The sequence below is a fragment of the Onychomys torridus genome, chromosome 17 (assembly GCF_903995425.1).
Source record: "Onychomys torridus chromosome 17, mOncTor1.1, whole genome shotgun sequence".
Lineage (NCBI taxonomy): Eukaryota > Metazoa > Chordata > Mammalia > Rodentia > Cricetidae > Onychomys > Onychomys torridus.
In genome coordinates, this window is record NC_050459.1 from 742503 (window position 1) to 813176 (window position 70674).

Genomic DNA, 70674 nt, shown 5'->3' on the forward strand with positions numbered 1-70674 from the left:
CCTATCTCTGAGGGGAGGGTTTGATGGAGACCTCCTATTTAGATTCTCTCTCAATGTGATGTCTGGTTGTGGGTTTCTGTACCTGCACCCATCTGCTGCCATAGGAAGCCTCTCTGATGATGACTGCACGTGATACCAATCTGAGTACAGCAGAGTATCATTAGGAATAATTTCATGGATTTTTTTTTTAACCAGTTGTCTTTGGTTCTACCCCAGGTCTCTAGGCTATACGTCTTTAGATCCTGGCCATACAGGCAGAGTAGGGCATTGGCTCTCTCTCATGATGTGGGCCTCAAGTTAAATCAGACATTGGTTGGCCACTCCCACAAGTTCTGTGCTACCACTGCCCTAGCACATCTTGCAGGCAGGACAGATTGTAGATTGAGGGTTTTGCGGCTGGGTTGGCGTCCAGATTTCTCTTTCCAAAGCTTGCAGAGTAACTTCTCATGCCAAAGAGACAAGAATGTAGGGGTGAAGGCCTCATGCAGGCACCAGCTTGACCTCTCTACGTTCAATTAGCTGTGAGGATATTGTCCTTGGCAGTGGGGCCCCTCTGTCAGTTTTTAGAGAGTAACCTTCTATCCTAGCATCAGTCTGGGTTGTTTAGAGAACTTCAAGGGACCCTCTCAGCCAACAACTTAACTGAATGCAACCCAGTCCTGGCACTGGAAGCCTTAGCTGGCTACAAAAGATGGACAGTTCAGATTCTGTATCTTCTATTACTAGGAGTCCTCAGTAAGGTCACCCTCATAGATTACAGGAAGTTTCTGTTGCACTAGGTTTCCATACCCTCAGTGTCCCCAATTCCAGCTGTCTCTTCCTGCACTCTCTCCCCACACCCCCATCTGATTCCTCCCACTCCCAGTCAACCTGCAGAATCTGCTCTATTTCCCCCTCCCGGGGAGGTCCATTGGTCTTCCCTAGAGCAGTCCTAACCTCTTGGGTCTACAGATTGTAACTTGATTATCATTTACTTAATAGGTAATATCCATTTAAAGTTAATAGATACCATATTTATCTTTCTGGGTCTGGGTTACCACACTCAGGGTGATTTTTCTAGTTCCATCTATTTGTCTGTCAATTTCATGACTTGGTGTTTTTCTCTTGCTGCTTTGAAGACTCTTTGTTGTGTGCATTTGTGTTTTAGTTATACTATGATGAGGGGAGGAGGTTCTCCCGCTCCCCTTTGTTTGATGGCTGAAATGCCCCTAGGTCTGGATTGGCATTTCTTTTCCCAACTTGTGGAAACTTTCTGTTGTGATTATTTAAAAACCATTTCTATGCCTTTAGAATCCTGTTCTCCTGTGCACAGAACTCACAGGTTCAGTCTCTCAGCAATGCCACCAGAATCCTGGAATTCTTATACCTTCTTAGTGTTTTACCTTTGTCCTTGTTGCTCCAGTTACTCCATTTCATCTCAGACACAGATATTCTGTCTTCTCCTTGATCTGCTCTGTTGGTGAGACTTTCTACAGAACATTTTATTTGACTCCATTTTTCATTGTTAGCATTTCAAATGAGCTCTTCTCTAGTGTTTTCATCGTTTATTAAATTCCCCTTTCACATCCTGCACAGCTTCCTTATTCCACTCAGATGTTGGCATTTCTTGATGCTTTGTTTTTCCTTCTTTGGTTTCTTTGGATATATATTTTCTCTTTTGGACAGACAGGGTTGATCTGTCTTACATTTACAGATCATAGTTGTCACAGAGGGAGGCAAGGCAGAGACCCGAGGGCACAGACTGAAGCAGAGGTGACAGACGAATGCGGCGTATAGGTTTCACTCCCTGGCTCATCTCTTTGAATGTTCTTATAATTGTTCTTTTGAGTTCTCTGTCGGAGATTTCATCTCATTGCTATCAATAGATGACCATAGATGAGGGATTTTTGGAGGAGTTATATTGCCTTGGTTTTCTGTGTTACAGATTTGAGGTTTACATATCTGGGTTGTTTGGCTGCTTGTGGATTTTTTTTTTTTTCCGATACAGGGTTTCTCTGTGTAGCTTTGCCCCTTTCCTAGAACTCACTCGGTAGCCCAGGCTGGCCTCAAACTCACAGAGATCCACCTGCCTCTGCCTCCTGAGTGCTGGGATTAAAGATGTGCACCACCAACGCCTGGTGTTTGTGGATTTTTAAAAAATCTATGTTCTTTTATTTGAAATGTTTGTAATTTTCAAGTGGGACACGGTCGTGGTTGAGTTGAGGTGCACAGTTCATGGAACAGGTCCTTAGTCCAGGAGTTCAAGGTGCCTGGTATAAACTCTATCTTGTCCCCTGAGAAGAATATTAACTGTAGTTGCTGGATGTTCACACCATGCAGATTTTGTAGTAGTCAGTTAACAACAATGATCACTGTGACTTCAATTACTGTCAGAGGGAACAACCAAGGATAGTATGGGCTACACTCAGATTTCAGTTAATAAAATAGAATAAAAATTTGAAGTGAGTGAGAATAAGGATAAGTATTAGACCGATTTTGAAAAGCTATAGAAATAGGGTGGGCAAAATATCTGGGAGGGAAAAGTTGAGATTTTAGAGATGCTTAAAGCTATGGAAAGTTGTAATTCAGAAGTGGAGAGAGGAAGGGATAGGATGACAGAAAGAAGGAAAGACGTGGGGATCCTAGGGGACGCATGTGGGTGGAAGATATGGTGAAGGATGCATTAGACCAGAACGGGTGGAAAACACTCACCACAACACTAAAAACTAATTGAGCAATACGCAAACAGAGCTCAAGTGGAGAGTAACTAACAGGACAGGTTAGTTCCCATGACAACTCTAATGTCTCAGGCTATTTCCAAGGCTCTTGGTTGCTCTCCCCACTGATGAAGACAGCACTTACGAATCTCAGTGAACACAGAGAAGTTGAGCTGGTGCTTACCTAGAGCTTTCACCTCCACCAACCAGTGTTCACAGTACTGGAAGGTACTCCGCATGCTACTGGAGGAAAAAGATAAACACGAACCCAGTTATAAACCCTGAGGTCTACAACAGAGACCTGCCTGCATGATACACTGCTGGAATAGTGGCACAGACACTAGGGGAGTAACCAGCCATTCTCTGACCAGATTTAAGGCCCACGCCATGAAATGGAACCCATGCCTGACACTGCTTGGATGGCCAAGAACCTGAGTAGATAGGCCATGGACCGAGGAGAAAACTAAATACTACTGTTCTGCTTAAAGGAACTCAGCAATACATTGAATCCTGACATTCATAGGAACTAAAACAGACACACAACTGGACAGGGTGCAGAGAGTGAGAGATTTTGGAACACTCAGTCATAAAGGGGAAGTCTTCATCCAGCGCCTCCTCTCAGACATCAGGGAGCTAGGCAGAAGCGGGGGGCAGAAGGATTGTAAGAGCTAGAGGAAACGGAGGACTCCCCTGAAACAGTGTCTTCTAGACACAACAGGACTGACGCACATATAGACTTCCCAGTACTGGAAGCATGCACAGGGCCTGTGAATGTTCATGCCAGATGGGGTCCTAGCACCTAGATGGGGGGCATGTGGGGTGGGGGAGTAGCTCCTAACCAAGAAGCTATCTGCAACTGACACTTGCAAAGGAAAAGTTAATTCTCTCCAACGGAGTCTCACTGGGTATATTAACTCATTTGAGAGTAGACTGGGCCCTCCAGTAGATGGCCAACACAAAACAAACTCAATTGTATTTTTGCAGACTTTTTTTTTTTTGCCTCGTATTGCTTTGTTTGGACTTAATTTTTTTTTTTTTTTTTTTTCTTACTGGCCTTTTGCTGGTATATTATGGTTTCAAATATTATGCATTTTTAATGGATTTTAATGGCTGTGTGTGTTTCTTGTGCTTTTTCTTTTTATTATGGTTTGTTTGTTTTGTTGGTTGTGTGTGTGTGTGTAAGAGAGAGAGAGAGACAGAGAAAGAGAGACAGAGAGGGAGGGAGAGAAAGAGAGAAAAGGTGTGGAGTTGGGTGGATGGGGAGATGGGGAGGAGATGGGGGGAGTTGGGGGAAGGGAAACTGTGATCATAATATGTTGTATAAAAATGTTTTTCAATAAAAAATAAATAAAAACTTGAAGTAGACTGTTGACACAGATGTGCTAAATTGAAAGATGAAGTTCTAGATCCTTCTGGCTCTAGGAGCCTTCATCTGGTGCTGTGTGCAATAGGCACAAACAGGAACCGTGGTCTCTGCAACTGTCGTGTTCAATGGGGTTCTGGTGTATCGGGAAGAGGAAATTACAAGCCCTTCCCTGGCAGTTCCTTTAGACTCCTGTGCTCCACTTTCACCCCCTCTGGCCCTGTAGGTCAGATATACACGAGCAGCAATACTTCCCTGGCACTTTCCGCTTTGCTTCAGGCAGCCTGATTTTGGTTGCGGCTCAGCTTCAAGGGAACTTTCCAATGGGCTCTGATTCTCAACCCTCCTGTCTCTTTCCTGCAGAAACCTACCCTGGCTTAATGAATTTATTTATAGACCTTGTCTTTTGCAGTCTTAGGCACGTACTGTGCATTATTTTGATTGTTTTCTTCCACTGAGTTCCAGTGGTGAGGCTTCTAGTCTGCCATCTTATCCAGAAGTCTGTGCCTTACTTTTTGAGACAAGGTCTCTTCCTGAACCTGGATTGGTTGACCAATAATTCTCAAAGACCCTCTCTGTGTCTTCCTCTCCAGCTCTGGGATTACAGGCCAGAATCTCTGTGCCCAGTTTTTCGTGTGGATGTTGAAGATTCAAACTCAGCTCCCCATGCTAGGGCAACAAACATTTTACCAACAGGGCATCTCCTTGGGCCCATTCCTCCTTTTTCCATGAAGGAGCAAGCATCAACAGCCACGAGCCTAGGGCACCACAGACGCTCTGAGGAAGATAGTTAATAGCTGCTGTGCTTGGAGGACAGAATTTCCTTAACAGGCACAGATAACAAGGATACCCATACCACTCAGGAGTACAGAAAAAGACTATCTACCTATCCGCCTATCCATCTATCTATCTATCTATCTATCTATCTATCTATCTATCTATCTATCTATCTATCTACATACCTATCCATCCATCCATCCATCCATCCATCCATCCATCCATCCATCCATCTATCTATCTATCTATCTATCTATCTATCTATCTATCTATCTACATACCTATCCATCCATCCATCCATCCATCCATCCATCCATCCATCCATCCATCCACCCATCCATCTATCATCTACCACCACAGGGAGGGAAGTAGGCATGTGATAGAGTCACAAGTCCAGGAGTGCTGGGCTGACAGAATCCAAAGTTAACCAATGGAGGAATATTAGAATAGTTTCACAGTTGCCTCACATTGGCCCAACCCAGCTGGATCCTCACTGTCTCTCACTCCTACGAAGTGAAGCAATAAGGGACCCAGTCAAGTTGGTAAGGGAGTTGACAGATGACCACTGCCACCACCACAACTCTCAGGAACCAGAGAAGCATGTCCTTGCTTGGATAGAGACGCTTCTAGGTCTACCATGCCATCAACAAGGGAGGGTAGTGATAAGTACTTTTGGATCCCTGGTAGTGGATTTCTCTGCCGATGCACTAAGCCAGATCAAGCCAAATCAAAAGTCCAGGTTTAATGAGCAAAGCACCTCTGGGTAACTCTCAAGCGCCGCCCCCCCCCCCCAAAGTGGGGCGGGGGAGGGGGGAGGAGAAATCACGTGGCAGGTCCAGGGACCAGAGCTTAAATACCCTTTAGGCTCGGTCTTGAGCAGCTCACGGGGAGGAGCTTCTGCTTGGTAGACTTCCCGAGAAGGGCAGGGTTTGGAGTGGGGGGAGGGGGGAGGCCAAGGGGAGCTTTCAATTGAACAGGGAGAAGTAGGGAATTCACATACTAACTGCTTCCCATCATTGGATGACTGAGGAGGTTTCTTGGTGCTTCAGCTTATAGGATGTGCTGTAACAACTAGAGAAAGACCTCCAAGTAAGGTATGCAGGGGAGGTGGGTGGAAGAAAATATGCAGGGACTGTATGCAATTCCTTGGGCTGCATTAGTAATCACATGTGTGTACTACATGGTCTGAAGAATGATCTACTATAGCCTCCCCCCCTTATGTGTATGGGTTGTTTTGCTTGCATGTATGCCTGTGCAGCATTTGTATGCCTGGTACCCTCCCTCAGAGGCCAAAATAGGGCATCAGATCCCCAGAAACTGGAGTTACAAACAGTTCTGAGAGGTCATGTGGCTGTGCTGGGAGTTGAACCTAGGTCCTCTGCAAAAGCAGCCAGTGTGCTTAACTACTGAGACATTTCTCCAGCCCCCATACTTTCAGGTTTGAATGAGTTTATTAAGTATATGGCAAACCAAAGTAAAAGAATAAATAGCAAGTGATGTGTAGATTAATAGATATCAAAATATCATCAAACAACTGTTCAAAGAATCAAGCAGACACCGATGAGAGAAGCCCCTTTAAGCCAGCCAGCTGGAGCTCCCAGTACAGCGAGTCCTGGGAAGAGCAGTGTTCCCTGAGTGAGGCTTCCAAGTAGAGGACCAAATAACAGTGGAAAGATAGCACCGCCGAATCAGGGGCTTACAAACACCCTGCACAAAATGACAGAGGAAGCTCCTTTAAGGCCCCCAGCTGGAGCTCCCCACTGGGTTTCCAGAAGAGCAAAGTTTCCCCTCAGGCAAGGCTTTCAAAATAACAACAAAAACAAAACAAACAAAACCCCCAGATCGAGATGACTTGTCAAATTTGAGTGCTCCCAAAAGCCATCAGAAACTAACTGGGGAAGTTGAGGCAGGCAGCTAGAGTTTCTTACTGAGTGAGCTGTCTCTCCACTGCTGAACTGCCCTTGGGTGAACTTCTGGCTTCTCTGTCCAGCTGCAGACTCTTTCACATCACAGGGTAAACAAGAGTAACAGCTATTGTTAGTGTTCACCCTCTCTCTGTTCTCAAGGATGCAGCGCGTTTACTCTTAAGCTGTCTTGCTGATCTTTTTCCTCCCTGTCATGAAGGTAGGTGGAGGCTGCCCAACCCCAGACAAGGGTCTTTGAAGGACACTTTGAGGCAAACACGCCTTAGTCTGAAGTGGTGTTACAGGGTGTGGTTGTTTGAATAGGAATGGCCCCCAGAGACTTATGTGTTTGAATACTTGGTCCATAGAGAGTGGCACTGTTAGGAGGTGTGGCTTTGTTGGAGGAGGTGTGGTACTAGGGGGTGGACTTTGAACCAGTTCTCTTCCACTGCCTGAGGATCAAGATGTAGAACTCTCAGCTCCTTCTCCAGCACCATGTCTGCCTGCACACTGCCATGCTTCCTACCATGACAATAATGGACTAAACTTCTGAAACTGTAAGCCAGCCCAAATTAATTGTTTTCCTTTATAAGAGTTGCCATGGGTATGGTGTCTCTTCACAGCAATAGAAATCTTAACTAAGACAGAGGGTGACTTAATTCCAGAACCAGCTTCTCTGTGAACGCAAACATGTGGCAATTTACTAATATAATGTATATTATAATGATAGGGTTATGTAGACCATCTAAGCTCAACAAGGAAGATGAGGAAGATGAATGGAACACACCCAGCCCTTTAGTGTATCCCACACAACTTTAATGTAATTAAACTCAATGGCAGAACCAAAACTACACCAGCTGGAGTTTGGAGACATCAAAGGAAGGCCATCAGTGGTCCAGCAGGGTAGTAACTAACAAAGGAGACCATACATCCCAGAGGTAATACTAAGATCTCCACACCCATAGGCAGGGAAAGAGACCTGGAAAGCACAAGTCTGCTGCCCAACAGGGATGTTTAGGCTGCGGAAGCTGCCGAGAGGGGTTGGCCATCACTTGTTGGAACAGGTAGTTGCAGATTTTTTGCAGATCCATAATTTCATTTCTTCACATTTGGCATCATTCCAGCCATCATTTCTGAATTCCACACAGTCTTGTCCCCCAATGTTGTTGGGCTGTCCTTTATTCCAATACTTCTCAAGGCTGCAATGACCATTCACAATTATAAAAACACACATGAGAAAACCAGCAGCACTCCTATATATGAAATACAACTTGTATAAGAAAACATGTTTCGCTGAGAAAGAAATCAGGGAAACAATCCATTCACAGTAGTCTAAAAATATCTTGGAATAAACCTAACCAAGGGAGTTAAAGACTTCTACAATGAAAACCTTAAAAACCCAGAAGAAATTGAAGAAGACATCAAATGATAAAGAGACCTCCCACGCTCAGGAGGCCATTGTGAAAATGGACACCATACCAAAAGCAACCTCCAGATTTAGTGTGATCCCCACCAACATGCCAACACAATTCTTCGTGGAGACGAAAGTCTTAAATTTCATATGGAAGCACAAAAGCACTGTCAAAACAATCCTGAACATTGAAATTGCTGCTGGAGGCATCAGCTCTCTTCATTCCAAGGCACACTACAGAGATGTAACAACAAAGACAGCTAGGTACTAGCATAAAAACAGACGTGTTGGTTGGTGGAATTGAACTAAAGATCGGAGATGAGTTTTTGCTTCTAAGCCACCTGATATTTTTTACAACATAGGAGAAAGGACTGCTTCCACAATGTCACCTGCACTCTATGAACCCTGCTTCATAGCTCCTGGAAACTGGGTGCTTTCATAGATTCCTTCCACATGTGTGGCAGACATGCCCTCCCTGTACTAGACCTTGTGATATTCTTAGGTTACTTTGAACTTTATGCTTGTTTTCCATGCTTGGGAAGAGTTGTCCTCACAGAGCACACAGCTATAAGATACAAATATATGATGTAAACTTCACATACCCAGTCATCACCTATACTGGGCTCATAAAGTCCAGGGCTAAATACTGAGCAACCAGGGACAATGTCTACACTCTAGAACTCACCACCATGTTACCTACATCTAAGTCCACTTACCCAGCCTTGGTACTCCTTCCCTTGACATCTAATACAGGCCCTTACCTATAGCTCCTCTTCCCTCTGCATCCCCGCTAGCCTTGGTCCTTCCCCACATGTGATGAATGTTCCTTCTCTTAGGAGGATCTGTGAGTATAACATGCTATCTTTTCATGTGTGTGTGCATATGTATGTATGATGGATACATGCATGTGTGGAATGTGTATACATGCATGAGTGCATGCATGTGTGATGTGTCTCTGTGTGTCCATGTACGTGCATGTATGCATATGTACGTGTGTGATGTGAGTGTATGTATGTATATATGCATAAGTATGTGATGTGTGTGTATGTGTCTGTGTAGGTCAGAGGTGAACCTCAGGTGTCTTTCTTCAGGAGTCCTCAGGAGCAATCTACCCTTTTGTCTGAGACAGGGTCTCCTACTGGCTTGGAACCACCAGACTAGGCTGGTTGACCCATGAGTCCCAGCAATTCACCTTTCTCTGCCTCCCCGGAGTTGGGATTACAAGCACACATCACCATGTTTAGCTCCTTAAAAACAAACAGATATGAATTCTAGAGGTCAAACTCGGTCCTTCCTCATGCTTGTGCTCCAAGCAGTTGACAACTGAGCCGTCTCCGCAGTCCAACATTCTACCCTTTAAATGTTGTAATTCGTGGCCTGGTGACCTTACTTATCAAGTGATCTATGATTATACATGTGGCCTACCCACACAGGCTACAAACTCCTCCTTCAGCACTCATGGTGGAACTTAAGCAGCTTCTGTCTTGTCTGAACATCATGCCCTTCTTTCTCCATCAGCAAATGTTCTAGACTCTTATGCCTAGAGGGTCAGAGGACGTGGTGGGAGAGTGTGTGTGTGGGAACTGGAAGGGCAGTACAAGTCAGATACATCCCTCCCCTCCCACCCACCCCCACCGGCTCAGGGTGTTCCCTTTCCCGGGACTACCTGTCTGACAGAGGTGAGCCATCCAGCCAGTACCATGCACCTTCCTTGTTTAGGTCTGACAGCCCCATCCAGGTGTAGCCATTTTTCTTGGAAGTTTGCTGCAGGAAGCGCTGGGGGAGGGGGTTGGGGGGGAGAAAGAGTCAGGTGGTAGGTAGCATTCCCCCGTTTCCCCAGCTTGCATCTCCTAACCCAAGGCCTCATGTTCATCAATAGATTGAAAAACATTTGTATTTTTGGTAAATCAATCATTTTAGTTAGGGCTCCCTACAGGAGAGGGGCACCTTGCTACACCCTGAAGAGAGTGTCTCTCCGTCCCTCAGCCACTGGTAACTGCTTATTGGGAGGCATGGGGCCTCGGTATTCTCCCATTCTTTCCCTGGTAACTGCCTATCAATCCTCAGGGAGAGGTGGGCTGGATTCAGTGTTTGACAGCATTATTTGGAGGCTATGGAAAATGGCAAGTGTGGCTTAGACGGGGGGGGGGGGGGGGGGGGGGGTTAGGCCACAGTGGTAGTGTCTTTGGAGGAGAGTCTTATCCCTGGTCCCTTCTCTCTGTCTTTCTGCTCCTAGCTGCCATGGGGTAGAAAGCTTTCTTCTGCTATGCCTTCATACTATATTTCTGCCTTGCCACAGCAATGGATCCGGCTGACCGTGGACTGAAGCCTCTGAACTCAGAGATAGAATTTTCCTTCCTGGGGCTGTTCTCAGATAGTTTGTCACAGCTATGGAAGAGCTAATGTGCTCCCCAATCTCTTGGCAGCAGGGTCTGCTTGGAATATTATTTATTTATTTATTCATTTATTCATTTTACATACCAACCACAGTTCCCCCTCCCTCCCCTTCTCCCATTCCCCCTACTTCCCTCTCACCCCCCCCCCCACTCCTCCCTTGGGGAGTCAACACAGACTGGCCTACCAAGGTGGGGCGGGACCAAGCCCTCCCTCCTACATCAAGGCTGAGCATAGTATCCCTCCCTAGGGAACAGGCTCCAAACAGCCAGTTCCTGTACACGGGTTAAGTCCTGGTCCCTCTTCCAGGCTGCTTGGAATCTTTTACCCCTTCCATAGTTCTAGTACACCAGGTCGGGAGCCCCCATATGTTCTCAGCAGTTCATTTCTTTGTCACAGGTTTCATGGCCTAAAACTCATGTAGCTGAGGATGGCCTTAAACTCGTGATCCTCCTGCCTCTGCCTCCCGAGGCCTGGGATGACAGGTGTGCATTACCACCTGGCTTATGTGACTCTGAGGATTGAGTCCAGGGTTCATGCACATTAGGCAAACACCCTTCTAGTTGAGCTCCATCCTCAGCCTGGTGTTCTCACGGGTTCTGAATCATCTGCATACCTGTGTCCTGTGGGCAGATTTGATCAGACTTACGATGGTAGTAGTGTGCACAGCTGGCCACCCATCACATGCACTTGATGGCACTATATGTTTTTCTGTCTTATATGTTCTGAATATGTCCACATATATTTACTCCAGGCCAGTTTTACCATCCTGGAGCCAGATTGCATCAGTTTGTGACTGGGGATCGTGCACATGGTGACATCTTTTCAGGTCTTCATTGAGTGACACCTCATCGGCCAAATGAAACCAACCCTTGTGAGAATATTTACACCAAGGAAACTGTAAACATAACTCATAAGGATTTTTAAAAGCCCCTGTCAGACAAGCTGTTAGCACTGGCCAGCACACTCACTTTCCTTTTCAATGCTCCCCACAGCGTTCATCCATGTTGAGGACGGGTGTATGCCTTTGAAAGGTGCCTGAGAACACCTGTTCATACTCTTCTTTCCACCCTTTCCTAGGAGAGCAAGCAGCCCATTTTCTAGGAGACACCATACGAACAACCATCTCTGCCCTTGTTTGCCAGTATCCAGAAGAAAGCACCAGAACAGTTAGCCAGTCACACCTGCTCCTCATGACTCCTGACGATGACCAGCTGGGCCCCCATTTCCTGGCAGGCAGTGATGGAGTTGTGCCAGTCTCGTTGGGACTTGGAGAAGAAGTAACAGTTTCCACTGAAGAATGTCCAGTCCCAAGGGCAGAGGCGACAGAGGCTATCTGTTGGTGAAGGTAGACCAGGTTGGACCCATATTTGAATCTTTTTGTTCCTATGTTTGCCCAGCTTCAAGACCTCCAGAATGAGGATCCTCCCTTAACACAGTGCCTGGTCAAGCCATTCCCCTCTCTCCACTTCCTAAGCCCATTCTCCATTCCAAGAGAATCCAGGGTATCTGGACCCACCTTTTCATAGATGACAGAGGATGGTTTAATTGAGTGCCTACTGTGTACATGGCTCCCATGCCCACCACATCTTTCTCATTTTTTATCACTATTCCCAATTCACAGATAAGGAAGTGGAAGCTCAGAGATGACCAGTGGCTGAAATAAATGGCCCCATGTGAAGGCCCTCTCTGTCCCAGGACACTTTGTTCTTGCTCACTCACCAACTTCAGACTTCAGCTGGCTCAGGTCCTGGTACATTTTCTCCTGCTTTGTCTGTTCCCACTGCATTTCCTCAGAGCTGGGGATCTTGGAAACTTGACAGAAAAAAAAATAAAAAAGAGAGAGAGATAGATTGAAGTTATTAAACACCTACTGTGTACCATGGATCGCACAGACACCGTATTTGATACCCAGTGTGCTATTTTATCTCATGTAAAGATAAGGCCTGCTGATACCCATGAACCCTCTGCTGCTTCTATTTCCTCCCCCACTGAAGTAAAAGTGGAGGGACCCCAAGAAGCTGCTAGCAGCTGCTGAAGGACCCAGGCTACTGCCAGCACCTTCTTTTGTTAGACCTGGAGGCCTAAGCTGAAAGGTCACCCAAGAGACCCCCAAATCTCCGAGATGATCCTGACCTTGGATGACGATGGCCACCAGGAGTCCAGCAAAGAGAATGAGCAACAGCAGCTGCAGGACCAGAGGAATGTGACCTCGGTCCAGAAATCCTGCAGGGAGAAGGGTGGATGGATGCTCTACTGTCTGGCCCAGGGAACCAAGACATTGCCTCTTCAGGTCCAAGGCCAGACCCTTAGCTCCACCTCCCCAGGAAGAAGTCCTGAAGTCAGTTTCTGATTAGAGGTCCACGTCCATAACCTGCACCTTCTCAGGACCCCACTGTCCAGATCTGCAGCTCCAGTCCCACCCCAGGATCCAGGTGTTTAGTCCCAACCCTTCACCTTCTCAGGACTCAAGAGTCCAGAGAATCAACCTCTGTCTCCCCAGGTTCCAGGGGCGGGATCTAGATCCTCAGTCTTTACCTCCCAGGACCAAATTTCTGCTGGGAGGTATGTACTCCTCATCCCATGACCCTGCTCTACCTGGGAAACTATTGAACCCTAGAGTTGGTAGGAACCCAAAGCAATTATCTGTCAGCACCAGTTCTCAGCTATTACTAGCTGTTTCTTACCTAAGTGGGCAGAGCATCGGACAGAGCCTGGGTATGCAGAGACCTGAGCTGACCCTCGTCCAAGTTACCTCCCCAAGCTCCCAGACTTCTAGTCTTACCCAGACAGCCCATCTGCGGCACCCTCTCTTCCCTGGAGAGGCTCACAGTCATCGCTGCTCCTTGGTGCCCAGCACTGCTTGGAACAGCAGCTTTTATCTGCCTCCTACGTTGCCTTAAGCCTTGCAGCTACTCTTTCTTAGGAAGAGGAAGGAGGAACTGGGTTCCAGCACCGGAAGAGGGTAGAGGAGGGGAAAGACTTTGACACAACGTAGCAGGTGCCTCAAGTTCCAAGAACTTCAGAGAGGGTGTGTTCTGGCCTCCATAGCAAAAAGATCTGGTTCACTTATGGTATGGCAAAGCTGTAGGATGATTTCCATAGAGATAATAACTTGTAATGTAAAATTTCTTTATTTTAAATTTGTGTGTGTATACATGCTCGTGTGTGGATGCATGTGAGTGCACATGTGTGTGCATGAATTTGATGTATGTGCACACCATATGGAGGCCAGATGACAACTTTGGATACAATTCTTCAACTACTATCCATCTTTTTTATATATAATTTTTTATTACTTTTTTTTCTGAGCCAGGCAGATCTCTGTGAGTTCAAGGCCAGCCTGGGCTACAGAGTGAGTTCCAGGAAAGGCGCAAAGCTACACAGAGAAACCCTGTCTCTTAAAATTTTTTTTCTTTCTTTTTACATACCAACCCCTGTTCCCCTCCCTCCTCTTCTCCTGCTCCCCTCCCCCACCTGCCTCCCTCCCACCCTTATCCCCTCCTCATAGAGGGTAAGGCCTCCCTTGGTAGTAACACAGGCTGTCATACCATGTTGGGGATGGACCTCACCCCTAGAAGCTAGATAAAGAGGAGGACACCGAGAGGGACACACATGGGAAAGGGTTAAGATCTCCTGGGTAAACTGAGACGGGGGAGAAGAGGGGAGGGGAGGGGAGGTGGAAACATGGGGGAGAGACGGGGAGGGAGAGCAATGAAAGAGATGTCTTGACAGTGTATCATCAAGGGGTGGGGAGAAAGCTGCAGCCAGGGAAAACCCCAGGAACTCATAAGATTGTCCCCAGCTAAGACTCATAGCAGTGGTGGGAGGGTGCTTGAACTAGCCTTCCCCTGCACTCAGATTGGTGTCTACTATCCATCTTTTAAAAAGTATTTTTAATGGGGGCTAGAGAGACAGCTCAGCAGTTAAGAGTGCTGCTGCTTTTCTAGACTTCTGTTCCCAGCACCCATGTCAGGCAGCTCATAACGGCCTGTAACTACAGGTCCAGGGGATCTGACGCCCTCTTCTGACCTCACAAGGCATTGCATTCAAGAGGCATACACACAGACACACATATACACATAAGTAAAAATTAAAAATAAATCTTTTAAAAATGTTTTATCAGCATATGCAAATATCACATAGCAAGTTTCATTAGAATATTTGCATCTATGTACACAATGTATTTTCAAAAGATTTGTTTTATTTTTAAGTGTGTGTGTGTGTGTGTGCATTAAGTGCAGGTAACTGAGGCCAGAGGTCTCAGATTCCCCTGGAGCTGGAGTTACAGGTCATTTCGAGCCATCTGACATGGGTACCGAGAACCCTGCTCAGGTCGTCTGTAAGAACACTACATGCTCTTAACTGCTGAGCCATTTCCAGCCCACAATATAGTTTGATTATATTAACTTGTTTCTTTCTCTTTTCTCCTTCCTGCCCATGCCCTCCCTCTTTCCAACCACCCCCTTATATATGTAGGGTGAAAAGGGCCAAAGAAAAACACCCTGATCCTGACTTGGGAACAGGGATTGAAGTCTCACCAACCCCTGAAGTCTCTGAGTGCAGAATCCCATCAATCTGTGAGCACAAAAACCCACCAATCCCAAGCCACTCCGAAAAGCTCCGCCCCTCCAAGGATCTCTGTATAAACTCCGTACCTGTTCCATCTGCTGCCATCTCACCATAGAGGCAGCCACCCTCCTCCTGGGTTCTTCCTTCTCAATAAATCTCTTGAATGAGGTTTGTTGGGTGATGGACGACCTCCTTTTGCCGGAGTGGAGTAGAGCAGAGAAGTAACAATTTTTGTCAGAGCTGGAACCCATTTGAGCAAGTAGAACTCTAACACTTTTGCTGGGGAAACCTTCCCTGAGTAGAGCAGAGTTGTTACACTCAGGGCACCCAAGCAGAACTGTAACAGCTTGGCTGCCGGAGCAGAGTTGTTACGTTGGGTAAACCTTTCCCTGGAGCAGGGCTGTAAGCCGCTACACTTACAGTGACTTTGTGGTATTCCTTGGCTCATGACTGCAAGGATCCCTTTCCATCTAAGCACAGCCCACAACGTATTTGGATCATATTCACCTGTTACTTTCTTTTTTCCTTTCCTGCCCATCCCCTCCCTCTTCCCACTCCCCTTATACTTTTGTGGCAATTTGTGTGTGTGTGTGTGTGTGTGTGTGTGTGTGTGTGTGTGTGTGTGTGTGTGTGTCCATCCCAGAGCTTCATTGGGGTTTGCTTACAGAAGAAGCAATGGTGAGGGTTTATTACAGGAGCATGGGAAATCTTAGCAGTGGCTACACCACTGGAGAAAATGTCTCTTCGTCACCAACATTTTACTGCATCCTCATGGATACACACACACACACACACACACACACACACACACACACACACACACAGAGTGAAGTACCATGGTGACTCAGCCCCAGCTTCCCAGTCAGTTGTATGAACAATCTCTTACTGGCTTGGAACTCACTAGATAGGAAGCTGGCGAGTCCCAGGAATCTGCTGGTCTCTTCCTCCTGAATGCTAGGATTACAAACCAGTGTCACCACATCTGACTTTTTTTTTTTTTTTTTTCCAATGTGGTTTTGGGAACTGAATTCAGGATTTCATGCTTCTGAGACAAGCACTTTTTTCCTTTACGGAGACTTCTTTCTAGTCCTAAAGTTCCCTTTGCTTTCTTCTTAATCAGTGGCAAAGATGGGGTTTGCAAAGTACCCAGACATCTCGGAAAACTGTGCCCTCTGACCCCAGGCTATGCTGGTGCCGTAAATCATGGTGATTTCTGCTGACTGGGGAGCTGGGCTGACTCATCACTGTATTTCATTAGTGTATCAGCAAGATGGCTCAGTGGGTAAAGGGGTCTGATGATGTGTGTTCAATTGCAGAGACCCATATGGTGGAAGGAGAGAACCAACTTCCATAAAGTGTCCTCCAACCTCCCAAAGCTAAATAAATGTAATAACAATAACATATAAATTATTAGGATTCATTATGATATTTTGAAACACAATTAGCTTTTATTGGTCCTCCCACCCTCCCTCCCCACCCCTCCTTCCCACTCCCTCCTTCCCTCACCCCTTCTTCCCCACCCTCCTTTCCCAGTCCCTCCTCCCCCCACCCCTCCTTCTCCACCCTCCACCTCTTCTCCCCCACTCCCTCCTCCCCTCACCCCTTCTTCCCCATTCTCTCCTCCCCTACCCCTCCTCCCCCGACCCCTTCTTCTCCACCCTCTTCCCCTCACACTCCTTCCTTACCCTCCTCCCCTCCACCACTTCTTCCCCACCCTCCTTTCCCAGTCCCTCCTTCCCTACCCCTCCTCCCCCAACCCCTTCTTCCCCACCCTCCTCCCCTCCCACCCCTTCTTCCCCACGCCCTTCCCTGATTTCAAGTCACATGCTCTAGTTCTCATAAGTCCTCAGTACCTCTTTCTCTCCTCTCCTGGTCTTATTTCCAGTTTCATAGTTTATACCACACTCATAGCCACATATGCACATTAAATGTTGATATTTACAGGTGTGAGAGGACATGCAGTATTTGTGTTCCTGAGTCTGAGTAACTTTAATAACTCCAGACCCATGCATTATCCTGCAAATTTCATTTCTTATAGCTGAAATATATATATATTTCACTGTGTATATAAAGTACATTTTCATTATGCATTCATCTGTCGATGGGCATTTAGGCCGATTCCATCTCCTTGCTTCTGTGAGTAGTGGAGCAATACACATGAATGAAGGCCTTTTCTAAAGTGCTTTGTATTTTCATTCATTTAACTGGTCTGACCCACCAAAATGACCACAGTCAGGTCATTTTGAGGAGCAACATGGCAGGTAATGGACCCAAGGTCTCACAGTCAGAAGTGGTAGAGCAAGAAAATGATAGGAGGGGCTCACAGTGCCCCTCCCTCCCTGAGGATTGATAGGCAGTTAGTGGTTGCCAGGGGGAGGGGCTCACAGTGCCCTTCTCTCCCTGAGGGTTTACAGGCAGCTGGAGATGGTATAGCCATTGGTTAGGTGCCCAAGTTCCTATAAGCAACTCCTCACACGTGTTTTGCAAATAATCCCTGCTCATTGTGTTATACAGAAAAGTACATAAGTGTGAACAGGAGGAAACAAGAGGATCTGCAAGAGTTGGGAGGGGACAGGGGAAGGTAAGGGGGGGAATGCAATCAAAATGTGTTACATAGCAGGGTGTGGGTTGAACACCGTTAATTTCATCAGGAAGCAGAGGCAGGAGGATCTCTGTGAGCTTGAGGCCAGCCTGGTCTACAGAGTGAGTTCCAGGACACAAACACAAAATGCATTATTTACATATGTACAAAGGCCCACTATTGTGTATAATTAATATATTCTAATAAAACATTTAAAAAGAAAACTGTCCTAAGGATGATGAATTTCTGTTTCTAAATGAATTTCTGTTTCTAAAGGTCACAGGGTTGGGGATATGGAGGATGGGGCTGACAGCACATCTTTCAGCTGGAGTCTGAATGCATTGTACAGGGCATGCGTTAAGGACTCAGCTGTGGTGTGAGCTGGCACAGTTGCTCCTGGGACTCCAACCTGGTCTCTGCTCTGGCACAGATACAGTAGGGGACCCTTAGGTTTTGTCACATATCTGTTGGGGGTGGTGATACACAATTCTAAACTTGCTGCTGGAAGTGATTCTTTGAAAACAGGGCCATGTAATGGTATGTTACTTCACCCAGCTACTCTGCTGCAATGAAAATGTTTCAAAATCCCAGGAAAAAAATCCTAGTTTGTTTCCACGGAGCACATTTGATTCAAAGGACATCACACAATCTTAAGGGGAAAACAAAAAGCTGTCTAGCTTTATTTAGCACGGTCCCGTGTTGGGAAATCCCATGTGGCCATCAGTAAGTGAACGGAAGAGAAATATTTCCTTGGTGGAGTGAAGATACACAGCCGTGAGAAAGATCCTAATGAGGTGAATGGCGTGTGCAGATCTTCCAAAAGAGTGAAGCATTCAGAAGTAAAATCCTCCAGGAGCGGAGAGGTGACCGGCCAGTAAACCGCTTGCTGTGGGAACACAAGTACCCAAGTTCAAGCCCCAAAACCTTTGTTTAAAAAAAAAAAGTGAAACATGGTGATGAGTATTTACAATCCCTAGGGAGGTACAGATGGGTAGACCCCTGTGGCTTGTTAGTTAGACTGTCAAGGTTTCATGGCCACTTAGAAGACAATGCCAGACCCTGGGTCAGTAAAGAAGAAGGTTTGTATGTTGGTGGGAATGGGATGGCTCAGTGGGTAAGTCTGTGACCTACTTTGGCATGTGCTGGCCCCTTTCCCCCAGTAAATAGGTAATTGTAAAAAGGTTTTTAGAAAGGAGGACAATTCCTTAAGAATGGCACCCTAAGTTGTCCTCCAGCTCCTTATGCATGTACATACATACATCCACACGTGTGCACATATATGCACATATGTATACACACCCACTAAAAGAAATTCAAATGAGTAGTTTTTACTTTTATGAGAGCTGGTTTGTGTGCACCTGGTAAGTGCCTTTAGACACAGAGGAAAGAGGACCGGTGGGTGTAGCATGAATCTTAATGAGTCTTGTTAGTAAAAACAAACCTAAGGCCAGTTATTGGGGTGAATGCTGGAATGTCAGAGAAGCAGAACAAGCCACAGCTTCCTCACCTCGCCAGTTCCTCAGCTGGTCTTGTTTCCTCGGACTGCAAGCTTCTGAGTCCTCATCCAAATGAATCTCAGCTGAACTGTGCTGCTCAAAGCCTAAACAGCCAAATGCTTCTAGTTTCTGGTCTTCACACCTTACTTATCTTTCTGTGCTGGGCGGTGGCACACGCCTTTAATCCCAGCACTCGGGAGGCAGAGCCAGGTGGACCTCCGAGAGTTTGAGGCCAGTCTGGTCTCCAAAGCGAGTTCCAGAAAAGGCACAAAGCTACACAGAGAAACCCTGTCTTGAACCCCCCCCCCCCAAAAAAAGCAATATATCTTTCTGTTTTTGCCATCACTCCCTGGGATTAAAGGCTCATTTCTTGGGATTAAATGCGAGTGTCATCACGCTTGGCTGTTTCCAATGTGGCCTTGAACTCACAGAGATCCAGAGGGATTTCTGCCTCTGGAATGCTAGGATTAAAGGTGTGAGTGCCACCATTTTCTAGCCTCTGTATCTAGTGGCTGTCTATTCTCTGACCCCAGATAAATTTATTAGGGTGCACAATATTTTGGGGAACACGGTACCACCACAAGTAGGTGGGTTGGTTCAGAAAGGAGCTGACACAAAGTTACCTCCAGGAATAAGAAAAGGATATCATGGTGATGGGAGCCATGAATCACGCTCCAGGTAGGAGGCATTACGAAAATAACAGTTTGTTATATCTGAGAAAACAGGAGCCAAGCCTCCAGAGGAGCTGTGTTCTGTAAAACCTGGGAGGAAATGCATTAAGAAAGGTAGCATGAAGTGAGAGATAGGTAGCCATCATGGACAAGGTGGCAGGGAGGCCCAGGGAACCAGAACTGCCTCTGAATCTGCCATTCCCATCACCTCAGTGGACCTCTGGGAAGATGGAAGGAAGTTTGGGGGTGCTTGGATGAATGCCAGCAGCATGGGGAAGTCTGGGGGTGCAGTGGTGCTCGGGGACTAGTAGTACTGGGGACTCCCAAAGAACCATGTGGGTGTTGTGGTCTTGGCCTAGCCACTGGCCAAGCAAGCATGGGCCTGTTTGTCGTATGGATGGAAGCTCCCAGAAGGAAAGGGAAGACATAAAAAGAGAGTGAGATACGGGGGCTGTACCTCTTATTAAAGACTCTACAAGGTCAAATGACAGAACTTTGAAATTATGGAGAATTAAAATGTTCCAGACCAGGGATGGAGAGATGGCCCATCGATTAAAAGCACTGACTGCTCTTCCAGAGGACCAGGGTTCAATTCCCAGCACCCACATGGCAGCTCACAGCTGTCTGTAACTGTCCAGTTCCAGGGGATCTGACACCTTCACACCAAGGCACAAAAAATAAAGTTAAATAAATAAATTATTTTAAAAAATGTCTCAGACCAGAGCCAAATTATGTTGGGCAATTTTTAGTCTCTTTATATGTTGTCCACTGCCCACCCCTGTGTCTGACCGAACACGGTGGTGACTATCAAACCTTACAGTGTATTGTTAGCAGATCACTCACTGCCATCATCCCAAAAGCCAAGGACATCACCACATGGCACCTGAAATCTTCAGTGAGGTTTCCCTGATTTTCTGTGACCTACCCACCCATGGCCCCCACAAACGTATTTGGCAAATACTTTGACTTATGACTTTGTTATGTAACTAATGAGACTTATGTAGCCATTTCCATGGTAGAAGATAGACTCCAGGGAAAACTGAATGTGTGTTCCCAGGCCATTTATTCACGTTTGGCTCCAGAATGAGCTATTTCTTATTCTTCTTTAGATGAGAATTGTGCTTTTTACACCAACAAAGGTCAGGGGACAATTCCCTGTCAGGATCCTCTTGTCTCCTGGCCTCGGTGCTGGGTTGCTGAGGAGGATCTGCACTGGCCTCTCATGTTTAGCCTTCTTAAAAGTGTTGGCTCTTCGGGTAGCTGCTGGCCAGTATGTGTGTCTTTATGCCACTAATAAATTCAGCTAACACCCCCTAGAGCAGCACAGAGGGTGCAGCTCACTCCACTCCCGCTGTAGAAATCTGGGAAAAGCAGGCAGAAGGGGCAGGTGGGAGAGGTCCCCCCCGTGTGAGTCTGTGCAGAGCAGGAACAAGTGCTAGAGAGCACCTCTTGGCTGCAAGCCCCAGCTTCTATAGGATTTCACACCAGCAACCCCTGAAGCAGTAAGGCTCTTGTAACCCAAGGCAAAGAACTGGACATGTGGTTAGGAGGAGCAGAGGAGAGTGTGGGAGCTCACAAAGGTTTCCTAGTGAGAGCTGAGCTCGCTTTACACAGCACGGCTGCATTAGAGGACGGCTTGACCACATGCATGATCACCAGGTGTCTCGGGTGGTCTACAATTGGTTGTGCCACCCCTTGGCATTCCTTTAAAAGTAGTAGAGACAGAAGGGGCTGGTGAGTTTTGACCCAGGCCCTCCTGAGGCTATCTCATGTTTATAAAACTGTCTCTCTCCTCTATACTTTTATCTACATATTTCTCATTCCCCACCCTCCTCAAGAGTACGCTGGGGGAAGAAGAGGGAACTGGTCTCCCTCGGGAGAGTCGATTAAGAAAGGGGAAGCACTCACGGGAGTGGGAAAGCCCTAAAGAGCTCATGGTCCTTTCCAGGTCATTGCACAGCTGCCACCCCCACTCTGGCTTTTCTTAGGCATGCTCTGTTTGTCGCTTGTAGCCCACGTGTGGAAGGGGGTCCAGTCTTTCTCTGCCAGTGGCTTTTTTGTGTCAATCTTTAGGCTGCTGCCTTTAGTCCTTAATCTCTGAAAGTTCTGTCCTGTGGGGGCCAAGGGCAACACTGAGGCAGATTGCCTTTTTGAATAAGAAGTTTATTAGCAGAGTTATTAATGCCAAGAGAAGACAGACAGACAGACAGATGACAGTACAGTAGGGCTGTAAGGAGAGCTGAGCCCCACGGATAGACAGGCAGACAACGTGGAAGGGGTTCTAAGCATAGTTCAGACCCACGAATCAGAGTGGGCTCATTTCTTCTAGATCTCAGAGGAAGGTGGAAGATTTAGTAGTCAGTTTGTCTCTGACTCCCCAGCCAGTGGCAAGGGAGGTGAGAAGATGGGAATTCTTGTGGAGGAGGAGGCATCTCCATCACCTCCCCACTCCCCCATGTCTTAGGGATTCTGGCAACCTGAGATCTGTGGACTTCCTGTGATTCTCTTGGGGTCGAGGCACCCAGGCTTAGAAACTCACTGATGGCTGTGGGGCTGTGGCTGTGGCCTGGGAAACAGTCTAGTCTAGACTCTAACACTTCCCTGCAACATCTGAACAGTCCCTCAGCACCATCTCATGAGGGCCCGGTGAGTCTAGACCCTTGTCCTGACCATGAGCGATGTACCAGGGAGAAGAAGCTCATTACATCAAAGCACAAACAAGCCGAAGGTGGCAGCTACTTAAAAGGAACTCCCAGAAGCTGGGAGACATGTTTCTGAGCAGAGAGCTGGGTGAGTCCCTCCTCAGGACCCAGCATGGAATCTCCATGGCTAAAGGGAAGAGGGGTATTCATCTCCCAGTGTCCAACAGCCACTAGTTGACTGGGAGGATTATTTCCTGGATGCCTCCGTCTGCAGAATGGGCTGCACCAACCAGGGAGGGTTCCCTGCTGTGGTGGTCACTCTCATACATAAAATCCATAAAATCGGAAAATCACCGCAGAGATGATTTTCTGGAAGGGAGCTTCTAGATTCGGTTAATTGGGGTGGGAAGACACATCCTAATATAGGTGGCACCATTTCATGGTCTGTAGTCCCAGACTGAGGAAAAGCAGAAAGTGAGCTGAGCATCAGCGTTCATCTCTGCTCTCTGACGACAGTGGCAAGGTGAGCTGCCTTATACTCCTGCGCCATGCCTTCGCCTCCACGATGGATCTGCACCTGCAAACCGGGAGCCCAAGTGCACCCCTCCCTCCTCAAGTCGGTTTTGACAGGTGTTTTGTCAGAGCAGGAAAAGTAAGACACCAGCCAAAGGGCTCACAGGAGGTGGGGGAGGAACATAGGAAGTGTGCAGTGTGGGACCGAGGCTCAGGGTACACTGCAGTGACATCACAAGGAAAAGGCAGCTGTGACATCACAACTAAAATGCTCTGTTTTTTGTTTGTTTGTTTGTTTTTGTTTTTGTTTTTGTTTTTGTTGTTGTTGTTTTTTTTTTTTCAAGGAGGGCAGAGTTTTTACCAAGGTGGAGCACACAGGTCCTGAATGCACCCTATATCTGGTAACAATATTAACTTGCCAAGGTAGGGGACAACCATGAAAGCTGAGCCACAGGAAACCTGAGCCACTCTCCCTGCCCCGCCCACTGAAGCAGGATTAGGAAGCAGTGGCCCAAACCCATAAAAGAATCTCTGTCAGAGAAGAATACTCGCGTTTATTACCATTCCAAGGCCACCAGACAAGAAGGGGCATGGACATGAGTCGAGTTCATCTGCCTGGTGTTGGAGCTTGGGATGCAGAGGCTGAGATGACCTGGCTTTCATTTGGTGGTGCACGATGAGGTTAAAGCTTTCTTACAGATCCAGAAATTTAGGGTGTCACATTTGATATCGTTCCAGCCATCTCTAGAGAACTCTGCACAGTCCTCGTCCCCGACATTGTTGGGCTCCCCTTTATTCCAATACTGCACAAAGCTGCAAGGTCAGTGTGACAGTTAGTTTCCGTTGTCAAGCTGACACAGTCTACAGTAACTGGGGCACAGAGTCTCAGGCTGGCCTGTGGAAATGTCTATGAGGGATTTAAAAAACTGGGTTAATTGAGATGGGAAAACACCCGAATGTGGAGTCATTTCATCGGCTGGTGCCTGAAATGAGTCAAGGAGCGTAGCCATCCTCTCTCTCTGCTCCTGACTGTGGTTGTGACTAGCTGCTTCAAGTTCCTGCTTTGACTTCCCTGTAAGAAAGGACTGCGTACTGGCTAGTTTAATGTCAACTAGACACAGCCTAGAGTCATTGAAGAAGAGGGGGCCTAAACTGAGAAAATGCCTCCATTAGATGGGCTGTGGGCAAGCCTGTGGGACAGTTTCTTAATCTGTGATTGATGGGGGAAGGCCCAACCCATTGTGGGTAGGAACATCCTTGGGCTGGTGATCCTGGATTCTATAAGAAAGCAGGCTGAATAAGGCATGGGGAGCAAGCCAGTAAGCAGCACCCCTCCATGGCCTCTGCATCAGCTCCTGCCTCCAGGTTCCCACCCTGTTTGAGTTCCTGTCCTGACTTCCTTCATTGATGGACTACAGATGTGGAAGTGAAGTCAAACATAGACTTTAACCTGAACTTGTGAGCCAAATAAACCTGTTCTTCCTTAAAGGTGATTCTGCCAGGATATTTTATCACAACAACAAACCAAAAACCAAATGAGAGAGAGAGAGAGAGAGAGAGAGAGAGAGAGAGAGAGAGAGAGAGAGAGAGAAAGAGAGAGAGAGACAAGAGGATAGAGACAGAGTGACAGACAGACAGGGAGGAGGGAGGAAAGAATGAATGAATGAATAAATACTAGGACACCAGTCCACAGAACATCAGTCTACGCCAGTGGCACACTACAATCTACAGTTTTAACTTCCAGATGCTCAACGCCTTCACATCCTTCCTCGATGCACATGGACTCCCTTCCTCTTCCTTTCCTTTCATCTCTTCTTTCTTTCTTTCTTTCTTTCTTTCTTTCTTTCTTTCTTTCTTTCTTTTTCTTCTTCTTCTTCTTTTTTTTTTTTTTTTTTTGAGACATCATGTAACCCAGGCTGGTCTCGGACTCATGATGTGGCCAAAGATGGACTCACATTTCTGATTTTCCTGTCTCTACCTTCCAAGAGCTGAGATCACAGGCATGTAACAGCACCACAGTTGGTGCATGGTGCTGGGGACTGAACCAGGGCTTTATGCATGTCAGGCAGCCACACAGTCAGCAGCTAGCCTGATCTTTGCTTTGGTAATAGTCCCCTCACCCAGTGGCTTTGCTTTATTTTGTATTTTCTATTAATACCCTGCACTAAACCCACACCCCTGGGGGGAGCTTTCCTTGCTGCTTTCCTGGGGGGATTTGCTGCTATTCGTTATGTGCATGGGTAGGGAGATCTCCTCTCATCAATCAGCAAATGTGGGCAGCTCTTACTCCTAAAAGGCCAGGGGTAGGGTGAGCCCCAAAGACAGCTCAGGTCTGAGTGTCAGAGACACCCCTACCGCTGTACAGAGTGTAGCTTTCATTCTAGACCTACCTGGGTGACAGAGGTGAGCCATCCACCCAGTGCCACGTGGCTTCATTATGCACATCTGACAGCCCCATCCAGGTTGGTCCTTTAGCCTTAGAAGTCTGCTGCAGGAAGGTCTGGAGGGGAAGAGGAAGAGTCCGAAGAGAAGAGAGTTTATCTCCCTGAACTCTTGCAGAAAGTTCTACTTGCAATCCGACCTCCACCTTCTGTTCTATAGTGCCATGGGCAGGTCTCCCATGGGCTTGAACAAAGCATGGCACATCAAGTTGGGGCAGGAACCTGTTCCCCATGCGGTTACCTTGGCTCAGCCATGATACAGGGGGAGGAGCTCAGTCCTGCCTCAACTTGATGTGCATATATGTATGTATCTTACAGGCAGACCGACTATGGCACATAGACATACATGGCTGGCTTTCCTCCCAACATGCTTAGCAAAGTGGCAAGGCTGTCTTGGGAGTTCTGAGCATGTCTGTAGTAGTTCACTGGTGAATAGCTTTAATGTGGTGGAAGCATTTGTACCAGTGCATGGTTGCTAAAGATGCACGTCAGCTCTGTCCAACTCTGCACTGGGTGATGTCCCATTGATGAGGATAAACACCAAGGAAATGAGAATCACTAGGCATTAAGACTGCTTTTTTTTTTTTTTTACATATGTGTGGTGTCTGTATGTATATTTGTGTACATATTTCTGGCATATGTGAATGTAGATGCATGTGCCAATGGATATGGAGGTCAGAGGTCAGCATTTGGTGTCTTCTTCAGTTGCCTTCTATTTTTGAAATAAATTTCCCGCTGGACCTGTAGTTCACCAAATCAAGTAGACTAGCTGCTCAGCCAGGCTCATGGATATGCTGTCTCTGCCTCCCCAGCGCAGGCATTGAAGGTGGGGTCTACTAGCTTTGGAAGTACCCATAGGGCTACACAGGCTGCTAGGGGCAGAGTCAACAACAGCCTTACCCAGCAGTGAACACCAGCTGCAGTAGTAGCTGGCCTGGCAAGACATACCCGTGGGTGCCACGTCGGCATGAATGCTGTGGGGGTGACCAGTTGCTTTCTGCTTGGATTTAAGGGCCCCCCCACAAGAGGAAACATATGCTTGGTTGTGGTGGTATTGTGTTCCCCGAAATATTGTGCACCCTAATAAACTTACCTGGGGTCAGAGACAGAACAGCCACAATATTAAACATAGAGGTTAGGCAGTGGTAGCACATGCCTTTAAGCCTAGCATTCCAGAGGCAGAAATCCATCTGTTCAAGGATACAGCCAAGCATGGTGACTCACGCCTTTAATCCCAGGGAGTGGTGGTAGAAAACAGAAAGGTATATAAGGCGTGAGGACCAGAAAGTAGAAGCCTTTGGCTGGTTAAACTTTCAGGCTGAGGTGAGGAAGCTCTGGCTTCTTCTGCTTCTCTCATCTTCCAGTATTCACCCCAATAACTGGCCTCAGGTTTGATTTTATTAAGATTCATGCTATACTGGGTACTCTAAATCTGGCCGAGAACCCTTGGCTGGGGAGCTTATAGGCTTATACTGTTATTTTGCTAAATGGGAATACTATCAAACCATCTTCATGCCTCTACACCTATAGATTAGTGTAACTCTCGGCCCTTATCAGAGAAGTTTCTTTGAGTAGTGGATGGTGCCTAAGAAAGAATGTCACACTGGTCACATGCAGGGAGTACATGTCTGTGGAGGGTGCAGCCCCAAATGGGACATCTGTATGATGCCTATCCTCAAGGCTCTGGGCATCACAGAAGAGGAGGGTAGAAAGATTGCAAGAGCCAGAGGCTGGGGAGGCCTGGACATGGCAGGACTGCTGGACTCATGGACTCACAGCAGTTCTGGTTGCCTACGCAACCAGCTTGTTAACACTGCAGCATGGAGAGAGGAGGTGTTCATGAGGTGCTAGGACAGTTGACGGCTTCAGGGGGAAGAGGGAAAGTCAGTTTTCTTGAAAACTGCTGGGCAGACCAAGCTTTAGCGGTTGGCTCCATGTCCATGAGTATGTGGGCAACATAAACCTACTCAGTGAGATATACAAAAAGGGAGGGGGCGTGAGGTTGGGAGGGGATGGGAGATGGATTCAGGAAGAGTTAAAGGAAGAAGTGGGTGCGTGTGAACAGGATCAGAATGCATTGTATGCATGCATGAAAAAGTCAAATAATAAAGATATTACATATTTTTTAAATGTGGGCATGATAGCTGGCTTTGTGTGTGTATGTGTGTGCGTGTATATGTGGTGTACATGCATATGTGTGTGCAGGTGTTTGCAACCGTGAGTGCACATTCAGAGAGCTACAGGGAGACATTAGGCATCCTACAGTATTGCTTTCCACTTAGTTCTCTTGAATGAGGATTTCTTACTGGGCTTGGAGCTGGGCTGGCAGTCAGCAAGCCCTAGGGAACCCCCTGTCTGCAGGCCTCATGCCCAACATTGCGCTTAGAGGCACATGTGACCACGCTTGGATTTTGCCCATGGATGCTGAGGCTCCTAAGTCAGGTCTTCATGCTTAAGCAGCAAGTACTCTTACCCACTGAGCTGTTGCCCCAAACTCCACAACCAGCTTTCAAAATGTGGTTCCAAACTCAAGTCCTCGTGTTCGCCAGGCAAGCACCTTCCTGACAGACACTTCCCTAGTTTCTGCTGTAGCAGGACATCTACCCCTCGGTGAGGAAGGGGTTTAATACTGCCCAGTGCACAGGGTGGCAATCCCACTTTAGGCATCCTCAAAGCATTCAGCAATGTTCAAGTCTTGTGTGTGGCTCCTCGGAGAGTAGGTGGGACCCCTCATTCCTGCCCTTCTCTAGTCAAGCAGAAAAGCAGCGTCTTGCTCATTCATATTCTTGTCTGGCAGATGGTCTCCCTCTCAGGTGACCACAGCCAGATGTGTTCCAGACAAGGGTGGTACCCCACCAGTGTACCTGCTCCTCGTCAGTCTCTATGATGACCAGCTGGGCCCCCACTTCCTGGCAGGCAGTGATGGAGTTGTGCCAGTTCCGTTGGGACTTGGAGAAGAAGTAACAGTTGGCATGGAAGAACACCCAGTCCCTGGGGCAGGGCTGACACAAGCCATCTGTTGGGGGAAGCAGACCAGATGGACACACTTAGAAGCCCATGCTCCCATTTCTCTTCAACCTTTAAGGACCCTTCCTCACTGTGGCACTCTGGGGAGCCCCTTCCCCTCTGTGTTTCTTTATCCTCTTCTTCACCCAGAAGAATCTAGAAGTCATGAACCCATCTTCTCCAGACACAGAGAAGTAGAGCCTAGACTTCAGAACAGAGGCTAGGACTAGCTTGACTGAGTGCCTTCTGTGTGGAAGACTCCTGTGAACACTGAGTGCTTACTGTGTGGATAGCCCCTGTGAATACTGTACACCTACTGTGTGCATAATCCCTTTGAATATTGAATGTCTGTTGTGTGAATGGATCCTGTGAACATTGTCTATTCTTCACATGATTCCTTTGAACACTGAGTGCCTACTGTGTACATGGCCCTGTAAATACCAAGTTCCTTTCTCAGTGTTATATTGTGATCTCAATTCACAGAGACAAAAATTAAGGCTCAAAGCAGTCAGATGCCTAAAGGAAATTGGTTCCTCTTTCCTGGGGATCTGAGGCCCTGGATCTCTTGTTTCCAGTCACTCACCATGCACTTCAGTTTTCAGCTGTATGAGTTCCTGGTAGATTCTGTCCTGATCCTGGGAACTGGGGACCTTGGAGACTTAGCCAAGAAAGAAAGAAAGAAAATCCCTGTAGTTATTAAATCCTACTTTTTTCCATGGTCTTCCCTGGGCCCCTTGGGACATTGTGTCATTTTTTTTTTTTTTTAAAGATGGGTCTCACTATGTCATCACTGATTTCATATCCTGGGGATATGTTCTCATCCTATCTCAGCTTCACAAGCAGGTAAGAGTTCAGACACATGCTTCTATCCGTGTCTAGAACAACTTCTGCCCAATGTCTTTAAACATTTTTGTATTATTTATTTTTGTTCTATGTGTATGAGTGTTTTGCCTGCATGTGTGTATGTATATACACCAGGTGCTTTTCTGGTGCCTGAGGTGGTCAGAAGAGAGTGCTGGACACCCTGGAACTGGAGTTATAGATGATTATGAGCCACCATGTATGCTGGGAACCAAACCCATGTCCTCTAGAAGAATAGAGTGTTCTTAACTGCTGAGCCAACTCTCCAGTCCTGGGTTAATAACATTTAAAGGCCAGGGAACTAGAGGCTCAGAGAAGGGTGAGGCAGCAGGAGAACGAGCCACAGGTGAGGAGGTGTCTCTGAGGAGTTCCTAGAAGCCACTAAAGGTTGTGTTACTGTTTGCACCCCCCATAGTTTCCATTCAGGCCCCAGGGCTGGATCAGAGAGCTGAGGCCTCCAGTGTGTCTGACCTAGGACAAGAATGATCAGCAGGAGCCCAGCCAGGAACAGGAAGGAAAGCAGCTGCAGGACCAAGGGGTTGAGGCTGTACTTCAGATACTCTGCAGGACAGAAGGTCAGGGTATTAGAGTCATAGTGCCCCTGCCTCAGCCTGAGCCCAAGACAGACTTACTGCACCATCCTCCTGCTGCTGCAGGGCACATGAGTCTGGATTCTCAGCCTCAACCTATGGCCCAGGATTCCACCCCTCAGCATCCATCTTCTCAGGACTGAGAAGCTTACGGTCCTGACTCCAACTTCCCAGGACCCACTTCTGGGAAGGGCCGTCTACTTTTCCTCAGCCCCTCACCATTGTTGTACCTGCCAAATTTTTGATTCCAAACTTTGGTCGTAATCCAGAGTCGACAACAGAATACCTGGTACCACTGATCAAGCAATCTTCATCCTCTGGAGGAATAGAGCACCAGTCAGAGCCCTGCGCAAGCTCAACTATGAGCTGCCTCTCAGGTCTCCCTCGCCTCACCCGTCTCAGCCACTCTCACAGCCCCAGCCCATCCTCACCTGGGGAGCCCAGTTGCTGAACCCTTGGTTCCACGGTGCGGCTCATGATCACTGCTCTTGCTTCGTGTCTGGAACTTCCAGAGACCACAGCCTTTATTTGTCATCCGCTGATACCTACTTCCTAGACGTTCTGATGGGAAGAGAAAAGGGAACTGGGTGGGAGTGTGGAAGAGCTAGGCGGAGCTGTACCCCTGACACAGCACATCTGGTGCCAGATAATCCAAGAATTTTTAGGGAGAAGTCTGGGAAGTTTGGAGCGTGTAGCAGAAAGATCTGATTTATTCATGTTGTGACAAATTATGAGATGCCTTGACCCAAGCTGATAGCCTGTAGATATCACCTACTTTGCTATGCCCTTTCTACTTGTGCTGAGAGCCTTGACCCACATTCCCGGTAGCTCTGCCCACACCAACTTGTGTGTTCGTGCTTTGCTGGCACCCTGACTCACTGTGGTTTCTGCTGATTTTGATGTTCTCGCGGAATCACCATACTCCTATTAATGCAGTGTTTGCTGTGGATACACCCGATTACCCCTCTACGTTGTAACACATGATCCGCTTTCCATTTCTGCACAGCCAGATTATGTAACAGGCCCATAGTCACACAGCCATTTAACGGCGATCTGGCATTTGAACGTAGGTGATCTGACTCTACGGTCTTCATTGTAAACCGGGGGTGGGGGGGTGGGAGGGGGTGGCGGGGGTGGCGGGGATTTCCTAATGGTCAACACATATCAAGTGGAATAAGGCTACCCATTTTTGTTGTTGCTTCTCACAAACTGGAAACATCTTCATGGGTAACAAAGAAACCCATGGGAACTGGGAATTAGTTCTCTCCTTTCACTGTGTGGGATCTGGGGGTCAAATTCAGGCCAGCAGGATTAGAGGCAAGTGCTTTTATCAATTGAACCATTTTGCCGACCCATTTCACCTTATTTTTGAGACAGATTGTCACTGAACCTTGAACTGACTGGTTCAGTTAGATTGGCTATCCAGTGAGCCCCCAAGAATCCTCCTATTTCTGCCTCCCCAATATTGGGATTACAGTTGTAATTCCTGCCATGCCTGGATTTTTACACTGGGATCCAAACTCTGTTCGTCACGCTGTGTGGCAAACACTACTGACTAAACCATCATCATCCCAGCCCCGGATCTTTGCTATTCATTAGAAATGGAGATGATTTTAATGAGTAAGACAGAGACTGACCCGGGGTTGAGGTATAAAAAGACTTCAATATTATGGAAATATTTGAAATTTTTATTGGAGTGGTGTAGTGTATGTTTCTGTAAGTGTCTAGGTGGGCATGAAAGCCTCCACACCTCACTACCCATGTGATAAAACCTCAGCACCAGAAAGTGTGTGCACGAACCATGATCAGTGAGTATATTTTCTGGCCCTGCATTTATTTTATGAACTTAAAAATGCATGTTAACTGTGGCAGCATTCCTGCTAGGCTGGCTCCAGAGAGTAGCACCTAACCCTAATCCATCTTTGGTTTCTCTTGTCTGAGAGTTTTCCCAAGGATACAAGCCTATGCAAAAACTCGGTTCAGGAAACCCAGAAAACTGTGGTACCTGATGAATCGAGAAATTTGCACTGGGCACTGTATTTTTGGAGGCTTCATTCAGGTGGTTTTGAGCATATGGAAATCAACTGGCTAAACTGTAAATATAGAGAAAAATAAAAATGTGCTGGGCCAAGGGAAAGTGCTTCAGTCCTTAGAGGCTGGGTCCCCATGCAGCCGGGAAAGGCTAGATTCATTCTTAAGGTGCTCTGGGTCTTTATTCCACAGTCCAGACACTTGTGAACCCACACATCCGTGCCACCACAGTTAACTTTTGTTGCCTCAAAAACACAGCTCTCACCTTGAAGGAAACGGGAACTAGAATAAAGTAAACTTTCTATCTGGGGTCAACTATGAGTGACCAGGTCCCAGGTCGCCCTCAATACCATGTTCTGTGGTGATATTGTGTTCCCCCAAATAGCCACTAGATACAGAGGCCAGAAAATGGTGGCACACACACCTTTAATCCTAGCATTCCAGAGGCAGAGATCTATCTGGATCTCTGTGAGTTCAAAGCCACACTGGAAACAGCCAGGCGTGGTAACTAGAGGTAACTCAGGAAGTGATGGCAGGAAGCAGAAAGGTATATAAGATTTGAGGACCAGGAACTAACCTGGTTAAGCTTTTAGGCTTCTAGCAGCAGTTCAGCTGAGATTCATTCTGGATGAGGACACAGAAGCTTCCAGTCTGAGGAAACAGGATCAGCTGAGGAACTGGTGAAGTGAGGAAGTTGTGGCTTGTTCTGCTTCTCTGATCTTCCAACGTTCACCCCAATACCTTGCTCCAGGTTTATTTTCGATAATAAGAACTTTTAAGATTCTTGCTACAATGTCGTACTGTAGAAGAGGCCACGTGAGATTTTACTAGTTGGAGAACAAAGGGAAGGTAGGGAACCACAGGTGGGTGGGTCCAGCTGAAACAGGGAAACTTCCACTGCTCTTGGACTGACAGAAGCTAGTGGTCTTCTAAGAATACATTTTAAAAACTTTGGTAGTCATAAGGATGGTAGATCAGATACAGAGGCAGGCAACAATAGTTTTCAGAGGGACTAAACATGGCTCATTTTTTTTTTTTTGCTCTGACCTGTAACATTTTAACTCTCTACAATTTTGAAGTTCAGTTATTTATCATTTGCTCTAGTTTTCATTCTGTTCTGATAAAAAGATCCAGACAAAAAACAGTTCATGGGAGAAAGGGCTAACTTCATCTTACACTTACAGGTTATAGTTCAGTATTACAAGGAACTCACTGGGCAGGGGCCTGAGACAGCTGTCACATCACATCTGTGGTCAAGAGGGGAGGCGAGTAAGTGATGTTGGAATACTTGTCTGCACTCTACTCAGTTTTCACAGTCTTATAGAGTGTAGGATCCCTGACTGGGGAATGGGCCACACACAGTGAGCTGGGTTTTTTCCATGTCAGTTACTTAGACAATCTCCCACAGATCAGTGCAGTGTAGACAATCCCTTGTTGAGCCCCCCTTCCTAGGTGCTTCTAGGTTTGCCAAGTTTTAGTTAAACCTAAACATCATAGCCTTGTATAATCTTTACCACAAGTGCAACTCTTTCCCTTCTGAGAACAGAAGCTCCCATTTTGTACTAGTTACAGATTTATAGCATTATGCCAAGATGCAGTGCAGATTTCTTATATGCCTTTCAGTCAGGATCCTCTAATGTTGATGTCCTTCATAGTAAAATGTAATAGTAGTGTCAAATGTGTCAATATTGACATTTTAAAAGGTAGATGTGTCTTGGGGCTAGAGAAATGCTCATTGGTTAAGAATGTATACTGTTCTTTCAGAGGATCTAAATTCAGTGCCAGACAGTTCACAATTGCCTGTAACTCCAGCTCCAGGGTACCTGACAGCACCTGAACCCACATGCACACACCCCAACACATACAAAATTAAAAATAAAATAAATATTTTCTTTTTTAAAGATGAGCTCACTGGTGCAATAGCTGCATGGCTGTTATGAGAGTAACCAACTGTTTATTATTGCATTGAGCTCTCCTCTTCAGGAAGGAATTCATGACTGGTATTGTAAATCTTGCTAAAAATCATAGTCAGAGAGGCCACAGACCCTGGGGAAAACCTACTATTGCTGTTTTGCTAAGTGGTCATATTGTCAAACTACCTTCTAAATATGATTTTCAACAGTTTTAAGGGACTTATCATAGACACTGCAACCAATGCAGCCAACGCCACAGCCACCACCACTGTTACAGCCACATCCACTGTCACAGTCATAGTTACCATCATAGCCTCAGTCACCACCACCACCACAGCCACAGCCACAGCCACTGCCACTGTCACAGCCACCACCACCACCGCCACAGCCACTGCTACCTCCACAACCACATCCACAGCCACTGCCACTGTCATAGCCACTGCCACCTCTGCAACCACATCCACAGCCACTGCCACTGTCATAGCCACTGCCACCTCCACAACCACAGTCACAGCCACTGCCACTGCCACAGCCACTGTCACAGTCATAGTCACCATCATAGCCTCAGTCACCAGCACAACCACAGCCACAGAAACCACCACTGCCACTGCCACAGCCACCACCACCGCCACAGCCACTGCCACAGAAACCACCACTGCCACAGCCACTGCCACAGCCACCACCACCGCCACAGCCACCTTCACAACCACAGCCACAGCCACTGCCACTGCTACAGCCACAGCCACAGCCACTGCCACCTCCACAACCACCGCCACAGCCACCACCACCACCGCCACAGCCACTGCCACAGAAACTACCACTGCCACCGCCACAGCCACAGCCACTGCCACAGCCACAGCCACTGCCACCTCCACAACCACAGCCACTGCCACAGCCACTGTCATAACCACAACCACAGCCACAGCCACAGCCACAGCCACTGCCACAGCCACAGCCACTGCCACAGCCACTGCCACTGTCATAGCCACCACCACTGCCACAGCTACAGCCACTGCCACAGCTGTAGGCCTGAACAGATTGTGTGAGATGCTGGCAAACCAGCTTTAAGGACATCTTCTGGGAAAGTGACAGAGTTTGTCAATAAGGATCTTACAGAAGGAGCCTCAGTGACTGCTGCCCCGGCCATAGTAGTAAAAACCACCGTGGTACTGGCACATGCACAAAAGCAGATCAGTGGAATAGAATAGAAGACTGAGCTATAGCCATTTGAGTTTTTGACAAAAAGCCAACAATACACATTGGAGAAAAGACAGCTTCTTCATCAAATGGCGCTGGTCAAACTGGGTGTGTACTTGCAAAAGAAGGAAACTTAGTCCTTAGTTCTCATTCTGCACAAAACTAAATTTCAAATGGACCATGAGTTCAGTATAAGACCTGAAACTCTAAAACTGCCCAAGGGAAAAGTAGAGAGTGTTCTTAAGAACATGGGTATAGGGATGGATATACTGGGACTCAGGTAGGTCATGGGCATCGGAAGGGTATACCTATGCCTATATAGTAGGACTCAGGTATGTTACGGGTATAGGGAGGGGTATTTTTATACTTACACACCAGGACTCAGGTAGGTCATGGGCATAGGGAGGGTGTACTTATACCCTGGGTTTGATCATCAGCTCCAAAATAAAAATTAAAAAAAAAAAAAAGAAAAAGAAAAAAAAAAAAACAAACAGAACTCCCCAAACAAAGAACAAAGAGAAATAAACATTAAAAAAAATGTTTCATATCTTTACCCAGGAGGAAAATGCAAATTAAAACCATGCTGAGATACCTCAGTCAGAGTGGCTAAGATCAAGGAAATAAGGGACAGCAGAAGTCTGATGAGGATGTGGGGAAAGGACTTGCTCAAGGCTGGCGGGACTGCAAACTGGTTCAACCACTATGGAAAGCAGCATGGAGAGTCCTCAGAAAGCTAAACCTAGAGCTGCCATCTGACTCAACCATACCATTGCTGGGAATGTACCCAAAGGATTCTCCCACAGCAGAGGCGCTTGCACATCATGTTCATCGCGGCTCTGTCCACAAAAGCTATGAAACAGAATCGGCTTAGATGTTCCTCAGCTGATGAATAGATAAGGCAATTATGATGCAAATACACAGTGAAGTTTGAGTCATTTGTAGAGAAAGCCATAATTATGAAATTCACAGGTAAATTCCCTGGAAAATAGTATACTGAATAGGGCGATACGAACCCAGAAAGACAAACAGCACATGTTCCTTCTCGTATGCAGATCTTAGCTTCAATTTTTAGATGTCTGGATAGCTTGTGCTTGTAAAGACCAGGAAGCTAGGAGGGGCCACTGGGTGGGGAAATGGCATTCAAGGATGGGCTCAAAGAACACACACAGTATTACAGTGGGGAGAGAATAGTGGCCGTGGGAAGGTCCACACGAGGGTGAGGAGGAGGATAGGGAGGTTTGTAGGGGTGGTGAGGGTTAACCTAAGCAAAGGAGGGATGAAAAAAGTCATCTGGAATTGCAGTAGTTTGTAAGCTGATTAAAAATATAATACAAAGTGTGTTTGAAGGAAGACATCCAGCATAGGTGGGTAATGATGCTCCCAGAAGCCACTGGTTACTAAACAAAATTCCAGTTCCAGGTGTGGGACGTGAAAACAGGAGTGGGTGGTAAAGTCATGCACTACCAAGCCTGACAACCTGAGTTCAATCCCCGGGAAGAAGAGAACAGACTCCTGTAAGTTGTCCTGTGATCTGCACATGTGTATTATGGAATGCTGCCCTGCACAGGCACACACACACACACACACACACACACACACACACACACACACACACAACAATGTAATAAGAAATAAAGAAAAAAAAGTTGGGGCTTCTTGGGAAAAAATAGGGCTTTGTGGGAAGGAGATGAGATAAGAGAGGACAATAGGCAAGATTACAGTCAAAGTGTGTGTGTGTGTGTGTGTGTGTGTGAGAGAGAGAGAGAGAGAGAGAGAGAGAGAGAGAGAGAGAGAGAGAGAGCCCAAGCACATGCTATGGTGCACATGCTATGGTACATGCGTAGAAGTCAGAGGACAAGTCAGTTCTCTCCTTCCACCTTGTGGGTCTCGGAGCTCAAACTCAGGTCATCAGTCTTGGCAGTAGGCACCTGCTGAACCATCTTACTCGGTTCTGAAAAATTCTCTTTTGTAGAGTCTAGCACAACTTGTCACTCAGCTCATTGTTGTGCAAGGTAGAGCAGGGAAACACTAGTGTGAGGAAGTGTAGGAGGAAGTGTAGGAGGAAGTGTAGGGACAACGGAGTGGGTGATGGGCTTGAGAAAAATCAGAAAACCTTTATAGGGTTCTGGAACACTTAAGGGATATGTCTACTGGGGGGAGAGAGAGAGAGAGAGAGAGAGAGAACATGAGAGACCTGGCATGTGGGGGACAGAGAACAATCTATACATGTCCATCACTCTTCCCTTCCACCACAGGAGTAGGAATCAAACTCAGGTCATCAAGCTTGTTTGGCACCTCTGTCCGCTGAGCTCGCTTGCTAAAGGTATTTGGATGTCCTCTATATTCTATGACAATCACTGGAAAGTGTGAAATAAATATATGATTTTTATAAATGCTCACATGGAAGGGAAGATATGTTCATAAACGAAATGATATGGTGACTGTGGGTATCTGATTATTTTTCCTTTACTTCATTTGTGTGTGCATGTGTGTACGTACATGTGTGTGTGTGTGTGTGTGTGTGTGTGTGTGTGTGTGTGTGTGTGTTCCCACACCTGTACAGGCTGCAAAACATCCACATGTTGGCCAGAGGATAAGTTGTGGTGAGTTAGTTCTCTCCTCCCACCATGTGGATCTCTGGGGACTGAACTTAGGTCCTCAGTTTTGGTGGCAAGTGACCTCATCCAGTGAGCGACCTCACTAGCCCTGGATGCTTAACTACAACCACAAAGCTGAATCCATGAAAGGGGCTGTGGAGAAGTGGGGGCAGGGCCTCAACAGACAAAGAATGGCAGAGACACTCTGTGACATAATCTGGAACCAAAGACTGAGCATTGGGAACACTGGGGATGTTGGGGCGATATGTTGGATACACTGGTGATGTACTGAGAATACACTGGGGGGTAGGGCGACTGTGATAAAACTATGATAAACATTGCTTTCTGTGGAATATCATGTTAATACAGATGATGAATAGCATGGAAATAAAACACAGCTACCTGTCATAATTGCAGGAGAGAAAGGAACACCTCACTAGAAAACAAAAACAAAAAACAAACAAAAACAAACAAACAAAACAACAGGCTAAGGACGTGTCTGGCTGCTCAGCTGCTAAACAGAGAAACAGCTGTTATGAGAGAAGCTCAGGGACAAGGAGGAGAATATTCAGGCAATGGTGCAAGCAGATTGTATTCACAAGTGCATCTAGGAAGGGATCTATCTGACTCAAGTGAGCTGGTGGGAAGGTGTGCAAAAGAGACCCCAAGCTTCAAACCAGATGGAGGTCCCAAGACTGAGAGGGGTAGTGGACACAGGATCCCACCCCTCAGCAAGGAGGTGTTTGCAACTGTCACTCACTGGCAAAGGGAAAGATCAGTTTTCTCCAGTGGAGTGTTGCTGGGTCTATCCGCTGCACTCCCCGGTATGCTCCGTGCCCAGAAATAGTTGACCAACACAGAACAAACGGTTTCGTTTCATAACTGTTTTGTCTTATTTGGTCTTTTGCTTATTTGTTTTGATTTTCATTTCATTTTTGGAGGGAGAGAGAGGGGGAGAGAATATAAAGTTGGGTGGGTCGGGAGGTGGGGAGATTCTGGGAGGAGTTGAGGGAGGGGAGACATCAGGGGATGGCTAATACATGGTTTGCTGGCATCAGAAATCTGATCATTACTCAAGGTCGGGGCTGCAGAGGTAGGGAGGGAATTTGTTCTCAGGCTCGGCCAGTCCCAAAGTTTTTAGGGACACCCCAGCCCCCACCCCCACCCCTGCTTCAGGCAAGGCAAGACTAGATCGCCTTTGTTTGGGCATGGCTTCTACCCTTGTCAGCTTTAGGAGTGGGAGTGGCCTGGTTTCCTCAGGCTGTTAGACCCTGAAGCATCTTAAAGGTGCAGGTCCATAATCTAACACAAGCCAGCCCCATGGATAATATCAGAAGGACTACTTGGGACTGAAGAGAAAGAGAAATGCATCCGAGATACCACATGGATAAAGTAATGCTAACACGTTTCTTAAGAAAAAGAGGAACTAAGAAACAGAAAAGACGACAGCATTGTATCACACACCTGAGCTGCCCCAGGCAGGAAGTCTCATGTTGAAGAAGTCTAAGCATTAACACAGGCTGACAGGTAACAGCTGCCTCCAACAGAATGTCTAGCAGCAGGGAAAACATGCTTTCCTCTGGGAGATCCTCCTAGTATCCACCATGACATCTCTAAGAGAGGAGAGAGTTGGTGTATTTATTACTTTATTTAGTCTTTATTTGTGGTGTGTGTGTGTGTGTGTGCGCAAACACATACATTCACATGTTCACCTCACGTAGTGCAAATGGCCATGGAGGCCATATGAGGGTGATAGATTCCCCTGGAGACATGGGGAAAGCTGGACTCCTCTGGAGAGCAGTGAGCGCTCTTAACTGCTGAGCTGATGTATTTGTACGCCAGTGCCTGGAAGTCAGGGATGGATGGGAAGAATCATCGCTGCCATGCTTCAGTTTGCATGATGAGCTGCAGAGACCAGAAAAGGTTCCCAGCTAAAGGGCTTCAGGCAGGTTGATGGAAACTGAGCCGATCAGGGAAAGTGTACAGGGATAAGATCACGTCTCAGGGGACTAGGCAGAGACAACATGATGTAATGGTTAGCTTTAATTGTCAGTTGGACACAACCTAGAAGAAGAGCCTTTACAAGGGATTGTCTGCTTTGGGTGGGCTTGAAGGAACGTCTGCAGGGAACGTCTTAAGTCAGTTGAGGCGTCCTAATGTGGGCAGCAGCGTTCTCGAGGCTTGGGTGACCGTGGAAGAGTAGGAAAAGCTAGGCATGTGTGCATTTATGTAGTCTTTCTTTTGGATGTGATGTGATCAGCCGCCTCAAGCTCTTGCCTTGATTTCCCTTAGTAACGAGCTGTAACCCAGAACTGTGAGCCAAATAACCCCTTTTCCCCTCAACTTGCATTTTTTTTTCCAGGATGCTTTATTGAGCAACAGGAGGCAAGAATCCCTAACCAGGGACCGAGGGCTGAGGACAGGAGTGTGGCTGTGTAAACAAGAGAGCCTGAGCTCTCAAGACCAGCAATTGGAAAAGGACAGGCACGGCCACCTGCACCTGTAATGGAGGTAATGGAGGTAATGGAGGTAATGGAGACAGGAGGATGTCAGAATTTTCAGGTTGCCAGCCTTGCTGAAAAACACTGAACTCCAAGTTCTGTTTCAAAGGAATAAAGAGGAGAACTATAGAGGAGGATACCAATGTCTTCCTCTGGCCTCCAAGTGTATGTATCAACACACATGTGTACATCACACACACACACACACACACACACACACACACACACACACACACACACATACACACACATACACACGCATACACACTCCTCTGATCTCAGCAAGAAAGACAGAGAAAATTAATGGAAAACACTCAGGTTCTGAATGCATCCCATATCTGTTAACTATATTGAAGTAGTGTTAAGGTGAGAGACAACCATGAGCCCTAAGCCCAGTGAAACCTGAAAGCCAGAGAGCCAGTCCCATTGTGATAGTTAGCTTTAATTGTTAATCTGACATAACCTAGAGTCACCTAGGAAAAGAGTGTCAATGAGGGACTTCCTACATTGGGTTGGCCTGTGAGCATGTGTGTGGGGGACTCTCTTAATGAACAGATGTGGGAATATCCAGCCCACCATGGATGGCACCATTCCCTATGCAGGCGTCCTAAACTGTATGAGTGGAGAAATTGAGCTAAGCACCAGCAAGCGAGGGAGTGAGCATACAGGCATGCATTTCTGTCTGTTCCTGACTGTTGATGTGACGTGACCAGTTGTCTCAGGCTTCTGCCATCCTGACTGTCCTGTGATGTCCGGTGATGGACTGTCAGCTGGAATGTGAGGCAAAATATGCCCTTTTCTTCCTTGAGGTGCTTTTTGTCAGAGCATTTTATCATAGCAACAGAAATGAAACTTGGAGACACAAGGAGGACGAGGAATCTCAGAGCACTGTCAACATACTAAGGCCAACAGGCAGGAAGAGGAGCTGGCATGAGCCTGAGACACGTCTGTCCAACTGTCAGAACAGCGTGGAAGCAGAAGCTGAGATGAGCTGGCTCTCAGCTGGCAGTGCACGGGGTTGCAGACTTCTTGCAGATCCAGAACTTTTGGAGTTCACATTTGGAGTCATTCCAGCCATCCCCAGCAAATTCCACACAGTCTTCTTTCCCAACGTTGTTGGGCTCTCCTCTATTCCAATACTTCTGGAATCTGGATAGTCAGTTAATAAAACATTAGTTTGCTGCAGTGGCATGCTGTGAACCATGTTCTTAGCTTTCTGGAACTCAGTGTCTCACATCCCCCAGAATGCATATGGTGGATGGGCCTTGTTCTGAATCCAGGGACACACCTGAGTAGGGCGGCTTTGAATTCTGACTCTGGTTATATTTTATATTGAGAGAGCGTGGTTTTCAAATGTAAACCAACCAATCTGGACTCCACTTCCTTACTGGGTTCTTGCACTCTGGACAGCAGTGCACCTACCCCATGCCAAGCACCAGACAGCTCGGGGTCAGGACCCTGAAATGGCAAACTAATAGATACTAAGCCTGTCCCTCCTGTCCCCCTGCATGGACACCAAAGTCCATATGTGCTCTTTCCATTGTGTGCCCCTCCCGAATATTCTGGCTTATTGTGGTTCTTTCCCATCATCTCTCGTCAGGCTGCGGGATCTGGGAGCATCTTTATAAACTACCTTTAAGCTATCTTTGTCCTCCCTCCATTTCCTCCCCTACCTCCTTTCCCCTTCCTTCCTCCCCATTTCCTTCCTTTTTACTTTTCCTTTCCAAAGACTTTTTGAGACAGGGTCTCATGTAGCCCAGGCTGGCTCGGAACTCAATATGTAGCTGAAGATAACATTGAACTTCTGATTCTTCTCCTGATAACTCCCAAGTGCTGGGGTTACAGGCATGGAGCACATACCAGATTATGCAGTGCTGGGGATGGAACCCATGGCTCCATCATGCTACTGTATAAACACACTTATGTACCCAACCCAGCATGCCATCTTCCCTTGGTAATAGTCCCCTTACTCAGGGGCCTTACTTTATTTTGTATTTTCTATTAACCCACACCCCTCAGGGGGAGCTTCTCTTGCTCTTTCCTGGGGGGATTCATTATGTACATGGACAGGAAGATCTCCTTCCTTCAGCAAATGTGGGCAGCTCTTATTCCTAAGGGTCCAGGGAGAGGGGAGTGAGCCCCAAACAGCTCAAGTCAGAGCATCAAAGACCTGTCTCCACCCCACTCTAACGGTTGCTCCCTTTTCCTGGATCTACCTGGATGCCAGAGGTGAGCCATCCACCCACAGCCATGTGGCTTCCTTCTTCAGGTCTGACAGCCCCATCCAGGTTGGTCCTTTAGCCTTAGAGGTCTGCTGCAGGAAGGTCTGGAGGGGAAGAGGAGGAGTCAGGGAAACCTCTTCTCCCACTTTCAGCTCGTGCCTCCACAAACTCTCGCAGGAAGTTCTGCTTGTAACCCCATCTCTCCCTTCCTCTTTTCCAGGCCATGGGCACTCATGTGTGCTCCGATGATATTAGCTCTTTTTACATCTGGAGACCATGGGCACATGCACTCTGGCACAGGGTGATACCCCGCTGGCTGGATGTGGAGGCACATGCCTTTAATCTCAGAACTCCACAGCATCTCTCTGAGTTCCAGATCAGCCATGGCTACTGAGTGAGATCCTGTCTAAAAACAATAACACTATATTTTAAAAAAGGAAACACACAGCTGGCCTCTCCACCTACATCTGCTAATGTTGCAGGATCTCTCTTAAGAATTCCTGCCGGGCGGTGGTGGCGCACACCTTAAATCCCAGCACTCGGGAGGCAGAGCCAGGCGGATCTCTGTGAGTTCGAGGCCAGCCTGGGCTACCAAGTGAGTTCCAGGAAAGGTGCAAAGCTACACAGAGAAAGCCTGTCTTGAAAAAACAAAACAACAACAACAACAAAAGAACTCTAAGTAAGTCAATAGAATTTCCTCATGACTGCCCTTCATGTGCTGGAAGCAGATCATACTAATTCATGGTTGCTTAAGAGGTATGGCCCTTCTTTTTAGTTCTTCAGTGACACTTCATTATAAATTTGATATTACCCATGGTGAGAATATTTACACCCGGGGAATTGGCAAGCACGTTGTGTGTGAGAGTTGATATATGTATGTATGAGTGTGTACCTCATATGTATATGTGGGTACGCATGCCACAGCACATACATAGAGGTCAGGGGATAACTTATGGAGGTTTGTTTTTTCTTTCTACCATGGGGGAATCAAACTCAGGGAGCCAGGCTTTACAGCAAGCATCTTTACCTGCTGAGCCATCTCATCCCATTCCTCCTTTTTCTTTGGATTTGAACCTCAAGCTTGTGATGCTGCCCCACACCAGGACTTAATTTTTTTTTAAATTTTAATTGCGTCTACTTATATGTCTGTTTGGATGGGTCATGCGTATGCCACAGTGCAGGTATGTCTGTCAGAGAACAACTTAAAAGAGTCAGTTGTTTCCTTTCACCACGTGGGTCCTAGGAATTGAACTCAGGCTGTGAAGCTTAGTGGCAAGCACCTTTGTCTCCTGAGCTATCAGCCTGCATACCAAGACTTTTGTCTCTCAGAGAGCAGGTGGCTAAATACTGACCAGCACAGAGATGATATCTACTGCATTTCAGGTGTCTCCCAAACACTCACCAATATTTAGTACATGATTCTGTGCTGAGGGCTTGGAATCCCCCCATTTCAACTCGTTACTTCTTTCCCTCACGTAACTCTGGCAAACTGTCTTAATCCCAGGGGGTCAGGAGCCAGGTGTACGGTCAGACCGGGACGGCATCCCACCAGATGTACCTGCTCTTCATCACTTTCGATGATGACCAGCTGAGCCTCCACTTCCTGGCAAGCCTTGACAGCATTGTTCCAGTTCCGCTGGGACTTGGAGAAGAAGTAACAGTTTCCTAGGAGGAACGTCCAGTCCCAGGGGCAGGGACGACACCTTTCTAGACCTAGAGAAGGCCCTAGCTGGAGAACTGGGTCAGAGAGGCCTCCACTGTGCCTGACCTTGAATGAGAATGATCAGCAGGAATCCAGCCAAGAACAGGAAGGAGAGCAGCTGCAGGACCAAGGGGGTTTGGCTGTATCTCAGGCATCCTGCCAGAGAAAAAGTGGACTTTTAAGTATGATTATGTTCCTGCCTTATGCTGATTCCAGAACAAGTAATCAGCATCCTCCTCCCACCGGCCGTGAATCCAGACTCTCAGATTCCACCCCCATATGGTCCGTGATTTCATTTTGTTGGCTTCAGTCTCCTCATGGTCTGTGACTTCCTGCTCCATATTACACTTTTCTACACCCTCGATTCCCTACCCTAGTTTCCTCAGGACCCTTAATTTCTTGCTCTACCATCTATCATCCTAGGACCATCAATTCCCTGTCCCAACTTCCACCTCTCCATGGCCCACGATTCTCTTCCCTGGCCTTCTCTTCCCACAGCTTGTGATCTCTCCCCTAGCCACCTCCCCCAATGTTCCCCGTGGCCCATGATTCCCTGCTCCAGTCTCTATCTTCCCGGGAAAGAGAAGTTTAGAGTTCTAGCTTTCAGCTCTTTTTAAGACCCACTCTGGGGAAGGCTTTCCACTTTGCCTCAGCCCCTCACCCTGCTGTACCTGCCAAACTCTTGATTCCAGAATTTGATCGTAGTCTGGAGCTTTTTCTAGAACACATGGTACCACTGACCATCCACTCTTCATCCTCTGAGGGAACACAGTTCTAGTCAGAGCCTGGGCAGGCTCAACTCCAAGCCGCCCCAACTGGTTTCCTTCACCATGCTCCCACATCCCAGGCCAGACTCACCCACAGAACCCAGCTGCTGCATCCTGGCTTCCGTGGAGCCACTCATGATCACCGCTGTCCCCTGGTGCCTGGGACTGCTGGAAACCTCAGCTTTTATCAGCTAGTGTTCTCTAAATGTCCTTTCGGTCAGGAAGGGGAAAAAAGGAAGCCCATGAATTGAGGAAGAGCCTGAGGGAGGGACTGCACCTTTCACATGGCCTGTCTTGTGCCAGATAACTAATGGCTGAGGTTTTTTGTTTTGTTTTGTTTTTTTGCGGGGGTGGGAGTTGGAAAGTTTGGGGTTCCATAGCAGAACAATCTGATGTGTTCATGGTGTGATCAAATTATGAGTGCCTTTTCAAAGCCAATAACTTACACAATAAATCCATTTTGTTATGCCCTTTCCACCTATGCCGAGTGTAGGAGAGCAACACCCCATCTTTCAAGTTCCTCTGTCCCCCCCCTGCCCCCTGATGCCAGGCTGTCTTGCTTTGCGGGCTCCTGATTCATGGACATTTCTGCTGATTTTGTTGTTCTCATGTTCCTGTCAATTGAGTGCCTGCCGCTGCCAGGACATCTGACTACTGGGTGGACTCATTCCTCAAACCTTTCCACATTGTGATAGCTGAGGAACTTCACAACCAGATTAGGTAACTTCTAACAGTAGTCACACAGCTGGTTCATGGTGAAGCTGGGATTTGAACTGGGACAGTCCACCTCTATGTTGTGAACCAAGGGGAATCAAATAGTTCTAAGGAGGAATTAAAAAGTTCCCTAGATGTGTCAGAATCGTAGAATTTTGTAAAACCAAGCTGGTGAGATGGTTCACTGGGTAAAGTGCTTGGTCTACAGCATGAAGATCTGAGTTCATATCTCAGCACTCAAGTAGAAAGCCAGAGTGGCATCACACACCTGTAACTCCAGCGTTGTGGGGAGTGGATGGTCATGGAGCTCATTGTTCCACAAACCTAGTCAACTTGATGAGTTCCAGGTTCACTGAGAGATCCTGTCTCAAAACATGGATGGGTGAGAGGTGGAGGATGACACTGATATAAGCCTAATGCACATACTTGTACCAACATGTATATGCAACACACACACACACACACACACACACACACACACACACACACACTATAACCATAGCTAAAAGACACATGGAACATAAAAGAAGAAAAGAGACTGAGAGGTTAGCAGGAGAATAAGGGTAATCTTGGGAGTTGGAGAGAAGAGGGTGATGTGGAAAAAACTCAGAGTAATAGGACTAATTATTAAGGCTTTGCTAATAGATTTACTCAGGAGATATTCAATCACATAAAGTAGAATTTGGCTAAGGGAGGCCACCTCTAAAATACCTCAGAGATGAGTAACATGCTAACCAGGCCTGTTAGAGATAAGCTAAATTCATGATTCTAGGGTATAGAAATGTTTGTTCACCAGGGTCATCAGCCATCAGACTCCATTCTTGGAACAAAGGAGACAACCCTGACCTACAACAGCCATGAAGTCCATCCCCATATCAACGCCTCTATGGTTGCTCAAGGAGGCAGCACAAAGTGACAGCCAGTGTTAAGTCCTGACCTGCCTTAAAGCCCCTTGCCCTCTCCTTGAGAAAAGCATAATTCTGCCAGATGGGCAAGATGATCCCAGGCAACAACTGTTTGAAAAGAACAGCACTGATGCAGAATTACAGAGATAATTCTAGCAGTATCTCAGCTGTGTGAGACTCCCATTGGCCTAAGTGGAGACCTGCAGTACCCTGTTGTCACTCCCACCAATTAAGAATAAGACCACGACCACAGTTTAAAGTGAAATTTAAAGTAAGCTTTAATTAAATACTGGCCAGGTGGATGGGCTCTGGCCAGGTCCATGCCCAGGTCCCTGGGAAATGGCCCAGAATTAAGTAGAGCAAGGGCTTAAGAAGGAAAACCCATGATTTATTGCATTTCCCATCAGGTCCAATCAGGAGCAAGCATGCATCCTGACATATCTCCAGCTTCCATCCAATCAGGAGCAAGCATACATCTTGACTATTTCCTGCCTATGTACCCCCTGCCCACATGTAGTCAAGCACATCTGGTGCAGACGTGTCAAACAAACTTGTTTAGGGGAGTAAAAAATGCGTGGCTTGTCATCATAGCCTCCAGCATTTCAGGAACTATCTATCCTTGGACAAGAGGCTTGCAGATCAGAGGCATTTTTGTTTCATGGATCTTTTATGCATAGTAATTAAAATTGAAAATGTAACTTTGACCCTTATATTGCCCCCTTGAGTTATATCCTGAGTCAAATCCTTGACTCTATCATGGGTACCTGTTTATATTGGGATCTAATAACCATCAACTTAATGGTACCTAGACAGGAATTATCATTTAGTTAAGACATCAATAATGCAGTAGCCAACAGCAATTAGAAGAAACAGAAGGGCCAAAGGCCCTGTGATGGATGACACCAGAGTTACTATCTAGAAGGAACCTGGAAACGAGAATGGGAACCAGTTATTTACTTCATCTCAGGTCCCTTTTTTGTAATAATTTTTTTCTGTAGCACTGCCAGATTATTTCTAATAATTCCTGAGTGGTTTATATAGAAACAGCAACTTTCTCTTAAAGCTGTACAATAACCTCTCTGTTTTACACAGAGCAGGTTGAGTGCCCTATAATATTACATTAATATTTCAGCTATTGAATCTTCCTATTGATAGATCTGGGTCTATTTGGTTCTAACAGGTACCTTTCCTTGTATGCCAATAGGCACTATAGGTAGCTATTTTGTCCCCTGTGACAGAGTTTCCTTTTGATCTAGTATTACAGCCTGTTAGCAAGACAAATCTGCCTACCTTTTCTCCAAGGGAGATCTGGTAGTTTTAGAAAAAGCAAGACTTGATATTTACATATGAAATAAGCTAAGCCTTGGGGAAGAATCTGGTTGCCTGCTGCTGCTAAGTTGACAAAGTTATGGTTAGCCTGGTCATAAATACCATTAGACATTTGAGAAGGATAAATTATAGTATGAAGTATAATCCAAATGTCCTGTGTATCAGTTAAAATGACAGAGAATAGTGCATTACCTAGATAGCCAACCCATGCTCCTATAGTTTCTATGGTATCGGGGGCAGAGGGACCAGGACAGCATCAGTCTTTGGCTGCCTGGTTCAGAAGGTAAGAGTTTTTTCCTATGGAAGAGTAAAATGGGTGAGACTAATCTTACTTTGTCCAGGCAAAATGGGCAATCAGTTATCCAGTGTCATGCTTGTCTACAGTTTGGGCTGGATCCTGGTGGCAGGTGCTGTATTGGGGCATTCTTGTCCAGTAGTTAGCATTACCACAATTCAGATGGAGTCATTGTGGTACCTTGTTATTTTCTTTGGAGACTTTGGGATCACTGCTAAAAGCCAGGAGTCTTTCTTTGTCATAGTAGGCTTTTCCCATTCAATATTTTTAAATGCCTTATTCATCAGATCTCTGACAAGTTTAAGGAATATTAGCTATTAAATATATTTGAGCTAAACAAACCAAGACTTAATCATGAAAGCATATCTAACATGAAAAAAGTTTGATCATTATAAATGACTATTAAACTGTATTTTTAAATTATATATTACATTTTAAATGAACTGCATAGGTGCAATACCTTAAACAAGAGTAGAAACATACATATAGTGTAATAAAAATAACTTTAAATTTGTATCAACATAGAAAAATCCATACAAATGTGAAATATTTGAGACTAGCAGTTTTATTAAAGCAGATTTAATAATATACCTTTTTATCTTATCATTTTTATTTTAAAAGTAGATTAAATAATCTACCTTTTCTTATACCCTTCCCCTTTTATGGAAAAAGATCCCTGAACCTAACCTCCTTTGTTTAGTTTCCTCCCTGACTATAACCAATAACAACTTGCAACCAACCCCCCTAAACAATGACAAATATCCACCAAATGACTAGAAACCACCTGCCCTATCTCTTGGGAATGTGGGCATCATGTTCTCTAGACTGTTTCCTATTGTCTGGGGCAATGGCATCTCCATGGGACCCTGAGAAGATGGAGACAGCGGTCAAGTCCTGGGAAAACTACTTGTAACATTTGTTGTCCAGTCTCAGAACTGTTCCCATGCAGAGGGACCTGTACATATATTACCTGCCATGTAGTTTTTCTTGGTTTACTTCTTTGTCTGCAGCCAAGATTTTCAGGAGGTCTCCCCGAATCAAACCTGATCTCTATTAACCTTGAAGGAATCCACAGCCTTTCATTTCCTGTGTAAACAAAGGCATAACCTCTTCCCCAATGCACTACATTTCCTGGCTTCCATTCTGAAGCCAAGACATCCCTAAAGTATATAGGCCAGTTTAGTTTAGCAGTTCCTATTATAATCCAATGTCTCTCAGCAGCTGCCATTTGCTCATCAGCATTTAAAAAAATTTACAAGTCAACAAAGCAACATATAAGATCCAGGTGACCTGTCTTGTTGTATGATGCTTTGTTTATGGTCTGACAAATAAATCTTGCCTGGAGATCAGAGAGCAGACATAACCACTAGGTAGCCATAGAGGCCAGGCAGTGGTGGCACACACTTTTAATCCCAGCACTTGGGAGGGGGAAGCTGGAAGATCAGGAGTCAGGTTCACCCTGGGCTACATGAGATTAAACCAGTCTAAAAGAGAAATAGAGCTGGGTGGTGGTGGTGCATGCCTTTGATCCTAGCACATGGGAGGTAGAGACAGGAATATAAGGTGGGTGGAGACAGAATCTTGGCCCCATTCAGTTGGAGGATCCCTAGAGATAGGACTCTGTCCATTTGCTCTGAGCTTTTGTAGAGGTAAGAAGTGACTGTGGCTGCCCTGCTTCTCTGATCTTTGAGCTTTCACCTTCAATATCTGACTCCAGGTTTTTATTATTAAGACTAATTAGGATCACGCATCACTGTGTATTTCCCATCCTTATATGGTTTATTTTTTATATTACTTTGTTCTTTCTTTAAAGACTTTACTCAATTTTTTTTTTTAAATTATCTTTAACAGTTTACAATAACTTATTAGCTTTCATAAGACTAGGACTTGCTGGGGTAGGGCTTGTCAGCAGGAATTGAGGAAGCCTAGAGGATAGTATTGCCCTTAATAGGCACCATAGTGCTCTGGATATTGATCTGTATAAATAAAATGCTGATTGGCCAGTAGCCAGGCAGGAAGTATAGGTGAGACAAGGAGAGAAGAGAATTCTGGGAAGTAGAAGGCGAAGGCAGAGAGATATGGCCAGCCGCTGCCATGACAAGATGTAAGGTACTGGTAAGCCACGAGCCACGTGGCAAAGTATAGATTAATAGAAATGGGCTAAATATAAGAGTAAGAGCTAGACAATGGTAGGCCTGAGCTAATGGCCAAGCAGTTTAAATTATATAAATAAATGTCTGTGTGTTTATTTTATAAGTGGGTTGTTGGACTAATAGGGCTTGGTGGGGGCTGGAGAGAAGCTCTCCAACTACAAATGGTGCCCAACGTGTTGGCAAGAGTTTCCACCTAAAACCTGAGAAAAAAGATTCTAAAATGGAGCTAAAAACAGCTTCCTACTTGTTTCTCTCAAGTTAGCGGCAGCCTGCTGGTTTGAGCTACTATGGTGGGTTCCTGGTGTGTGCGTCTGACCTGCAGTGTGGCGGGAATGAGGAGTCTACAAGCAGCACTTTACTCTGCTGCTGCATGGTGGATTTAGCCTTTGCTAGTTAAAAAAAAAGTTTCTGGGCTATGCACTGCTTTGATAGAACTGCTTCTGATAGTTGATGGTACACATGGCTCCAGACCCAGAGCTGGCAGTAAACTGTAAAACCGCCATGTTAGGAAGCTGAGGTGGGCGGAGCCAGCAGCCACAGAGGCTTTCAGTCTTACAAAGATGGATATTACACAGAGAATCTGGTTTATGTTGTCTTTGGAATTTTTAACTACAAAAAAGATTTGATCATAAAAGCTGTTAAATTAAACAAATATGTAAATTTTAAAGCTACCTTGACTTCAAATTTGGATATAAGGATATGTTGCTTTGGAAAAGAGTCTCTGCTTTTGTTTCCACAGAAAGCCAGAGGCTGTGGATTTGTTCTAGATTAAGATACATCAGGTTTGATCAGCCAAGACCACCTGAAAAGTCTCCAATGACACCATGGATGCTCCAACATCCAGAATGGTTTCAAGGCAACTGGTTTACCCTCACGGACTACTCCATAATCCTAAAATTTTCTTTATGTCCCTGTAAGATACAGCACCCCCCCTCCTGCAGGAAGTAGTAAGAAAAACTACGCCCAATTTCCCGAAATTATCAAGCTGGCTTTGGAGATGGAATTTTCTCACTCCTTCTCTAAACCCAGACATATTACTAAAAGAAAAGGTTAAGAGATTTTTGTGTTCCAAATCAGAAGAGCCCTCTGGTGTGGGACATAAAAAAACCAATATTTTTATTTAAAGCAGGTTGATTATAAATGCAATCTCTTTCTAAAGAAGAAAAGGGGACATGATATAGATATAATAGGATGAAAGGGTAGATTAAGGAACTTACTTCTAAAGAGCAACAACTTGTTTAAAATGTTTTACATTGGTATAGATTTTAGTCTATTGATATAAACTTAAAGTTAATTTTGTTATACTGTGTGTATATTTATACTCTTGTTTAAAGTATTATGTTTATATAGCTCATTTTAAATTGTAATGGATAATTAAAAATAGATTAATAATTAGTCATCTATGATAATCATACTCATAGCCATGTTAGTTAAGTCTTCTAGGTATACATAGAGATATTTCAGATAGATAGGTAATCTTCAAATACTTCAAAGACCTATAGAATATGATATTTAAAATATTTTTAAAATTTAGACTTTCTGGACAGTGAGACATGTCTGCTCCTGGCAACACCGATTTACTTCAGAGAGGAGGATAGGCTTTGAAGACACTTCATATCTTATCTTCACCTTGGCAAAAATAGCCATTTGGGCAAGAAACTGTTCTTGCCTGGACTGCCTGATCAACTGGACATGCAGGACCCATAGAAAGGTGACCACTAAACTTGCTTTACAAAATGGTTCTTCAGGTTCCTGCTTTGCAGAGGAAACTGCCAAACATTCTACAGGACACTGGAAAAAGTGACCAAGAGAATCTAGCCCTGTGGGCTGAAGACAAATGCCCCAACTTTACAAAGGAACATTAGGTGACTGTCCAGGCTGCCAGCTGTCTCTGTCTTCCCTGCAAAACTCCCGAAAGTTGCTTGCATCCTTCTCCCAGTTCTCAGGTAATATTATATCCTTCTGAGGTCTTTGATGTGGTTGAAGACTAGATAATTATAATTTCCTCAGTTATGATAAAAGATAAGTTAGATATAAAAACCTCAGACTCACAAATATAAGATAGATAGGATATCTTCCTTAATATTGTAACTGTAATTCTTGCTTAATAATTGTTTTGTTATATGAAATTTTACTATGTAAAAGTTAAAACCTTCCTTTAAAAAAGAAAGAAAAGGGGAAGTGCTGTGGATATTGATCTGTATAAATAAAATGCTGATTGGCCAGTAGCCAGGCAGGAAGTATAGGCAGGACAAGGAGAGAGGAGAATTCTGGGAAGTGGAAGGCAAAAGCAGAGAGATATGGCCAGCCACTGCCATGACAAGATGTAAGGTACTGGCAAGCCACGAGCCACGTGGCAAAGTATAGATGAATAGAAATGGGCTAAATATAAGAGTAAGAGCTAGACAATGGTAGGCCTGAGCTAATGGCCAAGCAGTTCAAATAATATGAATATCTGTGTGTTTATTTTATAAGTGGGTTGTTGGACTCATAGGGCTTGGCAGGGGCTGGAGAGAAGCTCTCCAAGTACACTATAGCTGTATGTTAATGGAAGGGCTACAAGTTCCTTTTGGCAGAGATAAGGAGAATGACTCCCCTCCCTTTTGGTGTTTTGAGACAGGGTTTCTCTGTGTAGTTTTGGTGCCTGTCCTGGATCTTGCTTTGTAGACCAGGCTAGCCTTGAACTCACAGAGATCTGACTGGCTCTGCCTCCCAAGTGCTGGGATTAAAGGTGAGTGCCACCACTACCGGGTGGCATGACTCCCTTTTTAGCAAGCAGTAATTTTCTTCAAGCCCATGAGAAATGGGAGCTTTATCTATGACTGACCTTGGGAAAAGGACTTTACCATTTTATGTGCCATAGCCTTGTAAATTTAAATATTTTAAAAGCTGCTCTTTGGGTTGGGGATTTAGCTCAGTGGTAGAGTGCTTGCCTAGCAAGTGCAAGGCCCTGGGTTCGATCCTCAGCTTAAAAAAAAAAAAAAGCTGCTCTTTAACAAGTATCCATGTTTTTAAAGTTTTCTGTAAAACCTTAAAATTTCCCCTTAAAAAATGTTTAAAATTTCTCAACTGTGTGTTCCTGAAATATCAAAAATAAAGTACCTTTTTTTAGTTTAAGAGGGAGAAAACAGAACATAACCGCAATCTGCATAAGGCAAAACCAAGCTCCAATAGAACAAATAATCCAAAGCCTAGTATCTGGGATTCATTCACAATCCTTTTGGTTTTCTTGAGGGGCTGGGATCACCTCTTTGGCCCCACCTTGGCAGCATATACATAGCCTGCCTTTTAGATCCCAGCCCGCTCCATTTCACTGTGGCTGGAGCTTTTGCTGACTATCACATGGCACTGGCATTTCCAAAACTGCCAAGGTCCACCATGGCATCTGGGCTCACTTTAGGAACTCTAGCCCTGCCACACATTAGCAAACCTCAGATGTTCCCCATCATCACTTCATGTCTTTAAAACCATTACCTGGGTGACTCTTAAGTTATAAAACTTAGCTGCTAGAGCAAAGTACATTCTCATATAAAAGCATGAAGGTGCAGCTTCAACACCTTATTCAACAGGCACAGTTTTTGAATCCTATCTTTCATAAACCTCGTTTTCAGGACAGGACAAGAATTATCATACAAAAATCCATTCTGATTGTTAATGTTCTGACCCACTCCTTGAAACCCCCTTGGCACCTCCCTGCATCCTGATGTAAAGGCTTCAGTCTAAGGAAAAGCTCCTCCCTTCCTCTCTCTTCTGCTTTTGCTCTCACGAGATGCACACCCTCTCCCTCCCTCCCTCCCCCTCTGTCTGTCTTTCTCTCTCTCCTATCTTTCTCTTGGTCTCTCTATTATAAGAAACTCTCCACATGGATGCAGCACCTGGGTTGTGAATTACTGGCCACCGCTGAAGCCAAAGCCTTGCCCAAATGGCATGCATCTGCTCAGCTGGATGCTGCATTTGCCCAGCATGGTTCCCTGCACTCGTGGGAGACCCTGTTCTGGCCAGCTGGGGGTTTCCAATGCATGCATAATTCATAACAGTAATTTAAAATATCTTATAGATCTGTTGTTGGTAGGCCTACACCACATGGTCGCCTTTAGTCAAGATGGTGGTGAAATCACATGACATCTGTCTTCTCTATGCCCAAAGATGGTGAAGTCACATGACTTTCACCTTCTCCAACTTTAGCAAAGATGGCAACCAGCTTTGTGGCTTTGGCTCTCACACTGTCTCTGTTTAAAATGTTCAAAGTATAAACTGGGGCTAGAACCTGAAAGATATTTAAGGATGATGGTGTGTGTGTGTGTGTGTGTGTGTGTGTGTGTGTGTGTGTGTGTGTGTATGTATGGAATGCATGTGTCTTAGGTGTGTGTAAGTTAGTAAGTCATTAGCCAGAGCTGGATAAATGCTATTAAAGAACTTTTCCTTCATTAACTCTAAGTGTGCATAGTAATTCCTAACTGAGAAGGCTGCTCAGCTGGTTGGGGAATAGGAGTCTGGGAAGACAGGATTTTCCCTGCAGGCTACTCTGGACTCTCCTGACTGCTGATCACTAGTCCAGACTCAGAGAGAAAAGGAAAAACTGAACAGGGAACCTGCAGGATAAGGTAAGCTGCAGAGACCTCCAGGTCTCAACCAGTCCCCTTTTATGGGGAGGCAGATGGTTCTAATCAAGCCCCAAGGGTTCCTAGAATAGCCAACGGGTTGGCTGACAGATTTCCCATTAGGAAGACACTAGGAGGTAATGTGTTGTAAGCTTCAAATAATTTTGAGAGTGGTTGGAGGCTTGTTTGTCAGGGAACTCTGTATGTGGTGAAGATGCCTCTGTGCAGGCTAATTAGGAAGAATGAATTTTCTGTGAGAAGATCTGCTGTGGGATGTTCTGTATGTCAAATGTGTTGCTCTGATTGGTTAATAAATAAAACACTGATTGGCCAGTAGCCAGGCAGGAAGCATAGGCAGGACAAGGAGAGAGGAGAATTCTGGGAAGTGGAAGGCTGAGGCAGAGAGATGCTACCAGCCGCTGCCATGACAAGCAATATGTGAAGATGTTGGTGAGCCACAAGCCACGTGGCAAGGTATAGATTAATAGAAATGGGTTAATTTAAGATAGCAGAACTAGATGCAAGAAGCCTGCCATGGCCATATAGTTTGTAAGCAATGTAAGTCTCTATGTGTTTACTTGGTTGGGTCTGAGCAGCTGTGGGACTGGTGGGTAAGAGAAATTTGTCCTGACCATGGGCCAGGCAGGACCAGAAAAACTCAACTACAGAGATCGGTTACTTGTTTTGGTTTGATTGATCTGGATTGATCCAGATAATCTAGATTGCAGACTCACTTGCATCTCTGAAGCCTGCTCCATCTGCCCTTAAGGGCTGAGCTTCTGGCCCATAGATCTCTCTCTCTCTCTCTCTCTCTCTCTCTCTCTCTCTCTCTCTCTCTCTCTCTCACACACACACACACACACACACACACACACACACACACACACACACAAGGTCCAATTAAGACCTGGGAGCTCCTCTGTAAGGAAGAAGGTATCCTAGTCTGAAAAGAAAAGAATCCACCTATGCAACAATGGGAAAGCTGTTGTACTTACTGGGTAAAGGTCCTAATGAAAAAGATATTGCCTAACACCTCGTCTCCTTTAGGGAAAACTTTTCTCAATGAATGACAAATTTATTGTTATTTTATCTTATGGTACTTAAAAATGTTAAATTATTTGATCAAGGGGATTTATATGTAAAGATTAAGGTGGCTGGATGCTTTCAATCTAAAAAAATTGGTTTTTCATCTTGAAATAATCTATGTGAGAAAGATACAAACAACACAGATTAAGCTAAGTAAGACTATATGAGTCCTGAAGGGCACAATGGGCTCACACCTTCCAGCAATCGGGAGGCAAAGGTAGGTAAGTCTCTGTGAATTTGAGGTCAGCTTCATCTACATAATGAGTTCCAGGCTAGCCTGGCCTATGTAGAAAGACCCCATCTCAAAAAAACAAAACAAACAAACAAACAAACAAACAAACAAAAAAACAAAAAAACACCCAAAAAACAAAAAAAACACCAAACAAACACAAAACCAAAACCAAAAACAGAATTAACCAAACAAACAAAAACCGCCAAACAACAAGGAAGAGTCCACAAGTCCTTTCATTTTGACTGGAAACTCACATCTCAGAATCCCCTGGTGTCAGAGATCAAGGATACAATGCTTCTAGAGGCAAAACCTACAGCTGCATTAGAGAGTCAGAGTAAGTTCGCAACATTTGTTTTGACAGAAAATAGTTCTTATTTCAGACACAGCATGAAAATTAAATTTGATCTTTACCCTTTTCAGTTATTTTAGCTCATATAAACATTAATTATTTTAGTTATTGCATCTGGACCATGATCAGGGTCATGGAAATTCCAAATATCTTGCCAAAGTGGACGTGACTGTTGGAGTTGAGGGCTGGGATGGAGAATGTAGGCACCTCACTCTCCTGATTCTTTTATAGTATACTTTTGCAAAATCTAAACCAACTTAACATATTTTTTTTTTACAAGGTGGCTCATTTTAGCACGAAGGATATAATTACAGGAGAGAAGAGTAAGTCTGGTTCTCATACAGGGACATCTATAAGAACAAAAGGTGTACAATTAATTTTTACTACAGAACTTACATAACTAAGTTTCTCCAAATAGCCAAAGCTTAAGAAGGTTAGCAAAGAGATATGTGACTAGACATGGATCTTTTAGTCAGTTTATATTCATAGGAACATTTTAAAATTTTCAGCATTAAGTACATTATCTTTGCATATGACATATTCAGACCTTCACTGGCTTGGCTTCAATATTTTTATGATTTTGTCCCTGTCTTTATCTCCATGAAATGTTAATCTGGGTGAGAATAACGCAACTCCTACAACTTGTGAGCCAAATTTGAATTGAGTTTTAGTAAATACTGGACAGGAAGATGGACACTGGCCAGGTCCATACCCGGGATTCCTAGAGAATGGCCACAAGTTACACTGGCCAGATGTTTATAAAGGCAAACCCACAAAGCTATGCATTTCCCGCCTTCATCCAATCAGGAACAAGCATACACCCTGACTTACTTTCTGCCTACATACCTCCATGAACTATATTTGTGGTTTAAAATATATTTTGGTACTACACGCAAAAAAAAAAAAAAAAAAACAAAAAAACAAAAAAACTTTATTTCAAAATTATGTTTTTAAGGCTTAAAATCTTAACAGAGATAAATTTCCTCAGTTTATAAATTCTAATCTTCAGAGTGTTGCTAATTTATACTAAACTGTTGAAAGGTAATTAAGGCATAATCTCCCAGAATTGTAGCCAGGTCAAGTGAAATGTAACTTATTTACAGAGACAGATTGGAGAGGGACCAATGTATATCTCCCACTATTCAGTCATTCTGGTTATGTCAAAGTTAAGCCTAAAACAGGTAACTCAAGTTTAAAAGTAAATAAGATAATATTCAAAGTCAGGTGTATTAAAAAAAAAAACTAGTTATGGAGAATTAAATGTTCAATAAAGTGGGTTAAGTTTACAATACACTTACATGGCAGGCATCTTCAGGCTCAAGGGTTCCCCTTTCCATTGGAAGGGACACAGACCCCAGCAGAACAAATTTTCATGCAAACAGGGCAAGGATGCATGGGAAATAAGACTGTTGGAATCTGCTGCTCTGTCTTCTGCTGTGCAGACCAGACCAAGAAAGCCCCCCCCCCCCCCGCCGCCACCTATAGAGAGACTGTGAAAATCCACCTAGACCAGTTTATATGACTCACCTTCCAGAGACATGGGACCAGCCTGAAGTTGTAAACTTGGATGCCAACAAGTCTAATCACTACAAAAGGTTTCAGAGTTCAGTAGGGTAATTTGGAGACAGGGATCATGATGGCCCTTCTTCCCTTTGGACTCATGGTAATATTGGTCATAATGCTTCCCATAGGGCTAGCCATGATGGCCCCCTAGGATTAGACTCTGATATGAAGAAGTTTACTAGTTCTGATATATCTGGAAATAATAGGTTTACTAAAAAGATATTGCCTGATTTCTTTAACAAGCTATGGCTGGCTATGGATCCAAATAGCAGGTCCTTGTAGATGATATATATTTCTTACAGCTGTCGAAGTGTTCATGTACCCATTTGAAGGAAGAGTGATGTCACTGTGCTAACAAGTCAGAAATGGTTAGGAACAGTGGAACAGCTAGTGGAAAGCAAAGTCCTAGAGGCTCCCGGTGTTCTTGGAATGGCTGCTGGATTTAAAAAGCTTGGCTAATGTCTCTAACAGAACCCTTCCTTCTGACTATGTTAGGATGGTCATTCAGACCATGCATTCTGGGCTGTTTGACCAAGTTTATCATTGCCTGGATAGAGGCTGAGAAGCTACAAGTAGTTCTGACCTTGGAGTCAGTTTGCTAGCGAAACAGGAGGACCCTGAGTGTTTAGTTCCCTGTGGCACAGAATTTTAAATTGCAGCTTTATAAATGATTTCTAATAGCTTTAGCAGGTGGGAATGGTATAGAAGAAATGCAAAGTGATTGATGTTATAAAGAGTTTACCGATAGATTTGCCTAGGAGACATTAAATCTCACAATGTAGAATTTAGCTAAGAGAGAGCATAGAGGTCAGAAGAGAGTGTCAGCTCCCCTGGAAAGGAAGATCTAGTAAAATATAGTCCGTTAGAAAATGTCTAATGCCTAGCATGCTAATTCAAATGAAAACGAAAAATGTCAAGACGTCTTTGAGCCTTGCATACTCTTAGAAGTAATCCCAATAAACTCATGGCTCACTGAGCTAGATTTCAGTGGAATTGTTTCTTCCATCCATCACTCTGGCCTTACCTGGGGTGAATAAAAGTCAGAAAACAGACCCCCGGGTTGATTGCCATTCTTTATCTATACTATTACTACTACCACTACCACTACTACCACTACTACTACTACTACTACTACCACTACTACTACTACTACTACTACTACTACTACTACTACACTACTACTACTACTACAACAACACTACTACTACTACTACTACACTACTACTACTACTACACTACTACTACACTACTACTACTACTACAACACTACTACTACTACTACACTACTACTCTACTACTACTACTACTACTACTACTACTACTACTACTACTACTACTACTACTACTACTACTACTACACTACTACTACTACTACACTACTACTACTACTACTACTACTACTACTACTACTACTACTACTACTACTACTACTACTACTACTACACTACTACTACTACTACTACTACTACTACACTACTACTACTACTACTACACTACTACTCTACTACTACTACTACACTACTACTACTACTACTACACTACTACTCTACTACTACTACTACTACACTACTACTACTACTACTACTACACTACTACTACTACTACAACAACAACACTACTACTACTACTACTACTACACTACTACTCTACTACTACTACTACTACACTACTACTACTACTACTACTACACTACTACTACTACTACTACTACTACACTACTACTACTACTACTACTACTACTACTACTACTATTGCTGGTGTGTCAGGGGTACCACAGCATGCACTCAAAGGTCAGAAGACAGTTCTGTGGAGTTGGTTCTCACTTTCCATCTTTATGTGAGTTCTGAGAATCAAATTTAGGTCTTCAGGCTTCCAAAGCAAGGGCTTTACCCCAGCCATCTTGCTGCAACCCCTCCCCCACTGCCGTTCTTATCCTGCTCTCTGAGTGGGAGTCCATGCACCTGAGTGACTTATCACCAAGGAGGCACTGCCTGAGGTGAGATGCTGTGTTTCTCCACATACATATATCCTGAACAAACAGCCAGTCTTTAATTTGCTCTTCAGTGATTTCTTACACATATACAATGTATTTAGATCATATCCACACTCCTATCTCTCCCACCAACTCTTCCTGGACTCTCTCATTCCCCTCTCAATTTTATCTCCTCCTTGACAGCTGACATTAACTAGGAAACTGGGTGTGACCATCTAATATCAGCACTGGGGTGGGAGTGGAGACAGGAGGATTGTTGTACATTCCTGGCTGCCAGCCTAGCTGAAGAGGAGGTGTTCTACAATTAGTCAGAGGAGACCTTGTTTCAAAGGCCTAAAGCAGGCAGTGGTAGAGGAAGTTTCTGGTCTCCACATGCATGTACATGGGTATGTGTATTTGAACACACACACACACACACACACACACACACACACCCCGCCCCCAGAAACCATAGTGAGCTTCATTCATATTGCAAAAAAGTTACCAGCATTCTCCTTGAAATCAGGAAGAGGAATAAAAGAGAAACTCACAGATGGGAGAAAACGCTTACATATCATGAACTCTGTAAAGACTCATATCCTCAGGCTGGGGATACTGCTTAGCTGTTAAAGTGTTTGCCATGTGAGCATGAGGAGCCAAGTCCAATCCTCAGAGCTCATGTAAAAAGCCAGGCATGGTAGTTCATGCTTGTGATCCCAGACCTGGAAAGGCAGAGATAAGAGGATGGCTGAGGCACTCTGGCCAGCCTTACGCAGCTTACGCAGCCTATGGAACACACTCCAGGTTCACTGAGAGATGCTGGGTCTTAATTAAATTTACTGTTGCTATGATAAACTACTCAAAAACATTTTAGGGGAGAAAGGGTTTATTTAGCTTACAATTCCATGGTACAGACTGTTCTTGCTGGGACTTGACCAGAACAGGGAGCACATCTGCACCTCTCCACTCCCATACTGACCAAAATTCCCTTACTTCCAAAAAATGCCCTCATGGTTGTTCTCATAGGCCTGTCTCTTAGTTGACTGGAGATTGTTAGTTGACAACCAAGCTTAACCATCACATACACAATGGAATATTATTTGGGAGTGAATAGGAAAAAGTTATGATAGACTCCATACTGTGGGCCTTACGGATACCCTGCCAAGCGAAACAAACTAGCTGTAGAAAGAGAGGTGATGCACAACTGTTTGCAGGAGGACCCCCAAAGTGGTGACCTTTACAGAGACAGGAAAGGGAACAGAGATTTCCAAGTGGCTATACGAACTATTGCTTAATGGGTACAGTTTTAATTTTGTTGTGATGAGGAGACAGAGATTGGCCAGTTGGGGCAGGGACTGTCAATGCAGCAGTTCCCAGGATGTCCTTGATGGAGGTCAGGAATGGTAAAAGAGAATTCTGGGATCTGGTTCCTTCTCGTCTCTCACCCTTTTCTGGAAGCTATGAGATGTGACTGAGACGGAGAGGCACCTGGTTCCTAGTGGGTGGGCCACCTGAACTGCCCAGATCACCTGCTCCTTATGCCCCACTGTTTCTGTCATGAGTCCTTTAAAAGATGCCCCCTACCTGACAGTTCAATGGTACCCTGGTTCCAGGGATCCTTCCTGCTACACAGCACCCCACCATCATTGTCTCTTAAGCTCCATCTGTGAATCAACCCTCCCCATTTTAAAAGACATAGAGTGCTGGCATATGCTCCCAATGCAAGCTCTGAAAAGGCAGAGGTAGGAGGATTCCTAGGGTGTGCTGGCCAGCCAGCCTAGCCAAACTGGCCAGTACCAACAAGGCAAAAATGAGAGGTCCTGTCTCAAAAAAACAAGATGGAGGCCAGGGAAGACACCTAAGACTGACCTTTGGCACGCATGTGCACACACACACACACACACACACACACACACACACACACACACACACTGGGCAGGGGGAGGGCAAATGAGGAACCAGTTAAGACCTTAACGTTCACAGAGGAAGGAACTGGCATACATTGTGGGTTAAGTTCAGTCACCCTGCAGGGTCATTTTGGCAACAGGTGCTACAGACAGATGAGACATCATTTTTTGGTGCAGGACAGAGCAGACTTCTTGCAGATCCAGTATTTCTCAACTGTACATGGGACATCATTCCAGCCATCGTCTCTGAATTCCGCACAGTCTTCTTCCCCTTCATTGTTGGGCTCTCCTTTGTTCCAATATTTCATGAAACTGCAAAACCAATTGTAGTGGTTGGAATGAGAACGGCCCCCACAGGCTCATATGTTTGGATGCTTGGGCCCTGTAGGTGGAACTGTTTGGGAAGGATTAGGTGTGGCCTTGTTGGAGGAGGAGCGTCACTGAGGTGGATTTTGCAGTTTTAGAAGCTCACAACATACCTAGTTAGCCCTCCCTGTCTTGTGCTTTTCCAGCACCAGGCCTGCTTTCTTGCTGCCGTGCTTCCTTACATGACGGTCATGGACTCTAAACTCCTGGAACCACTAGCCCCAAAAATGTTCCTTTTTTTTTTTTCATAAATTTCCTTGGCTAACACCCATCAAAGTATGAGAATTAGTCCCACCTCCCCTTTATCAACCATGTTTCTCCCCACTTCCCTCTCCTGTGTGTTTGTGTGTGTGCGTGTGTGTTTATGTGCAGAAATATATACACACTTATGGTTGTACATATAGAGGCCATAGATCAGATATCTTTAGTTACTCTCCACCTTGATTTTTGAGAATTCACTAATTTAGTGAGGATGACTGTTTAATGAGCATAAGAGATCCACTGTTTCTGCCTTTCCAGTGCTGAGATAACAAACTCTTGGCTTTCTTAGGTGGATTCAGGGGATGGAACTCAGGTCCTCACGCTTGTACCACGTGATGGTTAGTTTTCATTGTCAACTTGACACAACTTAGAGTCACCTGCAAAGACAGTCTCAGGGATTGTCTGTATTGGGTTGGCCTGCGGGGCTGTCTGTGGAGGATTTTCTTAATTATGTTAAGACCCAGCCCACTGTGAGCAGTGCCCTGACCTAGGCAGGAGGTCCTGAACTGCATAAGAGTAGAGAAATCCAGCATGCAAGTGAGCATGTATGCTTTCATTTCTTCCTCCTCTTAACTGTGGATGTGTTATTAGCTGCCTCAACTTCCTCACAATGACAGATTGGAACCTGAAATTATAAATGATGAACTAAGCCATTTTCTCCCCTAACTTCCTTTCAGTCAGTGTATTTTGTCATAGCAACAGAAACGAAGCTAGAATACACGACAAGCAATTTATCAACTCACCCATCACCCAGCCCCTCAACCATGTTTCTATTACGGAAACGGGATGCTTTCACGTCTGCCCTTCATACAGTACAGCAGATGTGACCTGTTCTGGGGCCAGTGAGGTACCCAAGTCCTTTGACCTTGGCCATGATCCTTGTGATCTTCCATGACTGATGTTTCTTCTTCAAATATAACCAACCAACTCATTCCATAGACTTAACCATCTCCATTCCCAAGATTTTGTACTTTTGGCCCCTGTGTACCTATCCAGAGCCAAAGACCATAGAACCAGGAATAATATCTACATGGATACTCCATACTAGCCAGTCCTAAGCTTTAATTTTTCATTCCCACAGGCACCAGAATAAGAGTTTTTGCCTTCAACCCTTCCCTATACACATGTACATACTCCCACACCACACATGTGCACAAAGGTAGTCTGGGGTTGGTTTTGCTTTACCTGCTTTTTTGTTTTGTTTGTTTGTTTCTTTCTTTTTATTGAGACAGGGTTTCTCTGTGTAGTTTTGGTGCCTGTCCTGGATCTCACTCTGTAGACCAGTCTGGCCTCAAACTCACAGAGATCCGCCTGGCTCTGCCTCCCTAGTGCTGGGATTAAAGGTGTGCACCACTGCCGCCCCACGCCTGTTTGTTTTTAACCAGCATTCATATCTCTTCCTCTGCTTCCTGACTATGGATGGCATGGAACCAGTTTCAACCAGTTTCTCAAGCTCCTGCCAGCAAGCCTTCGCCATTATGGAGGACTGTACCCTGAAACTGTGAGCCAAATCAATCACCTCAATTGATTTTGTCAGGTATTTAGTTTCAGTAACAAAAATACATTATCCCATAGATGTTCCATTAATATACTTCATTTGAATGACTCATGAGGGCTAAAAACCCCTCCTCCATATCTGCTGGTGGAATTCTAAGCACTTGGCATCTTATCAGCACATGATTATGAAGAATTCCTTCCTTCATGAATAAATGTCTTTTATGCCTAGAGGGCTAGGGGATGGAGAGATGCCCAAAGGAGTACTCTGTCCAGCACTTGCTGAAGCCACTGTGGTTTGAGTATGAAATGTCTCCTGCAGGCTCAGTGTTTGAACTCCTGGTCCCCGGCTGGTGCTGTTTGAGAAGGCCATGGAACCTTTAGCCCCTGGGGGAAGCAGGTCAATGGGGTAGGCCTCAAACTCTCATAGCCTGGCCCACTTGTTTACTCTCAGCTTCCTGATGGCCATTGCCATGTGACCAGCCACCTCAGGCTCCTACTGCCATGCCATCCCCACCATGACACAACATGTCCCCTGGGTCTGTGAACCAGGTAAATCCTTTCTCTCTTAAGCTGCTGCAAATGGCAAGAATGCATTATAGAGATTCAGCTGTATTTAATAAAGCTATACCTAGAAAGGTCAAGGAATCTGTCAAGAAGGAAGCCATTTATCAAGGAATATTTGGTGTTATTCAGCTTTTAATATTCAGCTGTTTCTTGGTATGAATTTCTTATGCACTCATATACTATTAGGCCTTAAGGCAAAAAGTATAAGCTCAGACCTACTGTTGATCTACTAGGTAATGCCCTTACATAGTTTAGGAGACAGGTGGACTGTAGATGCCTAGTTTTGTTTCTTGTGCAAATGAAGCTCAGACCATCCCTTTCCTTCAAGCCTAGTAGCATTACAGAGCTAATGACTCAGGACAATAGAGCTTTTTGCATAACCAGGTACAGTTAAGACTGGAGCAGGATTCCTGGTCAGCTCCAGCTGCATGGCTGGAGGGAAGAGAACAAGACAGAATTTCCATAGATGGTAGGACCAGGGAGTTGCATGGCCAGAGAGAAAGGATCTCTTGTAGAGAATAAGGATTGGGTCGGGTCAAGAGAATAGGAAGAGAAGAAATGAGCATGGATGGAGAAACTGAAGATGAAGATGAGATCAAAAGCATAAGAGCTTACAAGGGCTGTGAGGGGACAGAAAAGAAGGGACAGAGAGGAGCTGAATGTCAGGATGGAACTGAAGCTATGTAGACAGAAGTTTTTGTTTTGTTTTGTTAATAGAGAAATAAAGTAAACGAATGTAAAAAACTAGTCTACATAGATTCTTTTTCCTCACATAATCCCATGCCAGACATAGCATCTTCCCCACACTCTGGGAAGGATTTTCTCAGGGCAGGCCCCTGGGAAAATTCTGATATTAAGCCAGATATCTTTACCAAAGTAACAGAAGTAAGTAACACACTGCCCAATGATACAGGCTGTTCCTCTTCTCCCAGGTTTACCTGAACAGCAGATGTGAACCATCCACCCAGTGCCACATGCCTTCATGCTTCAGGTCTGACAGACCCATCCAGGCATAGCCTTTCTCTTTAGAAGTCTGCTGCAGGAAGCTCTGGAGGGGCACACAAGCAGTCAGGTAGAGGCTACCTACCTTGTGGTCCACCTATTGTTCTCCTGCCCCAACTTTTAGCAGAAAGTTCTGATATTCATCTTTCCCAGGTACCACAAGGTCTCATTGGCTTCCACATCTGTATCCTGCTTGTTCTGAGTTGCCTCTCATTGAACATGCTAATATTGCCTGCTTTATGAGGAGTCCTGAAGATGCTCAGATGGATTGTCTGCCTGCCTTATGAGGGGTTCTGTGCATGCTCAGATGGATTAACCCACTACTGGGTGTAAGTGCTAATGCCAGATTATACCAGTTCTTCATTTCTGGTCATGCACATGACCTCTTTTGAGCTCTGCATTGAGGGATGTCCCACCAATAACTTGAATTCAGTCAGATTGGCAACATTTACCACAGGGGAACTGGCAAATGGTAGACATAGGACTTTCTTTTAAAGTCCAATCGAGGAAGTCATTCAGTGCACCAACAGACACCACTTACATTTTGTGTTACCTAAAGTACCCACTCATATCCAGATGCTGTAAGGTGGTGGTGGTGGTGGTGGTGGTGGTGTGTGTGTGTGTTTGTGTGAAACATGGTGCTTGGGACCTTTCGTTCCTACTCTTCTCTTCTTCCTTTCCCAAGTGGAGCAAGCAGTGCTCATCCATAATCCAAACTAGCAAACTGTATCTCCTCAGGTGCCTGTGGTCAGATGCACGTACCAGAACAGATTGGATCCCACCAGCTGTACCTGCTCATCATCACTTTTGATGACCACTAGTTGGGCCCCCACTTCTCTGCAGGCGGTGACAGAGTCATGCCAGTTCTGTTGGAACTTGGAGAAGAAGTAACAGTTTCCTTGGAAGAACGTCCAGTCCCAGGGGCAGGGGCGGCACAGGCGATCTGTTGGGGGAGGTTGGTCGGGGTGGACATGCACTTGGTTGTTCCTATACCCGTCCCTGTGCTCCCCCCTCCCCCAGCTTTCAAGCCCTGCAGGAGCTCCTGATACACAGCATCCTGGGAAGCCATTCCTCTCTACTCTCTGAGAGATCCTGGAAGTCCTGGTATCTCCTCAAGACTGGGAGATGTATGAACTTAGAGCTCAGAACTGACCTTTGGAGACTGGCTGATTGAGTTTCAACCATGTACACAGTTCTCTTTGAATACTAGCTTCCATTGGTCCTAATTCCAACCAACCAGCCAATCAACTAACTAATTCATGTGTGTATGTGTGTAGTTATGCCCATGCCATGGCACGTATGTGGAAGTTAGATGACAGCTTGAGGGGGTGGGTTCTCTCCTTCTACCTTGGGAGTCCTGGAATGAAACTTCAGTCATTTGGCTTGATGGCAAGTGATTTTAACTGCTTAGCCACACTGCCAACCCCTTCATTTTCTCCTCTTTACACAAAGTTATCAAATCACATGAGAGGAGGTGGAGGTTTGGGATGGGTAGTAGCTGAAGCCAAGCATGTAACATGGAGACCCTCTGAGTCCCCAGGCCTCTTGCCTTCCAGTCACTTACTTATTTGAGGCTTCAGTTGGGTCATCTCCTGGTTTACCTTCTCCTTCTCTGCCTGTTCTTGTCCCTTGGAGTTGGCAATACTGGAGACTATGTCAAGAAAAGAAGTCTGCAATTATTAAACATTTATTATAAATCATGGCCTGCACTGGTCCCCTAGGGACATTAAAACAAAACAAAACAAAACAAAACAAAAAAACACAGTACCTTATTTAAAATCTCTTTTTAAAAATTGAAGGTGGGTGTGCATATGTGTGAATGTTTGTGACTGTGGACCTGGGTGTCAGTCCTGACCTTCTACCCTGTTTGATTCAGGGTCTCTTGTCCACTACTGTGTACACCAAGTTAGCTGGCCTGCAAGTTTCCAGGATTCTCCTGTCTCTGCCACACATCTCATCCTAGCTAGGGTTACAGAAGCATGCCTGCCATGTCCTGCTTCTCATGTGTTCTGGGGTCCAAACTCAGGTCCTCCTGTTTCCTTGACAAGAGCTTTATCCAGTAAGCCATCTATCGAACTGCTGGTTTAATACCTTTTGAGGATGAAGAAATCTGATATTCAGAGAAGACTGAATGGCCAAGTTTGTGGAGCCAGGACCCTCCTCTCTGACAGAGATGAAAAGGGCTCTGAGAAATTCCTAGAAGTTCCTAGCCTTTTGCCTACATCCCTCATGAGCCTTCAGCCCAACTGAAAGGTGTTAACAGGTAGCCCCTACCCCTCAGATCTGCCTGACCTTTGACAAGGACAGCCAGAAGGAGAACAACATAAAGTGTGAGGCAGAACAGTTGCAGCACGAAGGGACCATGACCCTGGCACAGATGCCCTGCAGGAGAGAAGGTAGAAGTTTCATCACAAGTGTCCCTGACATGCTATGACCCATAGACACCAGCATCCTCTTCCCCGATCCACAGCTTCCATTCCCCTGGGGTCCACTGTGTCTGTGTTCCACTTCCTTAGGATGCAAGGCTATTTTCTAGCTCAAGCATCCCATAATTGAATAGTTCAATCCTCATTTTTCTTTATTCTCTCTAGAATCCCAAAGGAATGCCCAGCATGTCCTTCTTCATGACCAGGAGTTCAGCCCCCAGACTCAACTACTCTAGGTTTTCAGCCATCATCCAGGAGCTGGGGGATCAGAGCCTCATTTTCTGTCTTTTCAGAACCCAGAAGGACAAATTTCTTCAGACTATAGTTCAATCCCTCCAGACTCAACCACCCCAGGACTTAAGAGTCCAGGTTTCCATCCTTGACCATTTCAGAGCCCATCTGAGCCTCCTTGGACCCAGGAATTCAGTTTCCCAGATGGCCACCCAAGGACCCAGGACTCTAAAAACTCAGCTTCCACTTGCAGAATACCAGGAATCTCAACATACAATATCTGCTTGGTAGAACTGAGGAGTCTAGTTCTATCTAGTCTCTACTTCTATAGGACCCAGGAATCCAGCCCTCCAGCTCCTCATCCTCAGGATCCAGGATCCAGCTGTCAGCTTCCACCTCCATTAGACTGAAAAGTCCAGTTTTTAGCCTCCAACTCCGCAGCACCCACAGTGTTCCCCTCCCTAAGACTCGAGTTCAGTCTTCAGCCTCCACCCTACAGAACCCAGTCCTTAGCCTCTACTTCCACAGTACCCAGAGGTCCAGTTTCCATCCTCCTCCTCCTCCCTCAGTCTTTGAGATGCAGACTTCCACTCTCCCACTCCACAGGGCACAGAGAGCTGAAGAAACATGTCTTTCCTGACTCCTTTACCTGCAGCTCTCTTGAGGACATAGGGTGGTTGGAATCTGAAGCCTTTGATGGAGTATCTGGTGCCGCTGGTTATCAGGTGTTCCTCATCTGAGTGGACAGAGAGTCAGTCACAGCCTTGGCAAACGGAGACTCAAGGTGGCCCTACTGAAACCCCTCTCCAGGTCCCCAGAATCCAGGACCCATCTTACCCAGGGGGCCCAGCTGCGGTCCTCTCCCTTCCTCGGAGTCATTCATGTTTCACTGCGCTGGAGACTGTTGGAGACGATGGCAGCTATTTACCGTTTACTGTTGTTCCTTCCCTCCTTGAATCTATTCTGAGTCAGGAAGTGAAACAAGGAACTGTGGGACAGGAAGATGCTGGAGGGAGGTGACCGAGCCTCTGACACACCATTCCGTGAAACTACCATTCCTGGAATGGAAGCGCATGCAGCCGCTCTACTGTTTCCAGAAACATGGTCCCCTCTGTGATTTGTTGTCTTGATTTGAAGATGTCATCACTTCTGGCCCATTTCTGATGACTTGGGAGAGGGGGTTGCATTGATTAGCTTTTACTGTGAACTTAACACAACATAGAACCCCCTAGAAAGAGAGTCCCCATGAGGGGTTGTCTACACTGGGTTAATTAACTGATGTGGGAAGACCCAGCCCATTATGAGCCACGTGTAAGTGTGGAAACTGCTGCTGAGTGCAAGCAGGCATGGACTCATTTCTCTGTGCTCTTGACTGCGGATGTGACCCATTGTCTTAAGCTCTTGCTACTGTAACTCCCCACAGTGATGGGCTGAAACCTGGAAATGTGAGCTAAAAGAAAGAAATGCGTTCTCCAAGCTGCTTTTTGTTGGGGGCATTTTCTGCGACTGTATTTTACAATAAGGTCTGTTTGAAGCACAAACAGTAGTCATGTAGCTGGCCCAAGGTTACACAACTGTTAATTAGTGGACCTGGAAATGGACCCTAAACAGTGTCCTCTACGGGTCACACTGTGGTCCAAAACCAGTCACGTGGCTCAAGGAGGGAACAAAATGATTCCTAGCAGCTTGGTGCAGAATTGTCCCAACCTGGAAAAGCTCAAGTGGCCAGCACTAGATGAATAAATAAAAGTAGCTTTTTTGTTTGTTTGTTTGTTTTGTTTTAAAGATTTATTTATTACATATACAGTGTTCTGTCTGCATGTGTCCTTGCAGGCCAGAAGAGGGTGCCAGATCTCATTACAGATTGTTGTGAGCCACCATGTGGGTGCTGGGAATTGAACTCAGGACCTCTGGAAGAACAGCCAGTGTTCTTAACCTCTGAGCCATCTTTTCAGCCCCAAAGTAGTTTTTTGTCAGAGGAAAGACTATGCTACAATAAATAGAAAAAATTTTTTCAGGTGTGAGGGGCTGGTGGGGATGAGCAAGTGCGTGTGGATGCAAGAGGTCACCCTGAGCCGTCATTCCTCAGGCGCTTCCATCTTGCTTAAAATTATCAACATTATCACCCACGTTATCATTATTATTATTAGCATGCACACATGTGTGTGTGTGTGTGTGTGTGTGTGTGTGTGTGTGTGTGTGTGTGTATGTTATGGTGTGTGTTATGGTGTGTGTATAGTGAGTGGTGTGTGTGAGTGCTAGTTTTTGAGAAAGGGCCTCTCACTGGCTAGGGTTCACCACATGCCACCAAACCAGCTTTCTTACATGGGTTATGGGATCAAACACAGGTCTTTACCAACACCATGCTCTCTT

The 70674-nt window shown here is 45.6% G+C and overlaps 4 protein-coding genes across 4 annotated transcripts; all 4 read right to left on the bottom strand.

Annotated features, from left to right (window-relative positions):
• Window positions 1-7618: 7618 nt before the first annotated feature.
• On the bottom strand, window positions 7619-13382 carry LOC118569136 (CD209 antigen-like protein E). The gene is made up of 6 exons (XM_036166863.1): window positions 13331-13382; window positions 12682-12771; window positions 12268-12360; window positions 11730-11881; window positions 9818-9927; window positions 7619-7939 (listed from the first exon to the last, which is right to left on the bottom strand). Exons 1-6 carry the CDS (start codon window positions 13380-13382, stop codon window positions 7789-7791), a joined length of 648 nt encoding a protein of 215 aa, XP_036022756.1. The 3' UTR covers window positions 7619-7788.
• Window positions 13383-23679: 10297 nt separating this feature from the next.
• Window positions 23680-30395, bottom strand: LOC118569080 (CD209 antigen-like protein D). Its single transcript, XM_036166794.1, has 7 exons — window positions 30350-30395; window positions 30149-30235; window positions 29800-29889; window positions 29051-29125; window positions 28326-28477; window positions 25411-25520; window positions 23680-23833 (listed from the first exon to the last, which is right to left on the bottom strand). Exons 1-7 carry the CDS (start codon window positions 30393-30395, stop codon window positions 23680-23682), a joined length of 714 nt encoding a protein of 237 aa, XP_036022687.1.
• Window positions 30396-40603: 10208 nt separating this feature from the next.
• LOC118569072 (CD209 antigen-like protein B) lies at window positions 40604-45004 on the bottom strand. Its single transcript, XM_036166784.1, has 6 exons — window positions 44940-45004; window positions 44753-44839; window positions 44148-44237; window positions 43938-44116; window positions 42374-42483; window positions 40604-41306 (listed from the first exon to the last, which is right to left on the bottom strand). Exons 1-6 carry the CDS (start codon window positions 44983-44985, stop codon window positions 41156-41158), a joined length of 663 nt encoding a protein of 220 aa, XP_036022677.1. The 5' UTR covers window positions 44986-45004; the 3' UTR covers window positions 40604-41155.
• Window positions 45005-60937: 15933 nt separating this feature from the next.
• Window positions 60938-69235, bottom strand: LOC118568997 (CD209 antigen-like protein C). The gene is made up of 7 exons (XM_036166615.1): window positions 69139-69235; window positions 68951-69037; window positions 67937-68026; window positions 67209-67295; window positions 66436-66587; window positions 65581-65690; window positions 60938-62266 (listed from the first exon to the last, which is right to left on the bottom strand). Exons 1-7 carry the CDS (start codon window positions 69182-69184, stop codon window positions 62116-62118), a joined length of 723 nt encoding a protein of 240 aa, XP_036022508.1. The 5' UTR covers window positions 69185-69235; the 3' UTR covers window positions 60938-62115.
• Between the last annotated feature and the right edge of the window lie 1439 nt (window positions 69236-70674).

Coding starts and splice junctions, on each gene's coding strand:
- LOC118569136 (XM_036166863.1), bottom strand. CDS start 13,382: ATGACTGTGAGCCTCTCCAGGGAAGAGAGGGTGCCGCAGATGGGCTGT. Junction 9,928..11,729: donor TCAGGAGTCATGAGGAGCAG/GTGTGACTGGCT, acceptor CCCCTCCCCCAG/CGCTTCCTGCAGCAAACTTC. Junction 7,940..9,817: donor GGCTCACCTCTGTCAGACAG/GTAGTCCCGGGA, acceptor TGGTCATTGCAG/CCTTGAGAAGTATTGGAATA.
- LOC118569080 (XM_036166794.1), bottom strand. CDS start 30,395: ATGAGCCGCACCGTGGAACCAAGGGTTCAGCAACTGGGCTCCCCAG. Junction 29,126..29,799: donor GCTGATCATTCTTGTCCTAG/GTCAGACACACT, acceptor TTCTTGGCTAAG/TCTCCAAGGTCCCCAGTTCC. Junction 23,834..25,410: donor GGCTCACCTCTGTCACCCAG/GTAGGTCTAGAA, acceptor CTGACCTTGCAG/CTTTGTGCAGTATTGGAATA.
- LOC118569072 (XM_036166784.1), bottom strand. CDS start 44,985: ATGAGTGGCTCCACGGAAGCCAGGATGCAGCAGCTGGGTTCTGTGG. Junction 42,484..43,937: donor TCGAAAGTGATGAAGAGCAG/GTACATCTGGTG, acceptor CTTCCCCTCCAG/ACCTTCCTGCAGCAGACCTC. Junction 41,307..42,373: donor GGCTCACCTCTGGCATCCAG/GTAGATCCAGGA, acceptor CTGACTATCCAG/ATTCCAGAAGTATTGGAATA.
- LOC118568997 (XM_036166615.1), bottom strand. CDS start 69,184: ATGAATGACTCCGAGGAAGGGAGAGGACCGCAGCTGGGCCCCCTGG. Junction 69,038..69,138: donor ACCGCAGCTGGGCCCCCTGG/GTAAGATGGGTC, acceptor CTGTCCACTCAG/ATGAGGAACACCTGATAACC. Junction 67,296..67,936: donor TCTGGCTGTCCTTGTCAAAG/GTCAGGCAGATC, acceptor TTCTTGACATAG/TCTCCAGTATTGCCAACTCC.